Below are 72,089 nucleotides of genomic sequence, written 5' to 3'. Positions count from 1 at the left end.
TAACTGTGTCCAAGTTTCAACCATCTAGCTGTTTATTTGAGGTGAAGTTGAAGAATTTTGAGGCAGTTCTCCTCCTTCAGTATCCACTTTGTTCAATTTAACAAAACCACCAGCAAAACAGCCCCAGAGCATGATGCTACCACCACCATGCTTGGCGGCCTTCTTAGGTTTAAAAGCCTCAAACATACATCTCGTCATTGTGGCCAAATAGCTTAACCTTTGTCTCGTCTGACCATAAAACTTTTCTCCAGAAGGTATTTGGCTTGTTCATGTGGGCAGCTGTAAATTTCAGTCACGTTTAGGGATGGGTATCGAAAACCGGTTCTTGTTGAGAACCGGTTCCCACTGGTTCAATTCCTTGGAATTGTTTGCCAGTTTTGCAAACGATTCCCTTATCGATTCCAGTCGCCCCGAATGACGTCACCACATTGCGGAGCGTCATTTACCTGGCAGGAAATACGGCGTGTAAGCGGCTCAAATGCTCAAAAGTTTGGTTATACTTTACCAGAATGACAACAGGGCAACTTGCAATATTTGCAAAGTAGATATTTCATTTAAGGGAGGAGACACTACGAATATGCAAAAGCATTTGCTCACAAAACACACGATGACCTTAGATGAATGTCGTGTTTTTAATTCCGCTCCGGACTCGTGAATCTCAACCCAGCAGCAGCGGTAACGTTTGCACGTCCTCTCCCGTTAATGCGGCAGGTAAATAATCAACTAACAGTGCATATTATGCTAGCACGATCTGCCTTATTACAAAACCTGCCATTACTGTGCATTTAGGTGACCATGATGAGACAGACAGAGTCTGGCTCAGATGCTGGCAGTTCTCGCTGCAGTCTACCGGTAGCGTCTCCTTTCAGGCCAGGATAGACGAATGTCACCGAGCAGTGACTAAGTTTGTGGTAAAAGACTTGCACCCATTTGCCACAGCAGATGCCCCCGATTTCACTTTGGTAAGTGAATGTGTTTAATTGTAGGCAGGGACATTACTGGATATTCTTGTGCAATTGCTACAGAATAATTTATGTTACAATTTGTTATTGCTACAGAAGAATATTTATTTTATTATTTTACATTTACAATTTTTTTTTCCTGGGGACCCTGTGACACCCCCATTGAAGAGCCGTAGGCTGTGGATTTCTTAAGATTTCACTGTTGGGTTTGTAAGGCCATGTTACTCCTAAATTTCTATCTTGTTCAAAGAGAAGATATAAAACAAAGTTCTAAGCTAATTGAACTTAGTGTTCTCCTTTTTTAAAAAGAATCGATAAAGAATCGAATCGTTAAACAGAATCGAAAATGGAATCGTAATCGTGAAAATCTTATCAATACCCATCCCTAGTCACGTTTGAAGGTGATGATCTTGGAGCAAGGGCTTCTTTCTTGGTCAGCACCCTGTCAGTCCATGGCGATGAAAATTATGCTTTCCTGTGGACAGTAACACTGGTGTTCCAGCATTTTCCAGTCAATGGCAGGCTTGAGCCTTAGTGGTTCCTGAGCTGTTCCTCAACATCCTAATCAATTTCCACTTATCTGAGGGTCCTGGATCTTCTCCTAGACCTTGGCAAAGTGGTGACATATATAAATAACTTGTAGTTAATGCACAATTTTTTGAATTTTTTGAACTGATGATCTTTGAATCTGCTGTTGCTTAGAAATGGCTCCAAGAGACCTTCCCAACTTCATGAAGTCTACAGTTCTCCTTCGTAGATCTTCACTGAATTCCTTGGAATTTCCTGTTGTTCTGAATATAATCTTATGCAAGGTACAAACTACCAGTTATTGTCAATCACTAATGAGAAATTAAAAGACACCGTAGAACCTTCAGCACCACTTAATAAGATTTGAGTGTGTGTATGTATATATTTGAGCCTGTATGTATACTTTTGACCTAACTGTATGAGTGTAAGTGTTTTACATATGTAGTAGTTTTCTAATGTTGTTTAATAATTTGCTACAATTAAGTCATTTTTGAAATTTGACTTAAAATTTATATACATTTCAACAAATATTATGACAAGTTTTTCCAGTTTTAGGTCAGATAAACCTTTCATACCTTTCAGTCACGTATTGACACAATCACAAGCTGCACCACAGTTGGACCTTTTTTTTTCACTGCAAATATGCAGTGTGAAGTAGTCTCTACATGCAATATGGCTCCTGATTTAAGTCAGATGCCTTAAACTCCACATTTGTGATCTTGTGTACAGCCTCTTTGACCTAGCGCTGAGCAACTCAACATCAAAGAAGAGGCACAGAAATCAATTTCTGTATGCACAAGACCGGGAAATAGACTTAGTGCGCCTATACAAGAAAGGCTTGAATACTAAGGTTAAGGTTGTCCTGGGAAATATAGGAATTCACTAACTGAAACAGAGGTAATCGATGTAAGAGAGGTAAATTATAGCACTACATCACAAAATGACTCCGATAAATGAGATCCAGTAGTGTCTGGAAGTATTTTTCCTGTTAAAATCTGCTTAGTGGAGGACTGCAGGTTGAACTGTGAGGCGCCAGAACACCGGCTTCGTCCTCCACTACAATGCTCTTCATCTGCCTGGAGTGCCCTCGGCTCTCGTCCAACATTAATTGTGTTTGGAGTTGAGTCTGAACATCGTCTCCAAGCTAAAGAGGAGCGCGGCAGTCTGCAGTCACAGAGCCCTGACTTCTCTTTCCATCTCTCTCTCTGTTTCTTTTTGTCTCTCTTATGTAATTAAGCAAATGTGGTTACCATGAAATGACTCCCCGAGCTCCTAAAATAGGAAGGAGGTGTTAATCGAGGAAAATGTACATAAGCTGCCTGTGGAGAAAGGGCTGCTGAGAAGAGGATTAACACATGAAGACAGAACTGTCAAGGCCATAACACCTCATCTGCAGATGTTTTTTCTCCACAGGATGAAAAACAGAAACCATCTCGTTCTTTTTTTCTTTTTCTCTCACTCACATCCATGTGGTTGATGCCTTTGACATTGCATCAGGAGGTTTTAAAGGCCATTTGAGAATGTCGAAGCTTTCACTTAGGCTACACAGGGAGACAGAAAGTGCCTACATCAGTTACGTGGTCTCGAAAACATTACAGCCTGAGGGAGTGAGGCAACTGGTTTTTAAGTGCCATGCTCGAGGGGACTCGAGAGGAAGTGAAGCAACCAGATTTAATGAAAAATGCAATTAGCACCAACTTGTTTCACTTTAGATACTAGTGTTTCAGTTTACATATAGGTGACATCATCTCACTTAAACTTAATATAATTCTCATTCTTTGGTAAATTGATGTCTATGTGAGCTGGGAAATCACGTCCTTGTGTGTCCTCGAGTTGATCCCTTTTTGTGCTGGGATACTAAAAATGTGTTGAATTTGCATCTCACTACATTGCACTCATTTCCCAGCGGATCTTGTGGGATAGTAGAAAATGTACTGCAGATTATAGCTTTTTGAACAACCAACTAAATGTGTTGCTTGCACACATACACAGATTGGCCCCAACATCAAAACAACTTGCTTAATATTGAGTAGGTCTCTGTTGTGCTGGCTACAACAGCTTTGACCTCTGCTCACCATTTCCAGCAGATCCTCCTGATCAGACTTGGATCTGAGGAATTTGAAGGCTGGGTCTTGGGCTGATGATTTCATTTATTATGGGATAAAAGCTACACAAACCTACCTGCCCCTGTGTGAAAAAGTAATTGCCCCCTAAACCTAATAACTAGTTGTGCCACCCTCTGCAGCAAAAACTGTAATCAAGTGTTTGTGTGGCAATGAGTCTTTCACATTGCTGTGGAGGAATTTGGTTCCACTCTTCTATGTAGAATTGTTTGAATTCTGGCTGATGAACGGTCTGTTTGAGGTCATGCCAAAGCATCTGAATCTGACTTAGGTCCAGATTTTGACTCTGCCACACCTTCATTTTGGGTTTTTTTGAGTCATTCAGAGGTGGACTTGGTGAACCCAAGTGTTTCTGACCTTAAGAATGTGAAGTGATTGTCGGAGATTCCCCTTCGGGATTTTTTTTGGTAGAGCAGAACTCATGGATGCATCAATTACAGCAAGCCATCCAGGGACCAGCCCAAGACCACCACCAGGGCTGGACTGGGACAAAAAATCGGCTCGGGCATTTTGACTAGAGACCAGCCCACCAGGTATTAAAGCCATAAAGTCTTTGAATGAAAACAAACGCTGTGGTGTCTTGTTGGTATATGTATGATTTCTATACATTTTACATCAGATTAAAACTTTGGTTGTAAGATTCAGATAATTATTTAATATAAGCCAGATATTTTAAATGAGAATAAGAAAGAAAAGTATTTCTTTGTGCCCCCTTTCCCTGTTAATGCCCTACCTGGCCCCCTGGCAAAGCTTTGCTAGACCCGCCCCTGCACAGTTACCAGCTGTCAGTTACGTAAAAAAAGGATCCTGGTGTTATTTGTCTCTCAGAAACAGTTCATAACTTTAACTCATTCATGTGACCTAAAAGGTAAACCTGTTTCTCCATCACCTGTTCAGCTCTGATGATTCAGTAAGGACATCTCCTGGTTTCATCTTCATGTTTCCCTCTCACCAGATATACAAACTGATATCATGACCAGCAGCTTAACAGCTGTGGCTCCAGCAAACATCAGCTGATAGTAGAAAGTAATATTAAATAAATTCTAACAACAGCTGCTCAAGCTTAAACGTGCTCCGATGGTTTTTCCTCTTTCTGGTGCAAAGCAAATCCATAAAGAAAGAGACGGGTGTGACACAGGACCCACACACAGACACTTCTGAGTTGCTTTTACAATTGTGCTTTATTCATGTAAAGTTTTTCCCCTGCGGTGTCTGGCACCAGTCGGGACGCAGCCACTCCGTCACTCCCAGTTTGTGTCTCCTTCTCACTGCAATGACATAAGACTGGTCTCTCCCATGAAACAGTCCTGTGCACCTGTTCCTCCCCGCCTCCGCGCCGCCCTGTGAGCTCACTGCGTCAACCCTCCTCTGCAGCAGGCCAAAGACTACGCGCCCGCTGCAACAGGTCTTGTGACAGAAAAGACGATCAGCTGGTCATTGATCCGATCAATTTCATGATTGAAGTAGCAAGAGGAGAGGGAGGGGGAGAGAAGAGAGAAGAAGGCAGGTGCGCAGCGTAAAGACACAGAATAACTCCAGCTTTGTGTCATTTTTTTCATTCTAGCTGAAGTACGGGACAAACTGTATTCCTTTTCAGCTCAATATGGATACCGCAAAACCATTTTCTTCTGTTTGTCTGTGATAAGACCTGCTGCCCAAGCAAGGGGGAGGGGTATCCAACCTCCTAATTGGTCCATCCCAGAGTCGATCATGACATATTGGCCAATCCACCACCTTTCATTTGTTTATACCGTAACAAAAAAAACAAAACAAAACAAAAAAAGGCCAAAACATTGGCCCATGAAAACGAAAAATCACCATCGGCCCACCGGGCAAATGCCCAGTATGCCCGATGGCCAGTCCAGCTGTAACCATCACACTACCACCATCAGGACTGTTGGTATGATGCTCTTTTATGAAATAATGTCTTAGTTGTATGTCAGATGTAACAGGATGTGGTTCACTGGTGATCCAAAGCCTGGCAGGGTGTTGCTGGTGAAATTGAACTCAGCTCAATCAATTCATGTAACTGTAAATAAAAGATAAAAGCACTTGCCATGATGTTACTCATTGGTTTGTTAAGTCCTGCTTTGCAGTCTTTTGACCTCAGTATTTTATTACAGAGATTGGAGCATGCTGTGGGAATTAAAGGTACTGCATTGCAGTAGTTTGAGTCATATGTATCTAATAGACTCCATTTTGTTCATGTACATGGGGAGTTCTTCAGGCTTCCATGCTAGGACCAATTCTGTTTACATTATACATACTGCCTTTAGGCAGTATCATTAGAAGGCATAGCAGACATTACCACTGCTATGCCGATGACACCCAGCTCTATCTATCCATAACACCAGATAACACATACTAATTAGTTAAAATACAGGAATGTCTCAAAGATAATGTGGGGATGAACAAAAGTATTTTACCAGCACAATATAATCTGCAGTATGATCATTGCTTTAACAGTGTAACAGATAGTTTTAAGATGGCCTTAAGATGTTTATGCATACTGTTATCATATTAACCTTGTATTCCAGATGCAGTTATAACTATTTTATACATATTGCATATCTGTGCTTATTTTCAGTTGATGTTCGGTTCGTTAAGGGTCTTAAGCTTCACTGGCGTGACTGTCCAGGTGATACATGTTGAGGGAAACTAGAACATAGAAGGAATTGCAATACATGCTTACAAAACACTTATATCAGGTCATTTTTATTATATTTTATATGTTCATATTCTTGTATTGAGTTTTAAGTAGTATCAGTTGGTTAAAACATTTATTCAATTTATATTACATCTATAATTTTGGTAAATTGTTGACAGTGGCCTCTGTTTGACTGTGAGCGTTAGTAGGTGAGAGGTGACACAGAGTGCCACGTAAGGTTGTGACATATCATGTTTGCTTGTAATTGTGGGCTTGCAGAAGTGCTCGCTCACTGCAAAATCATTGTCTGCGGTTTTGAAGAAGCGCTAATCAGAAAGGTTGACAGGAAACATCTGCTATGAAGACAGAGACAATGTTCTTTTTAAACTGTGTTAAAAGTCATTGTGGTTTTGATCCGACCTATGTATGAAATGGATCTGACGTTGAGGGGGCGTCATTAAATTTAAGCCCTGATGGTATAAAATATCTGTTTATGCTTTGATTAAGTCAGAGATCAGCCCTGTCTGCGAACGGAGCTGGTCTTCCCACGCGTGTATTTCATTAAAATCAATTGTTTGACCAAGCTGTTGGACCATGGTTGTTTGTACTCTCCTTCCTCAATATTTGAACCTTAACAATAAGTTTCTTCTTTTAAATTCAGATATTGTGCTCAGCCTACAAATACTGGGCTTAGCACAATATTGGACACATGGTATCTCCAGTAACACTGTGAGGAATCTTGGAGTTGCTTTGAACAGGATATGTTCTTCAATATCCATATTGAACAAACATATAGGACTGCTTTCTTGCATTTGAAAGACAGAGCCTATTTCTCCTATGCTGGCTTCTCTTTACTGGCTCCCTGTTAAATCCAGTTCCTGAAGATCACAGATCATAAATAAAATTGGATTCAATTGAAATAAGGACTAGTAGATATGCCAAATTGTAAATGAGAGCATTAGCATGGAAAGAGATCCATTTGAAACACTGCATGTGCAACAAAAGCTAATTCTTCGATTTTATTCTTGAGGTCACCAACAGGTCCATTAGCATAAGTAGTTCTGGGGCATTTAATCAATTGTCTGTAGCAGATCTGTCTTTTAAGGACATCTACAAAATACTCAGAATGGAGTATGGAGAAATGGAAACTTGAACTTCTATAAGTTGTGAAGAACAGCTACTAATGGACTCTTTAGTGCAGTTTTATCAGTTCGTACACATCCTTGAAAATCCTCTTTTGGGTCCATTAGGGTAAAAGAAGCACACAAACTGGAACTATAGTGTAACCTCCACTGAAGTTAATAAAACAGGACGCAGAAAACCGCAGACACACTCCTCCACCCAGACTGCCTGGATTCAGTTTCATTGGCAGACAGATGCTATGAGAATCTTAAGGCTTCCTCCGGCACTAATTTTACAATCAACACATGACACAATAGAAAGTAACTGAATTTCATTCTGTCTGTCTGGAAGAAGAGAAGAATTTAGGCAGTGTAAACCTGTAATGCATAGTGTGTATGATATACGAGACGCTGCTGATTTAATCAGTGACCTCCACAGTGATTCACCTTTTAATTCACTCTGACAAATCCAGTGTTATTACATGTAGCTGATGTAAAAAGCACAGCCATATTACTTCTGGAGAGATGTTTTTCTTTCTTTTTTAGCCATATAGTTTGTCTCCATCCCCACCCTCCTGTACTTTCCACAGAAATAAAATCAAAAGTAAACTAAACAACAACAAACTATCCCTTGTTTGTCTGAGGTCTGTGTAGCCATACTAACTAAAAGCTTTTGACTTCTTGGACTCGAATGAAGCACTATTAATAAGTTGGCTTCTGCAGCAGAACAGCCTGTCCTCTTATAGTCCATTATTAGTCCCAGTGCTCAAACGAAATAACAAACAAACCCTTAGCGGCATCTCTCGTCAGTTTTACTGAAAAAAAAAACCAAACAAAAACAACAAAAACAAGCAGGAATTGGTCAAAGAGTTTTAAGGGATGCTAAATTGATGTCAAATGCTGTTTTTCTACCTTAAGAGACAAAGTGCCTTAAAAATTGCCTCATAGACAAACGCACTCATAGAGGCGCACTAGCATGATGTGTAACGTGCTATTTTAACTCTGGTAACTGAAGCTCGCCAACTTTGGACTAAAGCAAAGACTATACATCAAAGATGGAGACTGGTTCTACCTGTTTTGAATCTCATTTTGAAGCCTCACGCTGAGCATTCACCATTGGTTTTTACAAGGCATCTTGTTACTGTAATCACATTACATTTTCAGTAAGACTGTAATGCCACTCTTTACTATACTAAATCCAGTAATTACTTTACAGTTACTATTATGTCATTACTTACGTTCTTCAGTTACACGTCGGCAAATAGAAAGATAAAAACATCAACCAAACATACTTTTTTTTTTCTTCCTTCACTTTTGCGCTACAATCGGCTTATTTTAGCTAATTTGGTGGAATGGTAAACAGTTGGGATACTTTTTTTCGCTGCACAAAAAGCAGAGAATACGGTAAAGTGTGAACTGCATTCAGGACAGAAAAAAATCGCACAAACAAATTTGTGTGCCCAGAACCCAGATAAACCTGTGTGAATGCCGACTCCAGCCCAGCAGAGACACCCTGATCTTCAACAGGACATGGATCTATTTAGAAGTAGGATCAGTTTTCTTTTAATTTCTTTACAATTAGATTTGGCTGAGCCTGGTTCTGCCAGAGGTCTCATCGTGCTGAAAAAGCGTTCTTCCTTCTTTTTAATATGTTCGACACTTCCTAACTCTCTCACTCTTGAAGTAGTAACACATATTTATGGTTTAACCAGACTGCATTTTGTTAGCGCCATGATCTTGAAGTTAAATTTCCAGCTTCAGTTTGCCCGTAATATTGTTACAGGGCAGTTGTGTCTCATCATTTGTGTTCGCAATTAAAGATTGTTAACTTTTCAACTTCCAGGTGGTTTCCTTGTGGTTTACACTTCTGAAAGACTTTTCTGACACCCATTTAAAATAAAACGTGAAAACACCCCCTGGTGGCCGCTGGTTCAGTCTGTTTCCCGGTATTGATGGGAAAACCCATAACAATGTGACTTTTCCTCTGAAGAAAGATGTACATTTAAACTCCTACACTGCTGTTACTCTAAACGTCATCTGTATTCTCCACATGCACATGTGACATTGAATACAGCTGTAATTGCCATGTATGGTTTGCTTTAGAGTGCTCTTTGCTTTCCATTTTAAATCTCCCTCCTCATCTTTAATATCTAACCCACCACTTCCTCCTCCTTCTGTGAATGTTATGCATCATTGCTGGGAAACATATCTCATGTGTCCTTGCAGCTCTCAGCCCTCAGACTTTTCATTTCCATTTCCATGCGTCCAGCTGCCCTCTGGGGAAGGACCTTGTCATCTTTTAAAGCCGGCGTGGAGGACAGCACGCAAACCCACGTACTTAGCGGTGGACACGGATTCACACCACGAGGCTGTTTCACCTCTTTCGCCACTTTTATCACACTGCTTTCATGATTTCTGCTTTGACCTTTCTTTTTCAAGACCAGCCGCACCATTTGCATTTAGATATTCAGAATATACGACTGAACTGTACCATCAACAGTGAATAAATCTGGGCTCAGATGGATTTCTATTTCATCTCCAGCTTCCAGTGAATTCTGCAAGTTTTGCCTCTTTATTTCTGATCATTCTGAATTTTTTTTATTTCATTTTATGACTGGTGCTCTAAATGAAAAATTATATTCACTTGGTTAATATTAAACAAAATTAGAGAGGAAAAACTACAAACAAACCCTTGTCAAATACAAAGTTAAAGACATCATATCCTCTTAAACAATCCAGTGATTCATAAGCCAATTATGAATGTCAATTTCTTCCATTTTTCTGTACTATTCTTTGAAAAGGTGAATTCTTTTTCACTTGTTTTCTTCCAGATCTTATGGTTGCTTTTGACGGGTTTGCAGGGTTTTGTACCAACGAGCATTACACATCTCCTCAACTTGTAACAAACATGTTAAAAGCCATTTTTCCCCCTCATCGGTCTTGTGCAAAATCAATTTCGGTTGGGTTGAACTTACCTTAACTCACAGCATTCGCCGCAATCAGTGGAAAAAAAACAGCTCCAGGATGAAACGTGCATTGCTGGACATTTTATCCCGGACCTTCCAGGATAGGAGAGATTGTTTATCAGAGAGTTTTATGTTATCCTGTTATCAATTAGAGTTACCTTGGTTAGTGCAAGATTGTACTGCTACACATGCCCTTCATCCATTTCCATTGTAATGCTCAGGATGCACTGATGGTAAAACGACTCGGGATGCAGTTTAGAATACAACACTGGAAATATTAAAGTAATTAATGTGAACAGGTGACATGCCTTAAGAAAGACACAACAGAGACCTTGCTGCACTCTCAGGAAACACAAAAATGGACAGAAGAGCAAATCAGGGCCTGTGTGTGCTCACTCAGCAGGAAAACTGCTGAAATGAATTTAAAGTCCTGCACAATTAATAGAAATCAGAAAAGGCTCCTTTAGAGTCTCACTGTATTATTGCAGTGGTTTAGCCCCCTCTATTTCTCAGATTACATGTTAAGTGAATGGTTTAGTTGTAGTCTGAGGTCTCAGGAGTTTGTTGCATTTATGTTCCATCAGTTTGTAAAGAGGTCTGAAAGAAGGCGTCTTCATGTAGTACATTACAGAAAGACCTGAGGCTCTCTCACTTGATTTCATGTGCAGATTTTAACTCTTTAAAGTCTGAACCATGAAATAATTGCCAGAAAATCCAGATTTCTTGGAAATTAAGTGTTTAGTGAATCCTCTGACGAAATTAAACAAAAACACTATAATGAAAAAGATTATTGATGTTGTGGTGGACCACTGGAGGGCTACACTCACACCTAGTTCTCAGGAAGTGTTGTTGCTGTGTTTTGGAGGGAAAAGTATTCAGTTGTGTGGTGATGAGTAATAAACGAAGAGTGTTAATCGAGAGCTCTCGTGTCGTCTGTGTTTATCTCCACATTGGTGACCCCTGACTCGAACATGCTGCAGTCCGATGGTGGCACCGACTCCGCTCTGGATGCATCAGCAGCCGCCAGCCCTCTGCCTCCTGCTGCAGCTGCGTTTGCTGTGGTGCTCGAGCTGCCGGACTTTTGGCTTCACGATCCCCCGTCGTGGTTCGTGCACGTGGAGGCTCAGTTCGCTCTTCGTGGCACCTCGGCTGACGACACGAAATATCACCATGTGGTGGCCTCTCTCGACTCGCTAGCCACCCGTCGTGCGTTGACTCTCCTCCGGCACCCACCCACCCGAGGGAAGTACGCCGCCCTTAAGGAGCTGCTTCTTCGGCGCTATGCCCTCTCCGACGCAGAGTGAGCCAAGAAGCTCCTCTCCCTCTCAGGCCTGGGTGGCGGTACGGCTCTCGAACTGATGAGCACATGCTATCCTTTCTCGGACCGGACGACGGAGGATTCCTCTTCGCACACATCTTCCTCCGACAGCTGCCGGCGGCCGTGAGAGCCGGCCTCGCCAACTGTCCGCTTCTGGGCATGAAGGATTATCGCTCCCTGGCTGAGGACGCGGATCATATGCTCTTGGCTACCCGCACTTTCCACAATCACGACCTAGTTCCAGCCTCGCCGGCGGCGCCTTCCACTTCCCTGCTGACCTTCCCCGACGTATCCGATCCTTTGCTGACGGCAAAGATCGCGGCACAACGACACCGCGGACGGGACCTCTGTTTCTACCATTAGCATTTTGGCCCTGGAGCGCGCCGCTGCGTGCTGCCTTGCGCTTTTCCGACCCTGGGACACGGGCCCCGCCAGCGCGCTGCAGCGGCTGCTGGCGACAAAGAAAAACTGCTCTTCATAGAAGACTCGTGCTCCGGGAGATGTTTCCTGGTCGACTCCGGCTCCCAGAAGAGCCTCCTTCCCCCATCTGGCGCCGACAGTTTAGCAGCAGGCGGCGGACCGCAGCTTATTGCGGCTAATGGCTCTCCCATCGCAACATTCGGGGAACGGTTCGTGACTGTTTGTTTTCATGGTCAGGATTTCCAATGGACCTTTGTTGTTGCCGCTAGCTCTGTACCTATTTGGGGCGCCGATTTTCTTTGTGCCCACGGACTGCTGGTCGATGTCGCTAACAGACGCTTAATCAATGCCCTGTCTTTTTCTTCAATGCCCTGTTTCACTCGCACCATCGAGCCCCTGAATCGGGCTAATTTAGTGACTTCAGGGAATGTTTTTCAGCGTTTGCTCTTGGAGTTCCCTTCATTGACTGTTCCTAATTTCTCGAACATGGCAATGAAGCACGGGGTTGAACATTATATTCTGACGGTCGGTCCCCCGGTGTTCTCACGCACGCGCCGCCTCGACCCAGCGAAACTCTCCATTGCTCGGGAAGAGTTTGCCGCTATGGAGCGCCTCGGCATTGTGCAGCGCTCGAATAGTGCTTGGGCCTCTCCGCTACACATGTTGCCCAAGTCAGACGGTCGGTGGCGGCCGTGTGGGGATTTTCGCCGTTTGAATAATGTCACGGAGAACGACCGTTACCCCATTCCCCACATCCAGGATTTTTCTGCCCACCTCGCTGGCACCTCGATTTTTTCTAAAATTGACTTGGTGCGGGGTATCACCAGGTTCCCGTGCGTGCCGAAGACGTCCCCCAAAACTGCCGTTATTACCCCTTTCGGCCGTCCAGACTTTTCAGCGGTTGATGGACTCTGCCTTGCGCGGGCTGCCTTTCGTCTTTGTGTACCTTGCCGATATATTGGTGGCCAGCTGTTCTGAGAGTCGGCACGCGTCCCATCTGCGTCAGGTTTTCCAGCGCTTGGCAGCACACGGCCTGATCGTCAACCCCTCCACGTGCCAGTTCGGCTTGCCGGTTCTGGATTTCTTGGGCCACCGCATTTCCGCTGATGGTGTGGTTCCGTTGCTGGACAAGGTCCGGGCCGTTACGGCTTTTCCGCGTCCCACGTCCGTTAAAGCACTGCAGGAGTTCTTGGGGATGGTCAATTTCTACAACCGCTTTCTCCTCAGAGCTGCACACCTGCTAACAGCTAAGGAGCCGATTGATTGGCTCCCTGAACGCATCCAGGCATTTTCTGGGGCCAAGGCCGTGCTGGCAAACACCGCCCTGCTGGCCCACCCGTTTCCGTCGGCGGAGATTGCGTTGACCACCGATGCGTCGGACGTGGCGATGGGCGCAGTGGTAGAACAGCGGGTCTCCGGTGTCTGGCAACCGCTCGCTTTTTTCAGTCGCACGCTTAGGGACAGTGAGCGCAAATATAGCATTTTTGACAGGGAGTTGCTGGCCCTGCACCTCGCGACGCGGCATTTTCGTTTTTTTCTCGAGGGTCGGAGCTTCTGCTGATTTCTCCCGTTTATGTTGGCATTAGGGCTGCCACAAACGATTATTTTGATAGTCGACTAGTCACCGATTATTTTTGCGATTAGTCGACTAATCAGATCATCATCCACTGGACGTAAAACTACAGCTTATTGCACCAGCAGCATCTGCTCTTATATAACTATCATTAGCTTACAGCTTTAAGTGTTTAAGGTCTGTGCTAACTAAAAATAAAGACAAGATGATAGTTTATTAAATTTTAATGAAATTTGCAGATTGTTTCGGTGAAGTTTAATAAACTCCTTGCTATCTAAAATATAACAGGACACCGGAGTATATTCTGGAGCATCTCACACTTCTGATAATCAGTTGTCTGCTTGACGTTTATTCAGCTGTGTAAAAACTATAACTTTAATCTCAGACAAACTGATTTACTCAGGAACAAATAAAATACTAAAAAAAAAGCCAAACAATAACATTTTAAGTTATCTAAGTGACTCATATATATTTAACCTGAGTAGCGAAAGACGGTGGTGGGTTTGAAAACGATTTGCGGGGAGTCCGGTGTTCTCACGGCGCTAGTGAGCCTAGCCCCCGGCTCGCTAACGAGCTAGTGGGTAACAGATGTCTCTGAAAACGTCGGAGCGCTTTTGAAAATATGTGGTGTCCTGATAAACTTCACGTAAAGATGTATTGGCATAAAAAATTTCCCCCAAAAAGCAGGAAATGAAGTGGCTGTTTCATGCACACTCCACTCAAAAATGCTTGACTGCAGAAACTTAAAGAGAAGACACAGTCACGATGGGGTGTGTGTATAAGAGGGTCCTCCACCAGCCTAAGCTCATAGTACCACAGCTAGTGGATCGTTCGGAGTCACCTGATCCAGCCTTAAATATGAGCTTTATGAACAAAAGAGAAGTTTGAAGCCTGGTCTTCAAAGTAGAGAGGGTACCTGTCTGAAGTCTCTACCTCCCAAAAGAAGAAAGCACGCTCCAGAGTTTGTGTCTTTTCCTTCAGTTAAAAAAAAAAAGACCTTAAAACCTCCAAATATCCCATGCCTCAGTAAATAAGGGGAAATTAAAGTGGTGACAAAAACAGAGAAGATGATGAATAAAACATCTGACCTGAAGCTGAATGTTCGATCAGATTGTCAGATCCGTTTCTGTAGGTTGAGGGGGGAAGGGGGGGGGGGACTGGGGGTAGCTCAGATCAATGTTTGCCAGAGTGTCTGAGAGCACACGGATCCTTTTGTTGACTCAAAAAAAAAAGAAGAAGAAAAAGCTTCTCGTTTGCTCTTTTTTTCTCTGCCTTTCATCTTCCATCTGGGCTTTGAGTATTGATTGAGTGAGTAGGGAGTCATTGACATCAAACCTGGCCACTGTCTTTTATTCATTCCAGTTTGACTGCAACACAGGATATCCTTCAGAAAGGACAGACTATCTATTATATATACCAGCAAATGCGAAAAATAGGTTTTCTTGTCAGAGACACCAATGGGCATTCTCTAAGAATGAAATTTCAACTACATAGAGCGAGTTTTTGAGCTCCAATACTTGAATAGATCAGCTACTGAATCTTCTTAGCACTGCACTTGAGTAGAGGATTTAATCAGTATCAGACAGCAGGCCAGCCTCAACACGTGCTTTTTCCATCTTTTGAAATAAAACAAGGTGGTGATGTATAAATATCCACAGAAGGAGTGATCAAGTTTCCTGCTGCTGCTTATTTTTAGCATTTGATACTGAAATGAATTGACTACACTTGTCTTTAGAAAACAGCATAACTTTTGTAAATCACCCGTAAAACTAACCACACCACAAGGGCTATTGAGGGATTACGCTCACACTCTGTGAGCTGACATCCTCTCAAACTGGTTTCTTGAACACGACAATGAGTTCCCTGTACTCAGATGGCCTCCACAGTCAACTAAAAACAGCACCTTTCATCAGATGTCGAGACAGCGATAATGCAAAGTGGATAGCTTCAAAGTTTAACTGGTTTATGTATGTGCACAGGAGGAGATGCCAGCGGGGAGAGTTCCAGGAGAAGGAACAGGTTACTGGGAGAGGAGTCACTGAGAAAGAGGAGAGTCCACAAACAGAAGTTCCACAGACATTTTTGAAAGGCTGATTTGTAAGGTGAGTGAAGTAGATTACTTTGATACTCAAAGATGGGCCTGCATTAAGTCCCTCAGCGAGGGACTTAATGAGGAACAGAACAGCTCCACAGAAACAGGTAAATAGTACTGAGGAAGGAGCTCCTCTTTGGCTACTCGGGATGCACTGGGAACCAAAAACGTTAGAGTAGAGGAGCCCGAAGGAGCCTGATTACCACTCTAAAGGGGTAGATAATCAGGTCTACACTGGGTGCAGAAGCTGGTCCTTGAGTACTGGTGAATGATGAGACAGATGAGAAACCAAACGCAGACGTGCAACTGCCGAACCCAGTCTAGACTCAGGGAGAGTTGGAAGACCTAAAACAGACCAGTGCAGGACTGTGACACCTTTGGGGTCATCATGAACACGCAGCCTATAGCTCATCATGTCAACATGGACCAAAATCTCTCAGGAATGTCTCATGGAGCTTGTTGAATCTGTAGCATAAAGCAGTAAGACAATTATGAAGGAAAAGTACTACCAAGGTGCGCCTAACACAACTGGTTTCATGTTCAGCCATTCTGAAAAGAAAGTTCAAAGCACTCGCTGCACATCATCAGCTACGGCCACCTCGCTTAATATAAAATGAAAAGAGTGCATTCAAGGTCATCACGAACAAAAGCCGCTCCTCAGTCAGAACCCTGACTCAGACACCCTTCTCCAGATGTTTGCCGTGACGTTCCGTCAGCTCGATGAATTTCCTGTGCGTGCGCGTCTTCATTAGGCTCTGGGGTTAAACTTTAACCAATCAAATTGCTCCGCTAATTGTGAGCGTTATTGGAGGATTGATTATAATTAGAGCTGCTTGATGGGAAGTTAATATCCGTCAATTATGCAAGAGATAACGGAATAACAAAGATGAAACGGCGCTCATCGTCGTTCCCTGCTGATGATTTGTTTGGAGCGGAGGATGGCAGAGACTCCAGCCTGGCCTCAATCTGTCTTCAAGAAGAAATACATTTGAATATTAAATACTTTTTTAAAAGAGCTCCTTCTCTCCTGGGAGGGCTGCCTTAACAATGTGTGCTCTTTTAAACCGTCTATTATACAACGGCTAACATTTATACAGAGAGCGGCCAAGAAAGGTGAGTCTTTTTAGCAAGGTTTAATCTACTTAAGGCTTACGCGTGCGTGATTCTTTTGTCATTTAAGTTCTGTAAAAAATGGAGATAAACAACCTTGTACTGCCAGGTGGTAATGATAATAGTAAATCTTTTTTCCTTTTTTTAAAAAAACCTTTTCACCCTGATCTTGTATTTAAGCAGAAGGCATAGAAAAGAAAATTTTGCCGTAGAAGATTTGGGGTTAAAATGAGATGTTTAAGATTTAATACAGAGAGAGACATTGTTCACCAGAGGCCTTGCCTCGGGGAACTTCACACTCACTGGTATTCAGTGAGCGGCTCTCGTGACAAAATAAGTGATCGGGAGAGCAGAAAGTCAAAAAACTTTCAGCATTTACTTGCTTCAGAAAGGCTTCCAGACACCTTTTGAATTAAACAATCACATTAGATAAAAAAAAAAAACTTTAATTAAATGTCATGCTGATTGTAGAGTTGAGTGTCAAGTTGAGTGTCACATACCTCATTTTTGACTGGACAAAAGTGCACAAGAATCAAGAGAACAGCTTATTTTAAACAAAAAGAAATTTCTTACATTTAGACCTTCAAAATGCGCCACGCGTGGACATTTGATTACTGCTAAATTCTCACTTAAATTCACCTTCATGTACACAACTGCAAGAAACATTTGATCATTTAGAAATGTCCTTGGCTCTGTATGCTTTTTAAAATAATTAATTACTTATGTTGTAGCTGCTTTGGTCAATGATTGCCTGACACTCTTATATCTTATCAATTGGAAGATGCATTATCCTCCTGGGTCGGTGGCTGGTTCCTCATATGAAATCCTTAGCTGTGCTCTCCTGTGTCCATGAAGACTGTGGAGGAGGAGAGTGATAAAACCACATGTCCTGGAAGTGTGGCGTCGGTGGTGAACGGCGTTTCTGATGAGGAATCACCCTAATCACACAGCAAGATAACAAAGGAGTGGCTTCTGAATCCATCTCTGAATGTCCCAGTCAATGTCTGCACACCGACACACCCCATCCAACCTGATGGCGCCTGAGAGGTTTTACAAAGATTAATCGGAGAATCTGTCTAAAAACAGGTGTGCCAAGTTTGTAGCATCATACTCGAAAAGGCATGAGGCTGTAATTGCTGCCGTTTTCCTCCTTGTGTCCATACAAGCATTTAAACTTGTGTCTTAAAGTTCTTAGAACTGGGACACACAGAAAAAACTTTTCTTCCATGTTTTCATTCATTGCCTAAACATAGCACGCCTGTAGGCTCGTTTTCTACTGGTCTTGCAATTGCACGCTTTCACTGGTGTTGCGCGGAACATGCTAAAGAACAGAGCAGCGTCCAATGTGAAATTGGAAAGTCAGTATTGAACGCAAGGCAGAAACTTACACATGCATATGTAGCCGCTAAAATTGGTGGACCTAAATCGTCACCTCCAAGTCCGTTCACATACAAGAGGAAGGGGAGTGAGTGGGTCGGTGCTCAGGGCACAGAAACTAAGCTGGCTTTGAACACACACTATTTACTTCCATGGAAAAAACACAGCCAGAATCAGAAATACAGGTTAAAATTCTCCCTATACAATAAAAAGAGTGTTCTCAATACGCTAAAAACCCTGCCGGCAGAAATAACTATACACTATTAAAACAAAGCTAAACAAATGTCTCCCATATGCTAAAATCCCCCCCACACAGTCCAATAATCCCGCAGTCCAGCCACACTCGGGCAAATGTTCCTTATCTGAAAGAGACAGTAGAGGAATTCCTCTTCTGGGATTCTCGCCAGCCAGAAGACCAGGGAGGAGGCTCCTGTCTCCTCCTGACGGCGCGTCACCGCACAGTCCTGCCCCACTCCACACCTGAACACGGCCTCCCTCATAGCACCGCCAGATGCAGGCAGAGGGGCACCCCTGCGCTGCTGTGAATTGCAGCCATCACCACCCATTGTTGCTGTTCCTGCCATTGGGACTGGATCGCCGAACGACTCGTGGCACCCCACAGTCAGGCAGCAGTTCCTCCAACACATGTGCGGGCTTACATGCGTTTCTTTTTCTCCTGCTCACCTCTCGTGTGTCCTCTTGTCTCTTCTTCTTCTGTATAAGGTTTACTGGCGGTTGGCAAACAGCAAAATGGTGCATTACCGCCAGTGGCGGTCCTAGCCTGTTTGGCGCCCTGGGCGAACCATTTTTACCAATTCTTCTTGGAGCAACTGTAACCCACATATTTTCCTTAGGGATTAATAAAGTATTCTGATTCTGATTGTTTCAGGATGACCTGCCATTATCCACTGACACATCTGCTTACCTGTATCTTTTGCTCGTTTCTCCTCCTCTTCTTTTCTATTTTTTCTAAACTGAGGACCTGATGGCTTTGAACTTTTCTTGTCCATCTTGGTTTTAATTTTGCACTCCAGTATGAACACCCATCCCCCAACTCACGGATCACCACAACATAACCTAATAAACCTACACCTTAGTTCACAGATTCACTTTTATTTCTGGGATTTCACACAACCCAATATTCAAATCAAGAATACATATGAGCCTGGATTTACAGCATTATGAATGAAACCGAAATGACAAAAAAAAAAAAAAAAAAATTCAAATTCTCCCGAACAAATGGGTCTGCCTTAAAAACCAAAATACAGCCCGATAACTTTCACTTACAGAGGTCGTGCGAAACAAATCAATCAAGTCCAACTTCACTTCCATATCGTCCAGCTTTTTGATCAGTTGTCTCCTTTCAATATCATACCTCTGACAATTCAAGAAAACATGTTATTGTTTCCAGTTCCCTACTGCAGTCACACTCCCCTGTACAGTGCTTACCTATTAAAAACAAGGTGCTATTTAAACCAGTGTGTCCAAATCTCAGTCGAGATATAATCGTCTCCTCTCTCCTGTTTCGGCCTGCACTTCTCATTTATAAAACCATCGCCCTTTCCTCTCTTCCTCCCATTGCTTCTGCCACCTTTCCTTCATTTTGTATCGTATTCTACTCTTGAGCTCCGTCCTACTCACACTAATAACCATATCTACCATCGGTCTCCTTGTTTCGACTTTTGCTGTCCTATCTGCCATTTAATTTCCTTCAACTCCATGATGCGCTGGTACCCATAAGAATGTGACCATAAGCCCCATCATAACAATTCTGAACAATGTTTGCTGGATCTCTATCAGAATGTCAGGTCTGCATTCTGAGGTCCTCTTGTCTCTGCGCTCACTATCCCCTTTAACAGGTCAGTCTGGCGGCTGATAGGCCACCTCGGGGAACGCCCCCACCTCACAGGTGCCTACAATTGTCTGCTTAGTCCACAGTGGATCAGAAGAATATTGTGCAACAACACTAAAATACACAATATAAATATGAGGATGAAACCATGCAATATAAATATCAATAAACAAACATGCAATATAAATATCACAGTAAAATCATGCAAATAAAATCAACACTATGTACCAATACACAGATTGATAAAACAGAAAAACACAAATTTCCACTGCGTGACTCATACACATGCCTGACAAAGACAGGAAGTGAAACTGACAGGAGGGCAACAGGAAATACAAAATAAAACAGGGAATTAAATTCACGGGCTTCCATCTTTCTACCTTCTAATTTTCTTGAGGCACTTAGAGTTAAAATATCAGGACATGTTAACATCACATCAAAAATCTGAATGATCTCTGTGCTATTTGACAAAAAAAAAAATCTATTTCTCTTATAGTTGAAACCTCAGAAGGAAAACAAGTCATTCTTGTAAGTCTGCCGGCCTTTTTTTAAAGCATGCGGCAGCTCCCTGACTGTGCAGCAGGTGAAGGCAGGCTTGTAAACGTGAGAAAGCCACAGCGTGAAACCGCCTGTGGTCGACTTAATACGCTGCAAAATATGGCGATAAGCACGGAGCATTCACAGCGAGCCGGTGGGCCGGGCTGATTACACCCTCCAGACCACAGGACAACAACACCAGCGGATAATATCTGCACTTGAGCTGCAAGCACACAGTGGGGGCACGTAGAAACGCAGCATGCCTGCCTCACCAGAGAATTATTAGAGTATCAGCTTCTTAATTATTTTAATAAGAGGCTTCTTTAGCAGAATCGCATCCACTGAATCCCATTGATTCAGATGTGGCTTCGCTGGATAAAACACTGCCAGGGAGCATGTCGTCAGAGGTCATCGGCTGATTCGGTGTGACGGCTGAAATAAGGTGAGAGGAAAACTGCTCGGCCCGATGGCGGAAACACACCTCAGGATGTTTACACACATCCCCTGTTGGCTGTCCTGTGTGTGTGTGTGGAAATATAGCTGTGGGATTCCTCCCCTCTGGCCAACCTGAATACTGAGAGCAAAAAACTTCACCAGGGGAGAGGTGAGTGTGTGCGCTCATGCTTCTATCTTTGTGAGGCCCAACTTGAGTTTTTGGAGCTTTTTTGTTGTCTTTCAAGTTTATAGTTCAAATATCTTTTAGAATTTCTGGATATTTTTTGGGGGGGAGGGGGGCTGAATACATGTCTGTGCGTGTTAACTCGCATTTCTGTGATCTGTTTTCTCTTCAGACCTTTCTGTTTATTGCCGTTTTCCCATTGTGTGTGGGTTTAAACTGCAATAATGTGAAAACAGTATCTTGTATCAGTATCAGTATGTTTATGCTTTAAAATATGCCTTTTCTGCAGCTCAATTCCTGAAAAAGATAAATTAGTCATGTGGGCAACCAGCTTTTTTTCACAGATGCATATCTGTGCAAAGCACCAGAGAGGAAGGTTATTTCTCTCACAGCAGGAATGTAGACGAAATAACATCTTTTGCATTTTTTTATATGTTTAAGTCTGACAGTAGGTTAAACTGAATTCATAGACGGCTGTCTTATGCATGTAAGTGCACTACTGTAATTGATGCCTTCTGATGCCAGGGGGCTTTTTATCTTATCCCAAAATAAATTGTAGATATAAAAGAACAAGAAATGCAAATCAAAATAACAGGAGAAGTAAAGGAAATGTAAAGTGAAGAGACAAGAGGCACACAGTGGCAGCCAAAGGCATCCAAAACCATCATAGAAAACAGTTTCACACACTGCACTTATAATGCTTATAGTCCCCATAATACAGGTTATAGTACTGTACAACAAGAGACTCCTTTTAAATTTTAGACTTTATACACACAGACTGTTTATCTTTCAAAACTAAGACATGGAAAATGATTGAAATTAGACAAAAGATGAAACAAAAAACATGCAAAAAAGAAAGACAAGAAAAGTCTATAAATAGATGTGGAAGTAACAAATGTAATACAAGCTAATGTCAAAGCTACCTGGAAGGCTACACAGAAATGTACACTGGCGAAAGTGGGGAGAATGGTCACCAAGATATGAAAGAAATGAGACAGACATAAGAGATAAGAAACAATAAAATAAGATGCATACAGTAACAGGGAGATACAAAATAACTAAAACATCCAAAAATGAGCCAGGTAACAATCTAAATCTGATGGATATTGTCCTCAAAGAAATGAAACTGTGGTCATTTTTCTTCACTAAGGCTTCAAAATGGGATGCAAATAAACTATAAAGTCACACAATTGACCAGAGTGAGGCTTAAAATAACCCAAATTACCTCAAATAGACCCAGAAATGCAACACAAAGATGCAAAGTAATTGTAAACAATCAAAATGAGCACAAAGAGATACAAAAACGAGGTAGAAAAAACCCCAACAAAGAGATGTAAAACAACAAAAATGAGACAAAAAGTACAAAGGTATTCAAAACTGTCTAATTACTCTAACAAAATAACTGCAGCAAGGCAAAAAGACCAGAAGGAGACGTAAAATTATGAAGCAGAAATTACCTTAAATAGACCCAGAAACGCAGCACAGTGACAGAAATTAAATATAGAAGCACAAAAAGATAAAAACGCCTAGAATGTGACACAAACTGACATCAAAGAGACCAAGTAAAGGATAAAAAGATGCAAAATTAATGAAATTAACAAAACTTGTTTAAAAAAAACAAAACAGAAAAAAGTTGGTTGAAAAACTATTTTTTAAAGGAGATTACATTTTTTTTAAAGACCAACAGTTCAAACAAAAACAAAATAAATACATTTTGACACAAAACTTCAAAGGCAAGTGACAAAAACGGTACACAATAAAACCCCAAGCGAGTTTAATGACATACTTTGTAGCCTTTGTAGCTGCATATTTAAACTACAAATAGACCCAAATTGACCACAAAGACAGATACAATGGCTGCAAATTTGCACAATAACTCAAATTAATTGTAAAGAAATGCAAAAATGAATGAATCAGAAACATAATGAATGAAAAGAAGTCAAAACGACTTTAAACAGATCCTGAAAAGCTACAGAAAGATGCAGCATAACCACAATTTAATGCAAACAACTAGAAAAAAAGAAAAAGAAAAAAACCCTTGATGACCACGAAAATATGCAAAATAGCCAAAACAAAAACACAAAATTGCTCAAATGTGAAATCAAATTATATCAGCAACACCCAGAAAAGCTCTATAAAGATGCAAAATGATGATAGAGAGATGTAAAGAAACTAAAACTCAGACAAAACAATGACATTAAGAGACAAAATAGCCCAAAGAACTAGTGATGTGTCGGTCGCGAACGAAATGGCTCTTACGGTGTGTTCACACCGAACGCGATGGACGCGAATAGAGCGTCAGGTTTACATGTAAAGTCAATGGAAAGGCGCGATGACGCGCGATTGCGGGTCCCGCGAAAATTCGGAAGCAGATTTGCGTCGCGAAAACGCCAAAACGCGTGAAACGCGCGTCAGTGTAGCGCGTCAGGCGCGTTTGACGCGCGAAACGCGCGTCAGTGTAGCGCGTCAGGCGCGTTTGACGCGCGAATAAAACCACGCGCGTGAGTTTTTGTGTTGCACTTTGTGCATACGCGCGTTTCGCGTCTACCGCTCGAGTTGGAAAAATCTGAACTCCAGCGTCAAATCGCGCCGCGACAACCAATCAGGAGCCTGGTGACGTGGCTGTTACCTAGGTCAAAGGGGCAGATCCAGCCAAAGCCCTTCATTCTTCATTCAGTATGGAGGAAAAGCTGATCAGCGCCGTGGCTAACCACCCCGAGCTATATGATGCCAGCTCCTATTTCTACCGAGACAGGAATAAAAAGGACCTAGCTTGGAGACACATAAGTGAGGAGATCGGGCAACCTGGTAAGTTCATTCCTTCTTCTTTTTAATTTTCAGACTGACCCGATGAAGCCGTGCAAAAGCTAGCAAGCGCGCCTACTGTCCCGCGATTTTCCCACTGTTGTACAAATACCTTTCCGCTAACCAGATAATGCGTTTATTCAGAGGACATCTGCAGGAGAAAGTGGAAGAGCCTCAGGGACACATATAATAAGGAGAAGAGGTCAGAGAAGGAGAAGAGGAGTGGGTCTGCAGCAGGATCGGGGAGGAGATGGAAGTTCTTCGCGGTCATGGGGTTTCTGGACCCCTTCCTCACCCCGCGGGAGACCAGCGGTAATATGGTGCGGACCGTGGAGAACTTCTCCCCCGAGGACCAGGGACAGCCCGAAGAGGCAGCAGGGGAGTGTCAGTCAGAAGGTATGTTTACAATTAATTAATGTAGGCAGTTAATTTATGCGTGTTGTCATACAGGAATATATTTTGTTTATTAATAAACAGTATAAAGTAGTCCCGCTGTTCATCCGTCACTGCCTCGCCTTTTCGCTGATTTTTTTTATTGCACCGTACAGCTTTCAACGATGCGCATTGCATTCTGCAGCCCAAATGACAAATCTCCTCCGTGTCGTGTCTCCTGCGCTTGCCAAACTTATCATGTTTGGTTTTGATAACCATCACTTCAAATAGAAAAAAACAGCACAAAAACACTCATAACTATGACCCTCATTCGGAAATAGACACCTGCACCGGGAGCGAAAAAGGCGCACGAAAGTGGCGCCGCAGACGGAGAAAAAGCGCTGCATAATACTTTTACGTTTTAAAATCGACAAAGGTTTGCACTTTGAGAATCAACTTGTGAGAACTGTGACTACTGTTCATGTGCTGCAATAAATGGGAGACCACTGTATATAATAATAAGTATATAATAATATAATATTCTCTATGACTATTGTCTTCAACCTGTTAACATTTAATATTGTCTTGATAGAGTCAAGTTATCATGCAGCAGAGTCCTCCCCTGTTGCTTCTCCTGACTCCCCAGTCCCTGGTCCCTCCACTCCTGCTGCTGCACCCACAGGTATGAACATCAAGCACTGATAGCTTTTTACTTGCTTGGATTCCCTTGTGATCACCTTTACTAAATATCTACAACCAATCTGTTCATATCCTGTTTTTTTTTCAATTTTGAAAATGACAATCTAGTAGCAGCCTTCTCATTTCTTTGTGGTGTTTTGTTCTGTTTTTTACAGGCCCACAGAGGAGGAGAGCTCGAAGGCGGTCGAGGGAAGGGTCCCAGGATGGTCCATCGGCGGTGGAGCTGGCTATCCTGGAGTCCCTAAAGAGGCCACGCCCGTCTGCAACAGAGTATTTCCTCCTCGGCCTTGTTCCTGCTCTGGAGAGCATGCCGCCTCAGACACGAGAATTCGTGAAATTCCAAATTCATAAATTAGTTTTTGACAACAGCACAGCTGTGCTAAATTTGGAAACATTGGACCCTAATGATCAGTAGTTTTCTGATGAGGCAGCAGCTCTCCAGGGCAGAAACAATGTTCTTATTCTTCTCCTCCTTCTCCCCTGAGGCTCTTCCACTCCAAGCTGGGTCCTTTTTATTCCTGTCTCTTTGTAAATAGTTAAATTTTATATATTTATGTTGAATCTTTTTATTACTGAATTTATATATTTTATCAAATAAACATTTATAATGACAAATGTCTCTGTTCTACTACACAGCAAATATTGGCACCCGACTTGACACAAGTAGAATTTATTTCATATTATACTAATGACAAAATATACTGATACAGTGGGATGCAAAAGTTTGGGCAACCTTGTTAATAGCCATCATTGTCCTGTACAAATCGTTATTTGTCACAATTTAAATTGTCAGTTAAATACATCATATAGGAGACACACACAGTGATATTTGAGAAGTGAAATGCAGTTCACTGGATTTACAGAAAGTGTGCAATAACTTTACACTAAATAAAGCAGGTGCATATATTGGCAACACATAAAAAGAGAAATAACATAAATATGTAGTGTATATCAATGTGTGTGTCTCCTATATGATATATGTAATTGACATTTTTTACTGTAACCGATTCATACAGGAAAATAATGACTATTAATAAGGTTGCTCAAACTTTTGCATCACACTGGTTATAGGAACATAGTGAAGACAAGTTACTTAAGAGAATAAAGAGAGGTTAGGTTATTTTGGAGTAGAGATCCATTTATTAAGAAAATTTTAAAAAGGAGAAAGTTCCCTTGTAGTTGTGGAACATGGATCCTGAGTTGGGGGGTGCCTTCGTCTGGACGTGCTTCCCATCCAGAGCTCCACAACAGAGGGGGAAGTTCCAGCGCTCCTGGAATCCCTCTGCGATGGACCGCCAGTCTTCAGTTGAAGGCACAGCCGTGAAATCGTCCACTAGACAGTCCCAGATGGCCGTCGCTACCTGGGGGATGATCTGGCTCACCATACCTATGACACCACAGCCATGCTATCATTCAACCACTGATAACAGCATAAATCGAATTAAATTAAATCGGGACTTGATGAGACCATCTGAGTATCACTAGAAATATTATAAACAGTACCAGTTTGCTATCGGTAAACACCGAGAGCATTCACTGTTAGCATAGCACATCCATGTTAGCAGTGTATAAACGATACACTGCTAACATGGATGTGCTATGCCATCAGTAAACGCCGACAGCATTCACTGTTAGCATAGCACATCCATGTTAGCAGTGTATAAACGATAGTTTATACACGCCGACAGCATTCACTGTTATAGCACATCCATGTTAGCAGTGTATACACGATACACTGCTAACATGGATGTGCTATGCCATCAGTAAACGCCGACAGCATTCACTGTTAGCATAGCACATCCATGTTAGCAGTGTATAAACGATAGTTTATACACGCCGACAGCATTCACTGTTATAGCACATCCATGTTAGCAGTGTATACACGATACACTGCTAACATGGATGTGCTATGCCATCAGTAAACACCGACAGCATTCACTGTTAGCATAGCACATCCATGTTAGCAGTGTATAAATGGATGGTTTAGCATATATTAGCACAGGTATCAATAAAGGACTACCGTATTGACCACTTTTACTAACCTCAGGCAGACGGACAGGCGCTCTGCAGGTGGGATTGAGCGCCTGTAATTGGTGTCTAGGCGGGCGATTCTGGGACCGACACGGGAAAGCAGGTCCTCAAACTGGCCGGGTGACAGACGATGATATCGCTGGAATCTGCCGTCATCCAGGCGCAGCTCCTGGAGCAAATGGTGAAACTCACCAAACTGCTCACGCGCCTGGAGGACCTGATGGACCCAGGTACGGCGAGGACGTCTTTTACGCTGCTGCTCTGCTCTCCACAGTACATAGAGAAGGGAGACTCTCTCTTCAAGCGCTAGCTCGATAGCTGCCATCTTGCAAAACCAGGTCTGGCACAACTCCCTCCCACATTCCTCCCACATTTCCGGTTCACGCGCGTGACGCGCGTCAAAATATCATATTTTGACGCGCGATGGATTTTTCTTGGACACGCGTTGAGACGCGAATGTACACGCGTCAAATTAGGGGCGTTTGGGGCGTTTTATTCGCGTCCATCGCGTTCGGTGTGAACACACCGTTAGAGCCGGATCTTTGACGTGAATGACGTGAGCCGGCTCCTTATCGCGAGCCATGTTTTTTTTTCTTTCTCTCATCCTCTCTCGCACTTTTTTCCGCTTCTCTCCGCATGCGAGCCTTGTGCTTTGCACTGGAAAGAGGGGGGAGGGGTGGTAGTTACACTCGCAGTAGCCAGTGTTGCCAACTTAGCGACTTTCTCGCGATATTTAGCGAGTTTTCAGACCCCTTAGCAAAAAGACGTGAAAGCGCTACTCTCAACAAGCAGCGGGTGCTGTAACGCAGTCAGTTCTTCTTTTACTCTTATGCTGTTTTGTGGATCACAAGGTTTAAAACTACTTATAAACACACACACACAAAGTAACGCCACCAGAGTACCTATTTCGGGTCACTTTTGCCGGTCCAAGCCCGGGTAAAGGAGCAGGGTTGGAATTGTGACATTAAAAAAAACAATAATTGCTAAAAGAAATTTAATTTGTAGTTCTAAATAAACTCTAAATGCATTTAGGACGTTTTTTACTCACTTTATGTCTGTTCCACGATGTTATTTCTCTCTCCAACAACGTAGGTTACAATTAGATTAGCATGACCAATTATGCAAATTAGGCGATGATGTCATTTAGCGACTTCTAGCGACTTTTAGGACAGCCAATAGCGATTTTCCTTACTGAGGAGTTGGCAACACTGGCAGTAGCACAGGAACAGAGCGGGAGGGAGAGAGAGAGAAACAGAGCCAGGGACAACAACGTCACATTAGAAAGGTATTTCTGTTCAACTATTTTCAGTTGCGGATGATAAAGGATTCAGAAAGTTTATTCATGCAGGCCCATATGACAGAGAATATGCATGTTCTTTTTGTTTTCATATTTTAGTTTATATTCAATTGTGTTGTGTTTTGTGTTGTTTCACTTTAAATTCATTTAAAAGGAAAAAGCTGAAAATTTAAATAGTTAAAAGTTGAACTGTGACTAGGTGGTTTTTGTATTATATGATTTATTTATTACATTTTATGTGGAGTGAATAAATAAAAGTATATTTACGGTGGCCCCTACAGACAAAGCACGTACAAACTCCAAAACACGTAAAAACTCCAAAACAAGTAAAAGCTCCAAAACACGTAAAAACTCCAAAACACATAAAAACTCAGAAGCACATAAAAACTCCAAAACACGTACAAACACAACAGAAGTGCTCCAGGATGCTGGGCGCAGTGTTGAGCTTTTGTTACCTAGTGGCTACACAAGCCAGCAAGTACCAATGACCGGATTTGGTGTGTGGTAGTAACAGGTAAATGAACAGTTTTTTTTAAATTATTTGAATATACATGAGTGCTTGTGTATAAATACACAAACAATACACATATACTTTCAATTGTGTAATTTAAGTGGTCTAGGTAGCTCTGTTTTGAAGTTCAGTTAACGCAAGAAATGTGTTTTGGAGTTTGTACGTGTTTTGTCTCAAGGGGCCATCGTATATATTTATATATAAACATATATAAATAAAACCACTTTTTTTTACATTAGTAATTCCTTTTGTGCATAATTTTATATTATTGTTAATAATAAATTAATTAAAGCAACAAAACAACCTGAAGAGCCGGTTCAGAGCCGAAAGAGCCGGTTCTCTAAAAAGAGCCGGAAATCCCATCACTACAAAGAACACTCAAATACACTCAAAAATGCCCCCCAAGTCTACAAAGAGATACAAAATGACCATAAAGACAAATATAATGGATTCAAACATGCAAAATAATCAGAAAAAGTAACAAAGTAACACAAATGAAATGCAGATGTCCATAAAACAATCAAACTCACACGTTAAATGACCAGAATGTGACCCAAAATGACCAGACAAGGGTAGAAACAGATGTAAAATGTCCAAAAGTAATATAAGAGCAGAAATGTGCCAAAAAAGATGCCTCATTGAGTTTGGATGTCTTGGATGTCCGTGTACCCAGTGACCAGCTGTTTTATAATCCGTCCACGGCTACAAGTGGACTGTAAGTTTGTCAAAGTTCCTGCCACCAGCTGTCATATTGACGAGCTGTCATCCGTCCTGTGGCCGTGCCTGCAGCCGCTGCCCCAAAGCCTTTAAATTTAATCTGACACTCTTTCTGAGCATCCAGCATTTCTTCCGCCTGCAGGTTGTTGTTGGCGGGGCCGCGTGACGCACTCACAGGAGTGCCCTGAAAAAACCCTAGTGGAAGTTTTCGTGGCTTCGACACCTTAAAGGATTCATAGTGCTCCTTTTTAGCTACACTTTCTCTAAAAAATTGATATATAGATGTCCAGATTTGGCATCTGCACTTCTATTCCTCTGATTCCAGCAGGCTTCAACCTTGAGCTGCAGCCAAAAGCCAGACAGGCGCCACACACCAGCATAAACACACACACACACACACACCAACACACACGCAACACACAACACCGCTGGTCTGAGGCCAGCTTCCAGCACTCCTTGTTTGTGCCAGCGCTGTCATCGCCGCTCCAAACACGCTGCTTGATAGCGCCGGAGAGAGACAGAGGGAGCTGCTGCCAATGCGGTATCTGATCTAACTATCGCTTCATGCTATTAAACCACAGTGATCGTCTTATGTAGAAAGCTGGCATGACTCTAGGAAGGGGGAGGCTGGGGGGAGATGCAGGGCGTGTAAGTCATTGGGTTATTTGATTAGGCTCCGCCCCATCACAGATGCTTCATTGATTTAGGCCTGCAGCATCCCCAGAAGGATCAACAGTGATATTTTTTTTATTATTACAGTTAATAATGTGTGACACTTTTATACAAGGCTGTGTTTCGGCTCCGTTTTACAATCTTTGACGGCAAAAAGATGACCTCTGATGACCTTTAATATCAGCTTTTGTGTAATTAATGCAGCATGCTGAAATTCAAGCATGTAGCGTAACATGATATGTTGAGACTTTATACAGAGGAACCATTCAAAAGATAAATAAAACATTCAGATAATGGGGAGAAAATAGAAAATAGAAATTAGTCCAACTGACATTTCTCCCGTGGCTACAATGTTCTGTTGCTGTTCAGGGATATTCTCTTAATGATTCTCCTGCTTTAATATGATAACTGATAGTACAGGTTTATGATTTAAAAAAAATATACATAATTACTGTTTAGTTTGGTTCTGGTTAATAACATTTTCACAACTTGATTCCTTCTATTTTCATCATTTATGTCTGTAGACTGTTAATTAGCAGCTGAAATACGCTCAGACACCTCGTTAGGGACACCTGCTCAACTGCTTGTTAACACAAACATGTAATCAGCCAATCACACAGCAGTAGCTCAGTGCGATTAGGTCAAGACGACCTGCTGAAGTCCAAACTGAGCATAAGAAAGAAGAAGAAAAGTAATATAAGTGACTTTGAATGTGGTGCGATTGTTGGTCTGAGTATTTCTGATCCACTGGGATTTTCCAGAGTTTCCAGAGAATGATCCAAGAAAAAGAAACCACTTGTTACAACCAAGGTACGCAGAAGAGCATCTCAACAGCAGCAGAAGACCACACCGGCTGGGACTCATGCTGACGAAGAACAAGAAACTGAGGCTATAATTCACAGACTCACCAAGACTGGAGAATATTTTGCACCTTAATCTCATAGCTTGCATATATTGAACTTTTTCATTTTTAACTTAATAATGTGTATGTATTAGTATTTATTACAGGTCTAGCTTGTTTGTGGATCTATCTATAGAAGATTGGGGATTGGGGGACATTTTCTTGGCACACTTTAGACCAACATCATTTAAACCCCACAGCCTACCTGAGTATTGTCGTTGGCCATGACCATCCCTTTATGACCACAGAGTACAGTGGTGTCTGGCCAAACGTGCTCAGGACAAAGCACAAAATTTATTTTAAGGTCCTTTATTCCGAACAAATTGAGTTTTAAAAACTCTGAAAACCTTAGGGTGAAAAAAATCTCTATTTCAGTACATCAACAACTGTAGTGTCTTCCTGTTTAAATCAGAATACAAAATTCCCATTAAGTGGAAGAAGCGCACACACACCAGTTATACTTATTAGACAAAAGAAATACACACACAGTACTAACTTATATGTGTTGCTTATAGCCCACTCACAAATGCACAGCTGAAATGGTCCAAACAAATATCCAGGAAAACCAATGGACTCTTCTTTAGTCTGGTTCCGAAGAAACAAAGAACTTCCTGTTTCCTGTCCAGGTTTTTGTAGGGGTTTTTTGGGCCCCTTCAGCCACTCTCTACTACAACTAGAGAAGATGCTTAAACATGTCATTGTCCACTATTGGAAAGGAGAAACATCTCAAAATTTCTCAGGACTGTTTCCAGCAAAGTGTTGAAACAGACCTAAACCCCCTGTGAATGCCAAAGGAGACCCAACCTGGTACAAGCAAGGTGTAGCTAATAAAGTGTCCAGTGAGTCTAGCTAACTAAAATTATAATTATTAATATTACTTTTAAATTAGTCACTAAACAGAATGAAAAGCTGGTAAAGTGGTTAAATAGTCAAAAGTTTTAGCTTAAAAGAATTCGCACGAACAGAGCCGAACATAAGAGGTGTTGACGAAGGGGTCAGAGTCCCCGTGACAGGGTGTGGGGGTACATGAGATGTAAAAACATTGGAAACCACTGTCCTCATTCATTTGGAAAAAAATAGGGACACCAAAAGTTGATGCCGGCGACAGCTTGTTCCCTCTCCTTCCTGTTTCTTCTTTCCCCCATATGACATGTGTAAGATAAGATAAGATAAGATAAGATAACCTTTATTAGTCCCACACGTGGGAAATTTGTTTTGTCACAGCAGGAAGTGGACAGTGCAAAAGTTATGAGGCAAAAATTAGAATACAATAAGAATAAATACAGTACACAACTGTACAGAATAGAATAAAATAAAATACTATATACAGTAGAATAAAATAAAATAAATATACAATAAGATAAAAATAGCTTGCGCTCGTGACACTTTGTGTGTTTAAAAAGAGAAAGTCAAACAAACAGTATCTGCACTGATGCTGAAGGAGATTTAACTGTTAATATTATCATTAGAGTTATTCTCAGGTAATCTGAGACCAACTTGCCTTTTCTCCTGGTTCTTTTTTCCATTTTTAGCTGCTCTCGACTTTCATACTGTTCCTATTTCTTCAGTTGTCTTGCTGCAAAGCTCTTAAAGTTAAATCCTATCACCGTTTGCACATTCCTGTGTACTGGACAGCAGAGATACAGATGTTTTGTTGCTGATGTTGAGCTGCATGTTCAGTTTAAGTGCAGACACACAAACTGTAATCTGGTTTGAACACAGTGTACTCTCATAAAGGGCAGGCGATGCTAATCATATCTGTGTGTGAGCAGTGAGTGATGCCCTATTCACCTTCTCCCAACTCTGTGTATCTGTGGTGGGTTCATGTTGGGGTGAAACACACACACACACACACACACACACACACACACACACACACACACACACACACACACACACACACACAGACTCAGAGAAGTTGAAGCAGAGTGAGGTTGACAGCTTTGAAGCCTCGCTTGTGTACCAACAGCGTCCTGGAGCACCAGTGACCTTGAGACCTTTCTGTAGCATTTTTAGACGCTGTCATCACTGTGGCCAGGGGAAAGACCACATTTCCCATCAGACCTAGAGATTCATTTCTCATCAGTACTGACTTAAAAAGATAGGTCTGAAATATGAACTCAGTGTATACATGCCTTAATGCTGCAGTGTCTTTCAGAGCCAGCAGGGGGCGACGTGTCAAAAACAAGTCTGATTATATAGAAGTCTAAGAGAAAATCACCTTACTTCGTACTTGATCTATGCCCTTAGCACATTTTCATGATATGTTTATGGTCCTAATTGCTAATTTCCCATTTTATTTATTACAACATGATGTTAATTTTGTAAATTAAGATCCCCATGAGAGTTCAAAGGGAGGCTACAGCAGGATATCGCTCCAGTCAACACAGGTTTGGGTCAGATGCCATTTACAGTTGTGGTCAGATTTCTTTGAACTGTTCTTTTTCCAGGGTGAAATATTGTACAGCATACATGTTTAATGACTTTTTAAAAAAACAATATTAATCCATACAGGGTCAAAACCATACATACAGGTTTAAATAAATACATACACACACTCAAATCCCTTTAGGGGTGGCCTCGTCTCACCCTATTCCCAACATCCTCTGTCACACCAACCCTCTGCATGTCCTCCTTCACTACATCCATGAATCATGTCTAAGGTCTTCTTCTTGTCCTTCAGCCTCACACATTTGTCCAACGTCCTCCAGGGTTGGCTCTGCCTTTGTCTTCAGCCAACAGTTTTCACAGGCATTCACAGTCATTATTAACTGACCGGCATAGAAATCTCAATCTTGATCATCTGAACATCTGATTTAGTGAAGATTTTATATTGGATGCCCCTCTTGAAATGACCCTTCCCATTTATCTGTGCTTGGGCCCAAAACTAGGAGTCCACTGGTTTGTGGCCCCACTGTGGCTGGGTTATCGAAAAATCTCATCTAATGAACTCAAACTTCTACAAAACACTCAAAATTGAGTCAAAAACTTGAAATTTTGAGTTATTAAGTTGAAAACCCTATCCTGAAATCTTGACTTATAGCAACAACGCTTCCATAATCAGCTGACGGTTTGTCAGTTTTTGAAATCTTTGCTGATATAGAGTGATACTAACTTGCAATTAAAAAGTTTCTACCAAGCATGCATGATCTTTGGTTTCTCAATTTTCTCGAAACACGGATGGTTTCAAACAACACTTGGTGAAAAGCAGTTAGTGATTGATGCCACAGTTTAAAGTCCTTTAGCTTTGGGCTTTGGTTTTGGTTTTAAAACATGTTTTTTGGTTACAACAAGATGATACAATGGCTGCTGTCCCCATCCAAGCAAGTAAAGGAGGAACCAAAGCCAAACATGACTTATAGCAGCACCCAGAACCAGAAGGTCCCTCATGAATCTGGTTCTGCTGGAGGTTTCTTCCCATTAAAAAGGAGTTTTTCCTTCCCACTGTCACCAATTGCTTGCAGGTGGTGGTGATGGTGGTGTCCATCATAAATAACTCTTTTGATTCTAAAATCTAATACGTGCATATACACTAACTATAAAAAAGTAACCTCATTATATTCATATGAACATCTTCATACAATGCTCTATAACTGCATATGTTGCAGTTACATGCTGCAACCAGAGACCAGGCAGAAATAAAGGTAGTGTCACATACAGACTTTAGTTCACTACATCATCCACCATCCATCACAGTCCGCCCAAAACATTTTCAATGTTTCTTTTTGTAAGTCGCAACAACAACAACAACAACAACAAAAACATTCCTTTACTTCTACTACTTAGTCGCAAACAACCTGCCTCACCTACTAAATAGCACCACCTTGTGGCAGAAGCTGTGCAGTCCACGTCCAAATGCCCTACAGCCTAGAGGCCACTTTTAATTACAAGGAAACTGAGACACCTTAAATCATTAACCGATCATTGACTATTTGCATGTGATCAAATTAATTAGACACTCAATGAATGGTGGGGCCTTTTATATCTAACAATATTTAAAATAACAATTTTAAAACATTCAACACGTATAGAGTTGTTGTCCTCTTACATGCAGCTATGCAACTATATTGCTTATTATAATTATCATTTTATATAATTATCCACATTTAATGTACAGTACAATCATATATATATTTGACACCCAGCCAAATCCATATACTGCTTTATGTTTTAATAAAGCATTATCCTGCAACTTCACTCCATATTTAGCATTAACCTCTGTACATTTATTATACTGGATGAGTAAATGTAGCCGGGAAACAAAGCTCCTCTGTGCAGGAGTTATGCATTATGGCATTATGACGTACCTGCTATGCTTTCTTTAATTACAAAATTATTTGTTCCATAGTAAGCACCTGATAATCTGATCCGACCCTTTAAAGTGGCTCCAATGTTAAGGTTATTGATCGCTTGCTTTAAGAAAATAGAGTGCCCCTGAATAACGTAGATGAAAGCCTGCAAAAGGAGCAACACAAAAAAAAAATCTGAAATAGAAGAAGAAAAAAACCTTGGACGCATGAGCACAATCAGACAGAGCGAGTCAACAAACCTGCTTCCTCTCAGCGGCTGCTGGAAAGCTCGAGGCGCAGAGTGGTTTATTAAAACTGAGCCGAGACCTCCAAGGACATTTACGGAGCAGCTTCGCCGTTTTTTTCTTTTTGCTGAATTGATCAACTGACCTCAAAGTTTCTTTTCCTCTGATTCAGATTCTCCTCAAACCACCTGTCAGTGCCTTAAAAGTAAGAAAAGAGCAAATGAGATTCATTGTTAGTAAATCACACGCTGCTTTAGCATTTCTTCCCTGAGCCGCGCAGGTGGATGGGGACATTTTTTTAAATTAAAACTCCAAACTCTGGAGGTATCAGGTTTGGGGGAATTCTTCAGCAGATGTTTTAATGAAACCCCGATTTAACCTTTCGACCTGGCGTCACCCTCTCCCTCCTGAGCTGGTTCGCACATGTTAAACTCTGTGACAGACTGCCGCTGCGAAAGCTCGTGCCAAAGAGCAGCGGATTGGCTCGCGGTGATGTAATATACCTGATGAATGCATCCGACTCCTCCTCCTCTTCCTTCTCCTCGTCCAGGCAGAGGGCCAAGCAGCATGAGCTCATTCGTCCTTGGGAGAAAAAAAAAAGTTGGAGGGGGACATCTTTCATTCCTAAGTAGCCTTTTGACAAATGAAATGGGACTCAGACCTTTTCTTTTTCTTTTTTTTAAATAACACTTGAGAGAATAAAAGCACCGCACTGTTAAAGCACATTTACGTCTTCATTTTCTTTGGTTTTTTTGGTTTAGTAAGGCTGATTTCTAAAGCAGCAGAAGGAAATATCTGTGTCTCATTGGCAAAATGATGCATAAAAAGATGCCTCCTATATGCACCTGTTCCTCTGTAAATCATCTCAATCAGCACCTCAGATTAGTGCAAAATGCAATATTAAGGCACGTAATCTGCCTGATTTCATTAAAGTCACATTTAAATCAATCTGCCCTGTGAATAAGAGCAACCATCACCTCGTATCAGCCTTTTCAAATGCTGCTGGATGCTCAGTATGAACCCAGCTAATCATTTATCTTATTTAACACTTTAACAGTCTTTTTGTCTGTGTGTGTGTGTGTGTGTGTGTGTGTGTGTGTGTGTGTGTGTGTGTGAGAGAGAAAGAGAGAATTTATAATGAGACTCTACCCAAAACATTTCAGCCAAGAAATTTCCAACACAAATCTAAAGCTATAATTTCTCCTAACACACCACCGCTGATGAATTCTTCCAGTTATCCCATGTGGATCCTGAGCTGTGTGTGAGACCCCTTACTTTGTCAAGCACTGCCCTCTGGTGGCTCAACACTTCAAATGCACCAAATCACAGCAGCACCGCTGACTCTTGTGCATCCAATGTAATAAACAGCATCAACGGAGCACACTGACAGTGCAGGGAAATGCTGGCACCTGGTGGCTAAATTAGATATTACTGGGAGACGAAGCTGAAGGTGCTTCGTATGCAGTGCTGGGAGATCTAGACACGGGTAGATTTCTCACCAGAGTAGATATGGTGTTGTTTAAGTTATTCTACAATAAGGAAGCTGAAGTTTGTGGATTTTAATAATGTGTTATTAAAAACAGTATCTAGCAGGTGGAAGAAGAAGCGTTCAAGATGAAAGAGGAAGACCACAGAGAAGCCTGATGGATGTAGTGAAGGAGGACAAGCAGAGGGTGGCAGAAGATCTGCTAGGACGACCTCTAAAGGGAGACACTGAAAGAAGAAGAAGAGCTTATAAAGTATGAATTACATATGACAGCATGAGGTTATTGATTGTGATAATCAGTATTAATTCATCTTTTCATTATTCAGGTAGACGTCTCATTTCAAGGGCGACTTCTCCAACAGGACAGCACACATCACAAAAAAACCAAAAAAAACCAGGCTGACATATCCAGATCATGTGGAATATAAGAACAAATAATCCGCCCTATAATTAGAGTTACCGGTAATATAGTTTTTACTTTTATTTCATTTTTGCTTTGAATTCAGTTTAGTTTCAGGTAATTTCCAGAGTGACTTCAATCAATATTGTATGGAGGGCGTGTGTCAAAGGACAGAATTAGGACATGTATTATCATAAAAGCAAAGTTTTTGAAAGTCTTTTAGATATTCAGTCTCAATAAACACGTCCATCAGTGTCTAATTAGGAAAGCTGTAAAACAATTTCTACCAAGCAAACACATACTAAAACCAAGGAAATTATTTCTATATTTTATTACAGTTTGGTTTTCCAGGTTCACAAAATTGCTTCATTGAGTAAATTTTTTTTTTAAATCTAGTTTTGGCATTTATTTTAATTAACTAAAATATTTTATTCACATTGTGTTTTAGTTTTTAGTTTAGTTTTAGTTAATTATAAAAACCTTGACTCCAACTTCAAAAGCAAGAGTCTGAGGATTTGTGAAAGTAAGATTCTGGGGGTGTCCAAATTCATGGGCTTCATCCACCTGAGGCCGCATTTGTAGACCGATTACATCACAGCGACACAACGAAGGCTGTCCAAATTCATAGACTCTTCCGAATGCGGCTGACAAATGCTCCCTCCTTTTTCCCCAAATTTGAAGGATGGGTCGGGTGTATCCTTCATGGCCCACCATATCCCAGAATTCATAGCGTGGCCCAGCTAATTCCAGTTTCCAACAATGGCGGGCGCTACTAAGTTTTAATATTACTCTTATTATTCTTTCTGGGACACAAAATAAACTTTTAACATATTTTCAGGCGCGAATGTAGCTGTGTAAACTTCAAATATCTGCTCGATTTATCAAGACATCACATATTTGCATATTTGCAAATTGCTCCGACATTTTCGGCGACGTCTATTACCCACCAGCTCCATAGCTAGCTGGGAGCTTGAGGGTCACTAGAGCCGGCGAGAACGGTGATGTATAAGTCACTTGGATGACCTAAAAATTTTATTCTTTGGCTTTTTTCAGTGTTTTATTTGTTCCTGAGTAAATCGGTTTGGCTGAGATCAAAGTTAGTTTTTACACAGCTGAATAAACGTCAAACAGAAAACTGATTAAACAGAAGTGTGAGATGGTCGAGAATTTACACCAGTGTCCTGTTATATTTTAGATAGAAAGGAGCAGACGGCTGAGATGATTAAAGTCCACTGAGACAGCGGTAATGCAAATCTGAAGGCTAGTCCGTCCAATTTCACAGCCGCTCACTTCTGGTCTACCCGACCTTCTGAGGACCTGGCCCACGTAGACCGTGAAGGACGGGTCCTCAGGAGGATGCAGCCCATGAATTTGGACACCCCTTCTGAGAGAGTGCAGCTGGGACTAAGCCGAACCAATAGGCTGTGCCAGAATGGTATGCTATACTATGAATTTTGATATCAGTCCACTACCAAGTGGCTACAGGTCGAGTATTGCTGATACCAATACTGATACCAACTTTACACAATAATTAGTTCATACAGTAAAACACACCTTTCAGCTTTTCGTGCAGTTTGAAACTGGAATGTAAATGTAACCGTCTCTAAAACACTCTGAGTCGCTTCTGTTTTAAATGTTTTGCATAAATAAAACACACTTCACAGTAAACACAAAAATTATTTTGAGATATTTTCCACAGTTCATGCTTGCGGGGTTTTTTTTCACCTCCAATAAACGAATTTATTCAACACAATTCAGTGGGCTGATTAAATTATTTGGATGTCTATAATCTCCGCCAGGGCTGCCCTTTGTCTCCGGTTCTGTTCATAATTTTTATGGACAGGATTTCTAGGCGCAGCCAAGTGGCGGAGGGCTTTCGCTTTGGTGGCCTCAGAATCTAATCTCTGATTTTTGCGGATGATGTGGTTCTGTTGGCTTCATCGGGTGAGGGCCTCCAGCTCCCACTGGAACGGTTCGCAGCCGAGTGTGAAGCAGCGGGAATGAGGATCAGCACCTCCAAATCTGAGGCCATGGTTCTCAGCCAGAAAAGGGTGGAGTGCCCACTCCGGGTCGGGGATGAGTTCCTGCCCCAAGTGGAGGAGTTCAAGTATCTCGGGGTCTTGTTCGCGAGTGATGGGAGAAGGGAGCCGGAGATCGACAGACGGATTGGGGCTGCAGCTGCAGTAATGGGCCTCTTTGCTTAGGCTGCTGCCCCCGCGACCCGGCCTCGGATAAAGCGGATGAAGATGGATGGATGGATGGATGGATGTCTATAATCTAATATAATCTGTAGGTAATCACTCTGATAAAGCTGTGATCAGTAACACTTTAGCGTCAACTAATACTGAAGATCCGACATCAGTCATGACTGAAACATTACTTTCGCACTATATTATCACTGTATATACTTTTGCTCTTGGAAAGCACTCTCTTAGTGACCTTTGACCTCTGTACTGGAGATCTGGGTCTGACTGAGGGGCTATCTTCCTCCACGGGTGGTGTTTCATGCCTTTATAAAAGTTGGTGGTGCCATAGTGGAAAATTCCCTACCAACATGCACCAGTGTTTGCAATGTTTTGTGCATCCATGATGCTCCTCTGTCTTATGGTGGCCTATGTGTCACTGCTAAACACCGCAGGGAGGCGGGGGCGGAGCAACATACCGAACTTACAGGAGTACCAATAATTATCGGTATTGATATCGATATTTGGATTAATTGCAGGGGCGGGCAGAATGATCCAATTATCGATAGTATCGATACCAACACTGGTATCAGTATCAGATCGATACGAATGCATTGGATCAATACTTTTTTCTATCTTCAATTTCCAGAATGAATCCCCCTGAACTGTGTTACATACATTTTTATTATTGTTTTTTTAAATGAAAAAAATATACCCAAACATGCACTATGAAAAATATCTCAAGTTTTTTCATGTGACATCAGTTCTTTTTAGCCTGTAGCACATTTAAAAAGCAGAAGCTGACCCAAAGTCCTTTAAAGACAGATGCATTTACATTCCAGCTCTCTTTAAAAACAAACAAACCTCACACTATCAATATATAAGAAAAGTTGAAAGTATTTTTTTTTAACTGTTAACTAATTATTGTTAATAGTAAAAACACAACACTGTCATTTTGTGTTCATTAAAATGTGCCCAGAATGCACAATGATTCAGCTCATGAATCATGACACACTTCTCTGACCTACATAAGTTCGCTGTAGAGGTTAAAAGTATCAATATTTACTTACTACTGCATCAGATCAATATCAAAATTTGCAGTATTGCAGAGCACTAATCAATCCACTCACCTCTAATGTGCATACAGATGCAAAGATGGCTACTTACCAGCAACAAAAAGGGAACATTGGTTTGCAGTATTTCTGCAGTGTTTAAAACTGCATAAAGCAAAATGACAGACAGCATTGAGCTTGTTCAGGCTCTGGTCAGCAGCATTTACTGTGTGTCCTCGTCTGGAGACAGAAAAAGAATTTGAGTTTCTGCAGTGTTTAAAACTGATTGATTATCAATAATAATATTTCTGATCAGTAAATAATAATAATAATGGATACTTTATTGATCCCCATGGGGAAATTACTTGTTTTTCTCTGCATTTGACCCATTCACTCAGTGAAGCAGTGGGCAGCCCACTAAGCAGGCGCCCGGGGAGCAGTGTGTAGGGATGGTACCTTGCTCAGGGGTACCTCAGGGTAGCCGTTAAGTGGATTCGAACCGCCGACCTTCCGATCATGGGGCGACCACTTTACCTACTGAGCTATCCCTGCCCAAAAAGCAGCTTGTTACTGTTGGGCCTCCTGGATGTGGCCCGATGAATCTGAGTGGTCATTACATGATTCATTAAAAGGTTGTGCAATTCTGTTTTTCAGTTTTTGGACTTTTTCTCCAGTTTAATTATTCTGGTTTTTGGTGAAATCACATTAAACAACACAGTTTGCATGTGTTTACAGCAACGTCGCGTCTAATACACACTGCTACACAGAAGCCAAAAGGCTTGGAAAGCAATGCTTTAATGTGTATTTTTAAAAGCTGTTGGATTATTAGGTGTGTAAAAGAAAGAAAAGCTATTAAATAAATGTAATGGAGAAGAAAGCAGTGCAATTAAAGAAGTACATAATGTTCTGGGTATCCTTATACTTACAGGGTTAATTTCTCTTTATTTAGCAGATTTTAAAATTTTTTAAATGGTTTGCCGTATTATCATAGATACTTCCAACTGACCATTTTCAGAGGAAGTTGTTTTTGTTTGTGAAAGCCCTTCTAGCTCAGGGGATGAATTAGTGTGGCTACACATAACAAATAATAATAACTTAGCAAAGAAAATTGTATGTTAAATTGTATTTTTAGGCACTTTGTTACTAGCAGCCTGTCACAAAAATGCAAAATTTGCTCCCATAAAATTAAGCCTTATTATTCAGGGCTCATGCACAGTAACACTGATCTCATAAGAAACGAGTTTTCAGGTACGTACAATATTAAATAAGCTATAAAGTCAATTACATATCCAAGACATAAATAGAGAAATAAAATCTAATTATGCCTACACTCATCAGCCACTTCATTATGTACACCTTTCAAGTACTCGGTTGGACCTCCTTTTGCCTTCAGAACTGGTAAAAATTTAGCAAAATGCTGAATAACGTTTGATGTAATTCAACCCAGTGATCCAAATCTCAGTTTCTCTCTGGTCCACATGTGGTTTCATGAATCTCCAAAGACAAGACAAGTGAGTTTGGCAGCTAAATGGCTGTTCTGCTGCTGGTCACAATGTACCAAAGGTGCTCTATTGTACCAGCTGTAAACAGAGCAGCCCCAGTGGCCTAATGGATAAGGCACTGGCCTCCTAAGCCAGGGATTGTGGGTTCGAGTCCCATCTGGGGTGACTTGCAGCGGAAGCATGCTTGTCGATGGATCGAAACCATCCTCTGCTAAGCCTTTTAGTAGTTGTCACTAGAATGGAAATAGTTCATACTGGTCATTGCTAGTACCTCTGAAACCTTTTAGCCTTCAGAGTTGCTTTAATCTTTTGTGGCACAGATTCAACAAAGTGCTGGAAACATTTCAACAACATCACATAGTTTCTGCATATTTGTTGGCAACACATCCATGATGTGAATCTCCTGTTCCACCACATCCCAAAGTTGCTTTACTGGATTGAGATCTGGTGACTGTGGAGGCCGTTGGAGTACAGTGAACTCATTGTCATGTTCAAGAAACCAGTTTGAGATGATGTGAGCTTGGTGACATGGTGTGTTATCCTACTGAAAGCAGCTATCAGAAGATGGTGCACTGTGGTCATAAAGGGATGGCGAGCAACAATACTCGGGTAGGCTGTGATGTTTAAATGACGCTCAGTCCAAATGAAGCAGTCCAAAGTTTGCCAAGAAAATGTCCCTCACAGCATTTCACCACCAGCATCCTGAACTATTGATGCAAACCAGGATGGATCCATGCTTTCAAAGTAAAAGTTTTTCTCTTTGCATAGAAATTTGATTCGATGTTCGAGTTTCAAGCTTCAAGCTTCAGTCGAAGCGTCTCGTGTGGAAATCCTGAGGAAGGTAGTGATAGATGGGGCTTGAAGGAAATAAAAAGATCCCTCTCTCTTCTTTTATAGCAGTATTGTGGTGAACTCTAATGTGTTGTAGCCTCACATTACAATACATTTAACCACACACGGACCTTTAACAGGTAAACCTCAGAGCTACTGATGTGTTCTTACCCCCTTGAACCCTTGTGCCCTCTTTTTTCCCTGTTGCTTTAATTTAGTAATCATTTTAACTGTGTTACATGATTTGTTTTTTGCAAGAAATTTCCTTTTTAGTAAGATTTGTGAAATCCAACTTGAGCCACAATCAAAATGATCAAACCTTCAATTAGTTTTAGGATTTTAACCATTTAAAATCCTAAAAATGTTTAATTATCCGAATTACTAATTTTTTTTTAAACGAAAACAACAACAACAAAAAATAAACAGTAAAAAGAAAGAAACAAGTCTTGGACATGTCAGCAACAAAAACGATTTCATTGTAATAACATTTTTTGATACTCCCTCTCGACACCTTTGTGGCCAAAATTCCTCATTCACTTCCATTGCAGTATAAATACATGCACTGTCTAATGTTAGCATTTAATTTTACGGTAGTGATATTTGACAGTTTGAAATCTCCTCTTGCTTTTTAAAGTAAAGCAGTTTGATCCTAGAACTTTGTCCTCATTCATGATTTCATTATGTTTATAATCTATTGCTATTTCTTTTCTCTCACTAAGAGTTGTCAGACAGCCTCCTGATTTTCCCGGGTTCAGCTGTCACTTCCCTCCCTGAGCCTGGTTCTGTTAGAAGTTTCTTCCTGCTTAAAGGGAGTTTTTCCTTCCATCTGTCACCAAGTGCTTGCTCAAAGGGGTCCTTGCGATTGTTGGGGTCTGCATTGTTGTAGGTTCTTTACCTTACAATACACAGTAAAGTGCCTTGAGGCAACTATTGTTGTGATTTGGCGCTATGTAAGCAAAACTGAATTGAATTTAAAAAGGGAGGATTAACTGGTTACTATATATATGGTTTATGCAAGTAAACTATATAAACTGAAAAAGAAGACTGTGTTCCTCTTTGACAATATTGCTTTAAAGAAAGCCAATTTAAGAACCAGTCAGGACAGACTAAAAGAAGAGCTGTGGTTTTGAGACTGGCTCTATATCAAACTGCAGTTGTTAGGGGGTAAACACAGCCTTCCTAGCTTAAATGTTTTAAGTATTCACATCTGATTTCTGTCGTCCTCTTTGCTATTCTGTGATGCAGTATTTAAAGGGTGGGAAACCTGGACTAAGTGAGATGTCAGATTTGAGCGCCACATTATACGTGTAATAACAGTTTAAGGATATAATCCATCACTGCTGTCCTGCGTCACGTCAGCCCGTCGAGTAAGGAGGAGTTGGGGGGGGAAAGAAGTTGATCCGTCTGCCTGGGTCATCGTTTGTCAACGTATTAGATGACAAATAATTGGTCATTCATCAATAACAATAGATGAAAGCTGAAATGATTTATTGCCTTTATGACAAAAAAATGGGCTGGCTGTGAAGATGGTGATGATGAGGACGTTGATGGAGCTCTCAGGTCAGCCAAGCAGAAAGATGAGAAGGAGGGTTTAAAAAATGAGCAGATGTTGGAGGAAAACTAAGAGGTAAACCTGGAGGAGGAATAAATATTCTACAGCAGCATCACCAGCACCCTTTGAGAAGTTAAAAAGCTAAATTCTCCCTCTTATCTGGTTGAGGCTGCTCTGCCATTGACCAGCTATCAGGTCATGATGGATCGCTCCAGCCTGACGAGCACAGTGCAATCCTCTTATCGATCCCCTCAGATCCCTGCTTGATTACCACCTCAGTGTGATACTGACAGAAGCCCTCTCTGCTCTCTGCTGCTATCAGGACTGCTGTGGACGACGTTTGGGATTAAAGCTGAAAATACTGATGTTTACACTCTCTCCAGTTTGCGATTGTGGCTCCCAGAATGATCAATTCTTGGTCATGCACGTAAACAAAGAGGATTTTAGTTTTCTATCTCATGGTTGCCATGTTTAAGAAAGAGAGAGGACCATAAATGCAGAGCTGTAGGCGGACATTAATTTAAAGTCTTTTACCGAAGGAAAACCAAAATCCATGAAAGAGCACAGGAATACTGTGGAACACAGCAAGCTAAGGAATAGTTAACAAAGGCTAAGAGGAATAAAGAGGATAACATGATAGAAGGCTAAATGGAAATGAGGGCTATAAAAACTAATCAAGAAAATGGGACTGAGGAATTTAAAACTAAACACTAAGGCTACCAAAATAAAACAGGGAACGCCTAAACAGGGGAACATCCCGGTGTTACCCATTGTCAAGTCTCCGTCCGTGAAGTCAGGGAAAAGTGAAATAAGGAATTCAACAAACTCATTTGTAACTGTAACAAAACACACAGCCAATAAAGAAATGACAGAAGTCAAAATGCTGTCGTACACGTACTGTCATTGCTCCAGGCTTTTGTAATCCTGTCCCCCCTCCTCCTCCTGTGTGCTCCTGCCTCTATCATCTTGTTCAGCATTGGTCCTAATGTGTTATTCATCCTGTTTTATTTTGAAGCTTTGAACCTTGTACTTTTGTGGATTCCTGTTTTCACACTTTAAAAGGTCATAAAACACCTGTAAGATTGAGCGTGTGCGGTGTGCGAGGCACAACCTCGATGGAGCCAACTAACAAGAGACAGCTGAGACGGCGCTGCTGATTCAGTGATTCAGTTACTTCTTGGTGCTTGATGATGAAGTGAAGCTCCTGATTATTTGTGGTGTAGGTTGCTTTTATAGTCACTGATTGCTGTAGACAACAGCGTCTGTCACCAGCCAAGAATAAGTGGATTACAGTGGTTGGCAGGCCCGTCCCCACTGAAACCTCTGAAAATTAGAAGATAAACCTTTTATTTTGTCTGTTTTTCAGTGTATAGGTTTCTTTTTTTAAATTCATCTCCAGAAGAAGCTCCAAAGGCTCTGGCTCAGACTGAAGACTTTCAGGTGCTTTTGTTTGAAATATCTTGAAGTCCAAATGCTTCTGCGTTGTCTCATCTTCGTTTCTAAATGTCTAGGAGAGACATTTTTGTGTTCATTTGTCAGAGTATCTAATAATGTTTAGAGGACGGGAGAAAGCGCCTCTGTGCCTGTCACCGTCATGGCAGCTGCTTCATCTGCGCTGAGCACTGAGCCAGCCAATGAGTCGCAGCTATCAAAAATCATAATCTCTGTATTTACGTGGCCGGTAGCCGAGCTGGCAGGTCTTCAGTCACAGAACAAACTGGATCCACGACCTGCCAAAGCGGCGTCCGAATCAATAGATCCAGTTACAGTAAGAGGCCGTTTATCTCATCATCTCGGAAGGAATTACTGCTCGCTCAGTGGCTCTCTCGTTGCATTCTGGGAAAGCTGACAGACGCTGGGAGCTCTGTGGCGGAGGGTTGTTGAACGTGTAGGTAGGGGTCCAATTTTGAGGATAAATGATAGTGGATTTTTGTACAGCCACTGGAATAGGAGTTTGCCTTTCTTCATTTATTTTTAACAGTTTTATTTTTTATTTTCTGCTCAGTTTTATATTCATTACTCTGCTTTTCACTGGATTGTCTCTTTATTTGTTGTCTTTTGTCCAATCCTGCGTTTTCTTTTTTAAATCTCCTCTTAGTTTGTGATTTCAGCCTTTTTTCGTGCCGCTTAACATCATTAAAACTTTCCACATTCCTTGTTTCTTCTGCACTTTATCCCCAAAATTGTATTTCAGTGTAATGTTTTTTAATTGATAGTTAAAAAATGCCTCATTTATGATTCCTTAGGTTGAAGTTCAAACTGAGTAATCAGAATGGAGGAGAAGGGGGATTAAACTGACTTTGAACCCCAGATGGGACTCGAACCCACAATCCCTGGCTTAGGAGGCCAGTGCCTTATCCATTAGGCCACTGGGGCTGCTCTGTTTGTTGCTGGTGGTCCTAGCAGATTCACATCATGAATTTGCAGCTGACAAATCTGTAGAAATTTTGTGATGTTTTCATGTAAACATGGAACAAAATCTCACCTTTTTGAAACTGTGTCATGAAGAATTAAGACGGTTCTGAAGTTTAAAGAAGGCCAGAATGAGCAAGCCATACCCAATGAAGTGCCCAGTCAGTATATTAACAGCTATCCAAGTATATTTGGAGACTAATTTCAGCATTTTTACTCCCCCCCCCCCCAATGTCCTGTTGCCATTAGCGATCGATTTGAGTGGATAAGCCCAGATATTTTATTGTGAAAGTTCAGACTCTAGTAACTTAAATTTCATTCCTTGTTCTGTTTGCTTTTTTGAAGGAAAAGGAGACAACACTGGAGCACACCTAATACGATTCAGTAGGAGCACAGAATGTAAAAGAAGCTTCACTAACTTAAGATATATAAGAGATGACATAAAATGCCTGGAAACAATTTGAAACTGGACTTTTCCTTCATATTAAAGAACACATACAAATACAAACAAAGGAAAAGAGACACATGACACTATACTTCCATACATACTCAGCAACTTAACTGTGAAAGCCTTCCACCTTTCCTCTCTCCTCTCCTCCTTCTTTCTTGCTCCCTCACTCCTTCCCTCCTCTGCCCTCGCCTTTCCTGCCCTGCGGTGTCATCTGGACTTCCTTGCAGATCACGGTCTCCTCTCTTCTGCTTCTCTGACTTCTGTAATTCTGTTCACTCTCCCCTTCCTGAGTAATTGAAGTAATTTCCCACCTTGGCTATGATGAATGTGTCCCACGCTCCCACCGTGCCCTTCTACTTTAGTCGGCCTAATTAAAGAAAACATTCCATGATTGCCTATTTTTCCTCGAGCGTGACAACCTATTATTCTCCCCAGCACCTGATTAGAGAGTTATTATGCTTAGATTTAGATTGATTTAACCAGGCAGCCTAATAAAAGACTACTTGGGTTTTGATTTAAAGTGGGGGAATTGCAGGTTTTGGAGCCAGTCACAGTGTGTAATTGTTATTACTGGTTCATGATATGGTGGGTAGGGGAGTTCTCGAAATTGAATTAGAAAATTAGAAGGTCAGTCTGCATACAACAGGTGACATTTTGGGACATTCTTGCCACGATAGAGCTGTCAGGAGGAGGAACGTTCGTGCACAGATTTGTCCGGAGTGATAAATCACATCCATCACAGCCTGCAGAAACTGACATATTTCTATCAAAGCAAGATTAATCTCTCCATCAGCTGCACAAACGCGGCTCATAATCATCGCTGAGAATTGGATGCAAAATGGGTAAATTGACTGGTGTTTGTGTTGTGTTGCTCTGCCATGGGTTGATACTGTCTGAATAAGAGCCCTGTGGGAGGATACAGACACATAACCCAGCTGCTCGAGTTGCTGCTTTGTTGGGAGGATGATGTGAGTTAAAGATGGACCAAAGGCTTTTGTAGGTCAGTATGAAAACCTTTTGTTAGTTCAGGTAGTGTCAAAACCTGCAGTTCCTCTAGTATTCACCTTGAGGCTGGCTCCAAAAGTGAGTCCATCCTCACAGACTCTCGTGTAAATGCTCAGGAATAAAGATGTTTACAAGTTTACAAGGTACAAATACAATTATGGTCTCAAGACCTATAGAAGAAGCTCCTATTATATCAACCCATCATCCACAAATGATAATATCCCAGACATGTTGTGTGGGATTTAGGTCAGGTCAGCCTCTGGGCCAGCCAATGATATCTGGCAGTGCTCATCCTGTTCCTCCCTGCACAAAGGAGAACATACTGGACCTGCTCATGGATTAAGGGTCTTCTACGGCCCCGTCCAGCTCTCCAGGAGTTGGACCAGGAGTAACCACCTGTCTCCTTGAATCTCCTCCATGCTCTTGAGACCTTCTGGTAATGACAGGCAGTCCAGTTCAGGAGGAATTAGACAACCTGTGTAAGTTCTTGCAGGGTCCAGGTATTGCCTCATGCTAGCAGTAGTGACATTGAGCTTAGATAAATGCAAAACTTGGAGGGAAAAATATCAGTGGCAGTGGCTGTAAAACCAGTCATATTTTGGAGTTGTCACACTATTGCCCCTCTAGTGCAAGGCAACTGAAATGAACAACCCCCCTCTGCTACTTAACTGACCAGATTAATATCCCAGATTTTTTTTATCTGGGATATGCATATGGCATAATTTGAGAAGATCCAAAAAACTTTCAATCCTGTGCACCCAATTCTTGTTTCTTAAAGTCATTGTACAACAAATAATTAAAAGCCCAAAACTACCATGGCATTCATGACTGTGATGAATGGACGGAAACTTCTGAACACAACTGCATTTACAAAAAGTTGATTCTGGTAAGCTGGACGTAGCGTTTTCAGTGGGAGACACATTTCGTTACTCATCCAAGGGACTAATTCACCCTCTTCTTTAGATTAAACCTTTTGGCAATTTCCTTACCTGGATGACTGATCGTGCATTAAGACATCTGTATTTAGTGCCTTTCTTAATGACACTTCAAAGGCTAGATAATACAAGTCTTCATCTGGGGCCTTTCAAGGACTCATGAACAACACTGAAATCTGTGTTAGTAGATGCTTCCAGAAGGATACATTTTAAAACCGTCCCTGAGAATATTTGTTTGGTACCTGCTGCATCTCCCACGTACTTTCGACCCTCCCCGCAAAGCTGACTGATGGCTGGCACTCTCCGTGGCCTCGCTCAGATCTAGTTAGCATAACTGCACTTACTGACGCGGCTGAGCAGCTTTTTGATAAATGACACGATTAGAGGTAAAATGAACAATTTGACTCGGGCCACGCCCCGAAAGCACAGAGGCTTTACACCCGCTGTCAGAGGGCCGAATCGAGTTCATCTTTCATGTCTGAAACCCAGCAGTGTCGCACACAGGCTGGTGTAAGCTGTCTTTGACATGTACTCACTGTTGGGCTTATTGGCAGTCACTTCTTCACTGTCACTGTGAGTAACGGCCACGTAGCGCAGCGCTGGAGATTGATATATGAAAAGATGAACTGACTGATGGCTTGACTCGGAGATACTGTAGGTGAATGAATGGATATTTTAAACAGATTAAACAGCATTGTGTTTGAGGTTGATAAATAGCACGAGGACAGCGCAAACAAATTAACTGATTAGTTTTTGAGACGCTTTTCTAATTGAGAACCGAAAACAAACCTCGGCTATATTAAAAGTCATTTTTGAGATTGTTTATGACATTTGAGTTCATCTGAACCGAATGAAACATGTTGGCTGCCCAGATTAGTTAAAGTTTCTACCTCAGTCTAAACAGATTAAGGGCAGGTCTGTTAGCTCGAGAAGCTGTGCAGCATTTAGCAGTACAGAATGGGATATTACACTGATGAATGATGAAACTCAAAAGAACCAAAAACAAGCGTTGCATGCAGCAGCTAAAGGGTACAGTTTAAAATATTGCCGTTGACAAAGCTCCAGGTATGTGATAGATCCTCACAAGGCATCCTCACAATGTTGTGATGAGTCTCAGTTATCACATATAGACAGACGCCTGGTCAGGACCCTTTGGATACCCCTAAGTACTATTTTTCCATGTGCATGGTTAATGTTGTGAATATTATATAAACTACCTGCAAAGATTAAGAGAAAACACAAGTAAAAAAATGAGAAGAAAGCTCCCAAAAGAAACAAACTGCTGTGAGAAGTGATGACGCTGCTGCACAATCCTGCAGGATTGTTAGCTCGCAGCATTTAGTGCGGCAGCCGCTGATGACTCCGATGCTAAAGAAGGCACTGTGTGAGGCCACTGACTTGTGATCAGACGGCAGTGTTTGACGGTCTGGGTTGCAAACACGTTGGTTTCATCAGTTTAAGACGTTTCTGACAAGAGCAAACATCAGATATTAGCGCTGTAATATAATATCGTTTCAATTAACATATCGATTTTGGACGTTTTCACACCAAAAACCTTTCTTTAAAAAAAAAAATCTTTACTTAAATTAGTCATTTCTACAATATTAACAATATAGTAAATAAAACTGGGGAATAAATGACTATGTGAATGTCATTAAATGCATCATAAAAAATCATTGCATGAAAAATGGTTTGAACTTTTTTTTCAATTTCTTAGGATTTTTTTTTAATTTACACATAATAAAAAATTATCTACCTTTTATTCCCCTGTTTACGCCTTTCATTTAAGTCACATTTTCATTTCTACATTTATTCAGCCATAATTATGTATTTTCTGTGTTTTTCTTTAAACACACACTAAATAAATCCAACATTTTAATTCATAAATTAATAACCTTATCAATATAATTAAATGGGAAAAAATTGTTGGTCAAATGAATACAAAATAAAACAAACATAATGAAGAAAGTGAAAACTTGTGTATATTAAATATCATATTATCATTATTTTTTTTTTATTCATGTATTTTCTATTGCTGTAGCCAAACAATTTCATTGTAAACTGATAAACATATTTCCGCTCCTTTTTTAAAATTTATTTCTGCACTTTTCTGGTGCACGTTTGCAGGATGTGACCGTCTGCAGGTCTGTGATTGCATCGGCATGCCTGGTTGCCTGTTACAGTATGTATGTAGAAGGATCCTGGGCTTGTCCCCTTTGCAGTTTATTTGTTACATTGGTTATTAAAGCTGTCTGCCATCTGGCAACAGAATGAATGGGAGCAGTCGGCGGCCAGTAAATTGTGCACAGATAGATCCTCTATTTGTCCAGCCAAGCAGCAAATATAGACCTGAAGTGGCAGAGGAGGAATGGAGTGAGATATGGAGGGAAGGAGGGAGCATGCTGAGGAGGGAGGAGGCAGAAATAAGCAGCAAAGCTGAGGCTGAGATTTTATTGATACTCATGCCTCTGTTGATTCTGCCAGCAAGTCCAAATCTGGAATGTTTCTCATCGATTACTGATCAGTCTGATTTTCTGCAGCCTGATCATAGCATGAAAACAGAGAAAGACAGACATGAATGTGACTTTGTTTATGGCATAAAACAACAACAACAACAAAACCTTGTCCTTACCAGATCTTAAAATTAGATAAATATAGCTTGAGAAGGACAACAACATATTGTTTAACCCCCCTCAGAAGCAAATAATTGAGACTGTTGCTTTCTCTGTGACACTATTAGTCTGTCACTTTGTTGTGGAGGGATTTTGGATCACTCTTCCCTTGCTTCAGGTCATTGAGGTGTGCAGGCATTCATCTATGCACAGCTCTTTTAAGGTCCTACAACAGCATTTCAAACAGGACCACGACATATTACACTGATTCTTTTCTTTATCATTTTGTTTTATATTTATTGTGCTTGTCCTGGCCCAAGCTTCAGACAGATGTCCTCACATTTGACTCTAGAATACTTTTATGGTCAACTCAGTGACTGCAAGGTACCCAGGTCCTGTGGCTGTAAAGCAAGCACCTGCACCACCATGCTGACAGCTGGTATGATGTGCATTATGACCAAACATCTCCACTTTGGTTTCGTCTTTTCAAAGGACATTGTCTTCTGAATTCTTGTTGTTTGTTCAGATGCAAGTTTGCAAACCTACGCCGTGCAACCATGTTCTTTTTAGAGAGAAGAGACTATTTCCTGGAAAAGCGTCCAAGCCACATTTGTTCAGTCTTTTTCTAGTTGCACTGTCATGAACATGCTAAATGAGGCCTGTAGAGTCTCAGATGTAGCTCTCTGGGTTTTTTGCAGTTTATCTAAACGTTAAGAGGATTGTGGCACTGTGCTAACACACACCTGAATGCTGCAAAAGCTTAAGCTTTTATAGAGGTGCTCACACCAGCTTATGATCAGTTACTCAAGTGCATTTGATTAGCAGCACCTGCTGAGGTTGAGGAGTGGGACATCGGCCACAAATTTCCAATAAAGACAAATCCTCGATATATAATGTGTCTGGTTTTGCATTAAAAACACAGAATGTTGTCCAATGCAGTCAAATATGAAAGGGGTACAATCAATTCAAATAATAAATCTTAAAGCACAAGAAAAATTGACATTTATAGCTTGGATTTAAAGGCGGAAGACGGTGAAGGGAAGGAAAGACGAGTATAAAAAGGCAGAGGAAGAAAAAGAGGAGGAGGGAAGAGAACAAATTAAATGCTACAGAGAGAGGCAGCAAAGGAATACGAATAATCAACATTGGAGTGAAAAAGCAGGGAGAGAAAGAGAAATCATATGTATGATGTTTATTAAGTCTTGGATAAATGAGACGTTCCAGCAGCCGGCTGGACGATAAAGCCAAACATTAAAAATAAAGAGATGATTTCTTTAAAGGATTTATAGCACTCTAAAGTCACTGATGATCACTCACTGAAGACTTCATTATTCCAATTAATGGGCCCCTCCGCTACTTGACCCGACCGTCAAAATTAGTGGCAAGAAACCTTTAAGTCAGATGGATGAACTGCCACAGCCTCGCCGGCTAATTGGCAGCCGCAATCAAGAGCGAATATGTATCAGGAGAAGAAGAAGAGGTTTAATATATTAGCAGAATAAGAGAAGAAGAAGAAAAATGAGGCTGTGAGGAACATGGCAGCACCAACTGTCTGGATGTCAGTGGTGGAAAAATGGTGATGGGGAGGAGAGATGGAGCAAAAGATGATTAAGAAATCAAAGCGAGCAGAGCTAATGTTTTTGAGGAGTTGATCAGACTTTTGAGCATCATAAACATTCATCTCGGAGTCAGAGTGTTTAATTTTGTGAAAACTGACCAGTTTGGGTCTGATGGATATGATGCACTTTGTGTAATTAATTTTTGTTTTTTTTAAGACTGGGTGACACTTTAATTTTGATTTCCATACAAGTACGTATGACTTTAGTCTCACTGCTATTATCCCGCTGAGCGCTTCTCATGTTTAAGTTGTGTTTGTCTTCTCCTTATTAATTAAAGTAATCTTTGGGGCAAACAAAACCGCATTAGCAATTAGAATAAAGTTCTCCCGCTGTTCTGAAACTCAAGCCTGCATTCGTGATCATCAATCCTCGTGAAGTTGTCATTTTCTAATTTGCTGCGAGAATAGGACAGAATAAAATTGGCGGTGGCGATGGCAGTTCTTTTGAAAGACCGAGGCCCTTTATGCAGTGAGATGAAATTCAGTCGCACATCTAATTAACTTGTTGACAAAAAAAAAAACAACAACATAAAAACAACAAAGGCAGTAAGATTTCAGACACCACTAAATCATAGCAATCCGCTCCAGATGTGGTCTGAAAGAAAAGCGGGGTTTGTTTGGATCAGCAGGGTATCCTTTTAATCGTCTGGAAACATGGAAATGGGTCTTATGATGGCACAAGGCTCCTCGGTGAAATGTAAAATGACCCCCACAGGTCGTCTGTGCAAAGTTTGCTTTGCAACCTTGTCGTATACAAAATGGCATCGGGGTCTGAGAAGTAAAGGCAGTCCAGATGTACCATAGATCTCAATTCATTCCAGCAAGCGGTGACACATCAGATTGGAGTAAGACTATGAGAAACGAGTTCATGGTCTCGGTTGCTAGTTTCAAGTAAGACAAATTATGGCCCCATAAACCCCCAAAAATAAGGACCTAAAATCAAGGCAGGATTGAGTGCCAGACCACCTTTTGATAGACCAGACGCTACTGTGTGACATCAATGTCTCACTCATTTCATTGCATTTAGTTAAAAACAAACAAGACAGCCAAAAACCTTCCTGTTTATGGTGTTTATAGCCTCACTTATTAGTTTCAGGTTTTATTTAATACACACATGATGTTTATCCAATAAATTCTGGAACCATTTCAGTGTTTGCAACAGCTTTCAATTGTATTTGTGGTTCAGGTGAAAAGAGATTCAGTCATTCTTTATTAGAAGAACAAATTAAACTTCACTGCTCTTATTCTCGTCTGCAGCCTGCAGGAAAACACATTGTTTTCTTGAATGAGTGAAAAATACTTGAAATATACCTGGGTGGCTTTCACAAGGCAGCGTGTGGGAAGGACTACACTGGATAATAAAGCAGATCGTGGTTTTTGCTATAACCCAATAATTCAAAAATAATTTAAAAATGCTCCTTGTCCATTTATTACGTCAATTCCACTTTTCCACACTGTAAAACTCAATGTTCACTTCATTGTTGTTGTCCAGTCGTCTTTCTACCCACCTTCTCCAGCCCAATCAGCCTCCACTATGTATAATTTAAATCACACAACGCACCACCTTCCTACCTTCCCACCTCGGCCTCACGCGAGTCACTCCCACCCTCCAAGCCTCCATCTTGTCTTCACCACCACCAACATCTAGACTCCTGGGGATTCTCCTTAATTCCTATCACTGCTGGGATTTCATTCTGGGCCCTCAAAGTCTAACAGCCGTGTAGCATAACAGATTTCTGTAGATCAATAAAACACCTTCAATTCCTTCTAATGATCTCTCCTTATTGAACTGCTTTTGGTAACTTAACCCAACCAAAGGATGAATTGCACCACTTGGACACTGGTTTATCTCACTGTGTAGAGCTGGTAAGCCATGTCTTATACAGCTAATGGAGAAGGCGTGCGTGACTTCCCCTGGTCTTCCTCCCAGTTTTCCTGCTGTACTAACACGAAAAAAGCCTAAAAAGCCCAAATATAAAAAACGAAAAGCCTCTAACTTCAGTCTTTTGATGAATGCCTTCTCCATAGATACATAGCTATCTTACCAAATATAGCTTTTTCTATGTGTTTTGGCCTTTCATCCATACATACACTGTATTTTAGGTAACTGGAAACAGAACTTCTGACAAACTCCAATTTTTGTGTTTAGATGACAAGGAAACAAAGATTTTGTCTTGAAACACCAAGGCTGTGCGGCCTTATCTCCTCTTTGCTGATTCTAGACTCTGCGCCATCAACAAGCTTCTCTGCAGATAGTCCTGGACCAGAGTGGACAGCAAAAAAGGTTGGGTGTGTTTATGTTGCTAATGTGTAACTGTGTGTAATTTCACAAGGTAGGAAGAATATCACAAATTCTCCATCTTTCAGTTGGAGGATCTGTGGCATATAAAACGGCTCCTGCATGCATTAGTATTAATACAGAGCCTTTGGTACGTGGTTCATTTCAGCAGCAGACTCTACATTCAGGAATACAACATAAAGCACAGCACGCTGTGACAGTTAGAAGCGTGCTCTGCCTGAAGTGATGTGTAGGTGTCGGTACAGGTGGCTTCCTCAGAGCAGAAATGAACAGGACCCAGGTGAGACACGAGAGAAAGAAAACACAACCCAATGGCCTCTTCGTGTCCTGCGATCGATTTTTCTCTTTCGGGGGTAAAGAGAGGAAGCACGAAAAGAGATGGGAAAAAAATGGCCCAGCACTCTCGTTCTCATGCATCAGGCAAGTCGGGCATAAAATAGTTCGTTTGGATGGGTGATCATGAACTGGCAGCAACGGGAGGAAGTTTACCAGAGCTAAATGAATGCTCAGCCTCCACTTTCTCTCTGCCTCCCACCCCGCGTTACAGCCATAATTTATTGTAATAATATACCTTAAAATGGTGGCGGGAAAAGAAGCAGGAGAGAAATGGGCCGTCCTCGCGGCGTGTTTACATTGCATATATGATTGTGGGAGAGAGCAGTGTGAGCCCTGTAGGGGGGTAACTGATTGGAAAAGGTGATTCATCTGAGGTTTTTCAGTTTCACTGAGCTTTAGTAGTCATTAGAAGCATTGCTCAGATGCTCACAGGGCTGCTTGCTGTCCTTTTTCTCTGCTCAGCATGGGCTGTCTAGTATTTATTAGTCGCTCTGTTTGCATACTGTGTATACTGTGGTCAGTATACCAGATCACATGCATGCATATTTATAATTCCTTCCTTAAAGCTTTATATTTTGAGTTTCATGCAGCTTGTGTCCATGTTTGCAATTAAATTCTGATCTGTTTCATCTCTCCTTTACTACTGGTAAGGTCACTAAAGGGTCAAATCTCAGGAGTACAATCGACAGCTGCAACTGAGTTACCGAAACATATTTTTAGAATTTACCATGCTAGTCCTGTGATTTGGCTCAGTTTTCTTCAATTCCTCTTTTTGTGCCTCAAATTTAAACCACACAACTGTACGTACTTGCCTTTAAATTGTGTCAGTAATGTTGTCCCTCATTTCTGTGAACCCGAGGATGTGAAAGTGACCAGAGGCGTAAGCTGGCTTGAGTAGTCACTTTCCTCTGAATGAATTTGCATCAGTTCACATCAATATACTCGAGCAATGTGCACATGATGCCACGTGAAAAACATCAATACTGAATTGCAGGCATTTGGTTTGCCTAAAATGTGGAAGATCTCAGTTTCATGACCAGGAGGAGACACAGTTCTCAGTGGGGGTTACATCGGGAACAGCGTCTAGGGTAAAAATCTGTGCCAGATCTGTTGCGGCAAACCCACGGAAACAAGGTAGCAGCTGACAGGAGATCACAGAAGATTCTTCTTCTAGAGAAACATGCCAAGATCTTCAAAGACCAGCAGACAGTGACTCATATTTTCATCTTTTTAAAGCTCGTCAGGACTCTAGCAGAAGCTGATAGCTGGTAAAATACAGTATGTAGGTTATTTTGTATTTGAGCAGCCTACCTACTGCAGTCCTACCTCTACCGTCCCAGAACAACTGTTCAATATCTCTAAACCTCTCTGGTGAGATTTGACACCATTGCGTTACCATTTCAAACCGGAGTTTTTTCATCTTTTGCCAGTTTTGTAAATATTTTTTATTCTTTCAGCTCAGAGCAAACAGTAAGAGTGCAGTTCTTTCAGCAAACCTATATTAGCCACACTGGCCTTTGTTTTATATTTATTATTAATTTTACATTGAACTGCATCACAGATCACTACTGTAGAGTTTTGTTTGCCTGTTCCAGCAGTTTGTTCATGAATAGTTCTTGCATCAAAGTAAAAAAAAATTATGTGTTTTCTTACCCTGGCATGCAGCATGTTTACAGGAAGCTTAAAGGTTTAAGCTGATGAGGTCAGCCATGTTTCTGGTCTAGAGAAATAACAACAGAGACAGTTTTACTGTCACTTTAATCAAAGCTTTATACAGCATGATTAATGTGCACTTTATAGTTTATTATTTAGTCTTGGCTGATCTTGAAACAGGCACCCCTGGCAGGATTGGTGCCTTGCTCCAAGTATTGACCGGAGACAATCCACTGAAAAAAAAAGAAAAGTCCTTTCAGACAAAAGAAGGTGACTTATTTGAAAGCATTTGAGGACCTCAAACACTCCCTTCCTCCATTCGCTCTCCCATCTTGGCCCTATAACTCGTGACAGAAGACATAGAGCTAGTTAAGATCATTTACATCCCGGCCATCAAGAGTTTGAGATGGCTCATTAGCCTCTAGCGTGTAGATAAAGCTCTAAATTGACAAGTGCAAAGTATGGGCTGCTCCTTCAATTTGGGGAGAACAGGAGGAGGGGGAGCTGTGAAGCTCAGGTGATTGATGGTCCTGCGTCCTCTTGGCTCCGCTCTACACTCTCAGAAGTCCTGGGACTCGGCGTTGGTTGTTCCTCGGCCAGGGGGCTGCTCACATGCACTACACCGCCATTGGACTCAACTACTTATAGACAGAAGGCCAAATGTGCTCTAACTGTAAGGGGGCCATTACCATGGTGATTAATGAGGTTGTCAAAAAACTTGACTCCAACTCTTGTGCCTCTCCCCTCCTTTATTTTTAATTTTATTGCGACCACACCGGGTTTAAAAAAATAATAAAATAAATAAAAAAACGTCTTTAAAAATGTTTCATCAAACTAATTTATTCTAATTATGCACACTGCCTACTTTTGCGCTGTGTTCCCCAGCACTCAGATGCCCCCCATCCCGCTCCCCTTAAACCTTTTGGTGCAGATTAACGCAACAAAAAGTCTATTAATTAATATTTTGTGGCTTTTAATTCCTGGCAAGGATGCCGTCTTGATGCAGCTGCCTGTCGAGGCCCGTCACTCCTGAACCCGTGCCAAGGAAGTGCAGATGTAATTCTGTTATCTCTTGCTTAGTTGTTTACACAAATTAATTCGAACAATTAGCCCTCTACCGGCCTTTCATGAATCATGCAAGAGGAGCTGCCAAAAAATTAATACAGAGAGATTTCCATTTCCAAATGAGGGAGCTCCAATTTTGGGCGAATAAAATGTTATACCTGCTAAAGGCTCGGGAAAAAAATTAACTGTCCTCAGTGGAAGCGAAACATCTGGCGGCTTAAATCATTGGATTTAAATTGAATGTTGAAGTCGAGGCTGATGAAAAAATGCTTGCGATGACATTTTGAGAGGTTTCATCAGGTAGCAAAAGTGAATAAATACTGACAAAATAATGAGAGTCGGGCAGCGGTGAATCCCAGAGTTTCCATTACACTAAATAAAATAGGCAGGTGGCAACCATAAAAAGACTTTCACTGGAGAGTTTTACTGCTGCACAATTACCTTAATCAAAGACTCTCCCACCTTAACAAAAAGGGGAAAACACTCTATTAGTTTATGGGCATTAAAGTTATGTGAGCAAAGCCCATTATCACCTTTAATAATATGGAGATAACGGGGAAAGCAAGAGGAACCAACTCATTCAGGTAACTGATATCAAAATAAATGCAAAGCATATTTTTACTTACAATTTGAACTTTTTTGTACTCGTTCTGAAGCAAATATTTACAAGTGCTAGCTTTATTGAATAATTTCAGATGTATTTTTTTTGAGTATGGGACACTTTTTAGTCCACCCTCAAAAATAAATGAGTTCCTCCCTAACCAGGTGCCACAAGAAATGAGTGGTTTGTTTTAAGGCCATGAAAACTCCCATCTAGGCAGTGAGCTTGCATACAGACAGTATATTCTTCAATGAAAGTGTCTGAGCTTCCCTCACTTTCAGCATAAAGTTTCCTTCTCTGATCATGCACGAAGGGTTTTTACAGATTTACCCTCCTGAAGTCACAGTTTTTGCACTCTGCTCAGGTTTGGAGCGTCCCTGAACTGCAACTTGTGTGAGAGAGTAAAAAACTAAAACAAAGTCAAGTGAGCAGAAGGAAACTTGTGAGACTCCATCAGTTGGGTTGTGTTCGCACAAGGTATTTGTGAGTTCTTTGTACCAAGATGGACGTAGCATGGAAAGAAATACAAAGGGAGTTACAGCCTTCTGTGGGTATCATCATCATGAAGTTTACGTCATTCATGTCCAGCACACGCCGTTAGATCCAAATTCCAAAGTGTAGACAGTAAAGAACTTTAAGAGTGCCGAAATCTCAGCTTGCAACCAAAATAATAGTAAAAGATTAACATGCAGGAAAAGGAGCTCAATATAGCTGCATGACAAATAAATCTATAATACTAATTTTAAGAGTAAACATAACTAAAAATGTTGATTTTCCATTTTCAATGCTTTTCCAAAGCTAGTAGATCTACTGAAAGACATAAGTAATGGAAATATATATGCAATACGAAAACCCAAGAAAAGAGCACAAAATAGAAAGCAAAAAGAAATAAAAATATATCTGCCATGGATGAAAAATCTGCTCAGTCACAGGAGAAGAACGAACTCACGGTGACTTAGATCCAGCTTTTGTTTTGGAGCTTTCCTCTCTCAAAGCCAGCAGGGGGCGGTTTCCATCCACTTGTGATCTGCAGTCTGTTCCACAGTCATATCCTCTGCCGGCTGCAGTAGAAACAGGCCGGTCCTGGAGACGATGGCCCGGTGTCTGTGTCATTAATGGTTGCCTTTCAAGCTGTCAGCCTTAACGAGCTGATTGCAAACGGAAATTGACGTTTGAAATGTAAGTGAATAAGCAGATCCTGGGTTTCGGTGGAGGGCGGGCAAGACGACACCCTGGCATCCTCCATCTTTAAACTGCAGGCTAACTGCATTTTTTAAAAAAGAGGCCATTAGGCAACAATAAGTGGAATCCATATGATCTGCTCAATAATGACATGTAATTTTGTGACAGTTATGTGTTGTTACGCAAATGTATGGGGCAAGGCTTCTCCCCTGTAAGTGCCCGCTAACTCAATTGTGCTTGTGTATTTCTTCAGCTCCATGTTTAATGTCCATTAAGAGTTGAGAGGAACATAATGGTGTCCTGTAGCACTGCACGAGCCACTGTTCCCCCCCTCCGTCTCTTAAAAGGACAGTTTCCTGAAAAAAAACCCCTCATAGCCGTTAATTGTGTCATCAATTACACAACATGTGCTTAACTTTCATGGGTTTATTAAATTATTAATTAAGTGCTCACAAGCTAATTGTTTAGGGTAGGACGGACAACTGCGTGACCCGCATTGCTTACTGGAGGAGATGAGTTTAATTATCTAGCTTGTATTTCAAGTAAATGTTTGTTTGTGTATTTTTGAAGGCACAAATCCATGTGGTTATCTTTGATTGGTGCTGCAAAGAGGAAATAAATTTCAGTGATATAAATCTGATTGCCATTAAAGGGTTTTTGGGTGAATGTTTGTTCAACGTTGGCTTAGAAAACAAATTCAAGTCAGTGAAACCTCAGCAAGAGAAAGTGCTAAGGGACCACAAGCTGTTTATTTCCCAGGTCCATTTTAATACTTTACACTAAATGACGAGGACTCGAAGGAGCTTGGGGACTAGCTATTTATGGTTATCCCACCAGAAGCAATACCAGTGTCATCAAATGGAAGGAAGTTTTGGTGAGCCTGAGTTTGGGTGGCTACCAGCAATAAGTAGGCATATAAAGTAGGCGTTTGCTTTGTATTTTGTAAGGATCAGATGACTGTTATGAGAAAGCATGACAATCCGTAGGGTGATAAAAACCTTTCATACGCGGCTGCAGAATATTTGTCTGGTGAAGGTTTCAAGTGCATCACAAATACAGTCGTTTTATTCCTTTTTCAGTATTTGTGGCCCCTTTGGGAATTCAGCCTGTGTTAGTTCTTGCCTCTGCTCAGAAAGATCCACGGGGAATACAGCTACTGGGCTTAGAATAATAGAGTGAACATGATATCAACCCTTTTTATTGAATATCAGATATCAAGCTGGTTTTATCTACCGCTCATCTGATGTAAGGTGATCTCCAAATACAGATGCAAAAACAGATGACACATAAGTTATTAATTTAACTGTGAAATAAAAAGGGCAGATAATTTCTTCTTAAGCTCAGTCGTGTATTGTTTTACTTTAAAAAACAATTTCATGGAAGGAGACATCACATTAGTACCAGCTTCTGACTGTTATGCCAGGATATATGAAGGTGGTTTGTGGTGTTAAGATCCACCAGTTCGCGGGTGACCTGCTGGGGTTGGGTTCACTCAGCATGTGGCTATTTTACCACAAGTCTCAAATCTTGATGCAACCAATTCAGTTTTGTTCATATATCACCAGTGCTGTAAGGTAACGAGGGAAAACTCCAACTGTCACATGATCCAATCAGTTGAACGATCAGAAATCTGAATAGCAAACTGTTTTTTAGCTGATGTCCACATGAATGCCAGGACTCAAGGTTTCCCTTATTCAGCCAGCTCACCTTCTTAGTATTGTCCATCTTTCTCCTCATCTCTTTTTGAGGTAAATAATGCATAAATCTGAGCATGTCCACAATGACTCCACGTTAATTCTTTCCTTTGTTTTACACTTCTGACTGTCTGCATTTCAGGATCTCTTACATTAGCTCAGATTTTGAGTTTGAGCTCCACACAACACTAACTGAGGCTCTGCCCTGTTTCAGGTTCAACCAATGGCCTTCCTCGGATCTCTTATGGCAATAACTGCACACCTGGAAAACACTACAAGACCCACTGTTTTCTGAGATGCTTTGACCCAGCTGGCTAGCCACCACAGTTCACCCTTTGTCAAAGTCACTCAGGTCAGGCCATAATATCAAGTTCAACAAGCCATTGTTCATGTGGTGCCTAACATTTCCCACCCTGTGATTGGTGGCAATCGGTGTTCTTTACGTCATCTTCAGTGCTTCCAACGTTGTGGACGATTTTGTAAAGATTAGTTAAGATTATTCCTGGTTTCAGTGAAAGCTTGTAGCGGTGGTTAAAATTCAGATTCAGAAATAATACCAAACCTTTGTTCATCCATATTATCCCAGATCAGTCACATGAGGAAAGAAAGCAGTTTTTGTACTCTGACTTCAAGACTTTTATGAAATAAAGTAGTCACGATCCACCCTAACAAGCAGAGGTAATATAAAATATATTTAAGACATAACTAAGTTGTACTGAGAAAAATAAATTTAACAATAAAGCTGCTTTTGTCCTTTTTCAGGTCTCAGATTGAGCTGATAACAAAGCCATTGTATCCATGAAAGTCAATCCAGACAAACGGTCTTTGCAGGTAAGGTACATTGCAGGCATGCATGCGTCTCTGTAGTAACACCGAGCTGCACACGGCCTCACCATCGAACATCAGTCCAGGTGGAATAGCTGTTACCGTATCATCATCTCATCATTAACATACACAACACGACCACGGCTCTTCTCATTGACTGTAATCACCTTAATGCAAAAAGCTGATGAAGTTGCCAAGGCGCAGAGTGCTCCGTCTCAGACCTTTTCTCTTTGTGTGTGTGTGTGTGTGTTTTTGTAATGGCGCTGTCATAACTGCTCTGCTCCGTCTGGGCCTAAGTGAATCTGAGGCGCCATCTTTTAAACGAGGCTAACAAATGAACACGTTTTCCCCCCATCAAACGGCTCCTGACAGTGATGCATGGGCTTCCAGATGAGCTCTGAAAAACTGATGGATCTGCGACGGTACAAGCGCTTAGATAAACTAATGCATGTAATTACGTTTTCCATTCCCACTCCATTGCAAGGCATCTTATTACAATATCATTAGTTGAAATGTTCAGCAAAAAAATGATATGGTTTGCAAATTTCTTTTTTTTCCTGACTTCCTATCACTCTCTTTTATCTTTTTTTTTTTTTTTGCCATGTGGGGTAATTACGGGAAGTTGATTTCTTTGACTGGAATAAAAGCGAATTCAATTTGTTTGCTTCTTGGAAAGACATCATCGGGCATCTCACTGTAAGTGTTAGTAATTGTTGGAAGTCTTATTCACCGCTGCTGCGGATAAGACGACCATCAAGATGGTTAGAGATGCCCTGTGTGTGGGGTGAGCGAGCGACATGTGTGGATATGAGTTTGGTACGTGTCAGGCTCATTCTTCCCGTTTTTTTAATTGGAGGCAGAATTTATCATGTCCCTTCTCATGCATTAAAATAACCCTCTACAGAACCAGTCTATTGGTGTTTCAGGACACGTTTTGGAATTTGTTTCTATGTGATTGCCATCTTACAACCCCTGATTGATATCCTGTTGCTCCTTTCCTTTGGATGCCACCAAACAGCTCCCACCCATTAAGGCATGAACCCCGGGATCTCTCAAGTCCACATTTTCACCCAAAGTGGTGCTCCTGCAGGCCCTCGTAAAAGGGAAGAGCTGATGGTGGCTTCTAAGAAGAGCCAAGTATTACGTAGCACTTTCAGGAGAAAGTGCGGTAATTGCTGTTCGTGCCTTTGTGGCTTGCCCCCCCCCACCTACCTTCCAATCAGTTGCGGCAGTGTCCTTCCTGCTAAAAGGGAAATTTTTTTCTTCCCACTTTCACCAAGTTCTCGATCTTTGTGACTTTCAACAAAGCTGAATTGATTCTTAAGTTCTTCTAATATTCTTCAAGTGTCCTTGGACAAGGCAACCTCATGTTGCCCCTGATGGATCCATGAGTGTGTGCATGAAAAATAAAGTGAATCAACTGCTGTGAATGGGGGAGAATTTATCTTGTACTGGGAAAGGTTTTGCGTGACCATTAAGACCAAGAACACGGTGCATAAATAGCAGTTTATTTACCATTTACCTCACTCACCTAAGGCTGCGTGAGGCTCTCAGCGTATTGATTGATTCTTAATACATGATGTTTGTCTAGTAGAAGAGAGTTCGGGTTTTTATTACAAAATTGCATTTTTAAAAATGTACTGATCAATTAATTGTTTTGGCAGGCCGAGCACTACAGACTGGAGGTGCTCAGAAGCCGCTCTTAGCTCTGATTCATAGAGAGCTGAAATGGGGATTTAGCTGGACTTGGCCCATTTTTTATTTGCAGTGGATCATTTTTGGGAACGTGACCTGCTCTTTTAATTTGGACAATTTGAGTTTAACCGAGCATTATATTTTTTGTGTGTGTTTGTTTGTCTTATGTTTATCAGTGTAACAGTTTACCTTACCATCCTTGGATAAGAAATCTGGTCAAGTGAAGTCTAGATTAGCTGTTTTGCCCACATCGTGCAGTTTAAGAGTGTTTACATCCATCACTTTTAATCTAACCATTGCTGGGTTCAGGTTTGACTATTCTGTAGCCTGTTCTGGGTTTGTGCTCTTTGATTTTCAATAAGAATTCATACATATTCACACATAGGCTGTTTGAGCCCCATAAACCTGAAAATCACAGATAATTGACATCCTTACCGTTGAAGAAATTCCCAGTCGATGCACATTTATCTCATACACTCAGGTGTGCATAATGTCTTTTTTTCAGTCCATGCTACAGCTCTGGTGAGAGTGTGTATCTTGCTTTCATAAGCGTGTAATACACATATTCAGCCTCTCTCTTGCTGTCAAAGTTGACCATGCAGCAGCAGCGTGAGCGAATGCAGTGAGTGTTTACTTGCTTCCCTGTACATATAACCGTGTGAATACTTGTTAGTCTGTGCCTGCATGTTAAAACATGCATATCGCTGCTCTCCGAGTGCGCAACGTCCCCGCTGCATGCTGTGGTTGTGCTCGCGCGTGTCTGCGCGGCTCTCTCTCGCCTGTTCTGTCTGCGAGTGATGTTTCTTGAGGAGCGAAGGAGGTTCGCGTTGAGCAGCAGTGGAGCTCATTAGCCGAGTACCAGGGGAGCGCAGCCACTGCAGCCTTCCCACCCGCCCCCACTCCGTCCTCCCAGAGCTCCTCTCCGAGGCGGCCGCCGCGCCGCCTGGCCGGGCCCTCAGCCGTAAGCCCTTCATCTGCACGCGTAGCACTGAAGGCTTGTGCATGGCGCAGCGGCAATATGCTGTCATATGCTGGGTGACGGGTGCACTTCACACCAGCGGCAGGCTGGTTTGCAAGAGATTATTCTGGCTGCGTTTCTTCTTTTTTGTTTGTGTGTCCAACATTCACAGGGAGGTTTTAGCCTAAAATCTTTATTAAAACTGAGTATGAATTTAATTTAATTTCCATCACTGTGTGTGCACGTGTCCTTTGTTTAGGAGTTCTATTTGACTCTCCAGTCATTTTAAAACTCTCCAAAATAGTTGATTCATTATGAACAAAAAAAAAGAAGAAGCTGGAATTGGAAAATATGAAGCATTTATGTGATAAATGAAGTGGCATGTGTCTACAACTTCAACAATATGGAAGAAAGGATTGTCCAAAAGGTGGTTTTAATTCACAGAGGTCGTTATTTATTTATTATTCGTTATTATTCCTTTTTGTATTAGTGTGCATCACTTTGGTGTTGAGGTTCCCTCCGGACTCCTTCGCATTTTATCATCATCAGGTTTTTTTTTTTTTTTAACTCTGTGCTGAAATTAATTTCAATCTTTTGAAAATACAAATGTGGTGGTGGTGTTTGGGGGGATTGGGTTGGAAGATGTGATGATGATGATGATGAAATTAGGTCACCACGGCGATGGCTATGGCAAAAAAAAAAAACAGGACATGAATAAATAAAAAGAATTCAACACCACATGAGTGCAATATCATATTTTCGGGGGGCGGAAGGCTGCACGTGATGTCACGACGAGCTCATTGGCCGACAAAGATAATCATGACCTCGACGCAGAGTAAGATATGTTTTCATTGCTCGGCTCTTTGCCCGTTTTGCGTTAGCTGAGAGTTGTTTTGAAGATGTTTTGATGCGAGCTGAGAAAAAGCAGTGGTTGTGACACTTCTTTTTTTTTTTCCTTTTTTTAATTATCCAACATAAGATGCAAAGCAAACAAAGCCCAAAACACTCCACTGCTTATTTTCTACACCCCCCCCCCAATCTGATGCAATTTTTACAGCTCTGCAGCAGCTCTGGAGCGCCTAATCTGCGGCGTGTTAAAGCCACTGGTATGAAGATGGTATTGATCAGAACATATGCTGACACGCAAATGAATCCAGAAACAGCAGGGAGACGACGATCCAGTCAGTCAAAGCAGGGGAAAAACCATGCTGTTTCCCAGAGAATGAGTGTATTAAAGCTGAAATAAACGGTGTGTAAAAGCAAAATCAGAGGCTGGATGTCTTTTTTTTTTCTTTCTTCTTCTTGGATTTCTTTAGTCTTCAGAGCAGATGCAACATCTTTGCGCCCCTCAAGGGATGCCTTCAGGGCGAGGCTTGAGGGGACTCCTCTTATATAAAATGAAATGTTACAAATAAAAAAAACCCCAAACAATGGCGTGCATTATGAACTGAACTGGAGGCTCCTTGCACCGCTCTGTCTTTGACAAATGAGACTTTCATTGGACAATTATCGTTTTCGGGATCGCAAACGTGCGAACAGAATTTGTCACTGTCACTTTGTGTGTTTAAGGGCATATTAATCAAGTGATTAATTGCCAGATATTACCCGGTGAACGCGGCCTGTGTTCCCCCCAATTCAAGTGCTACTTTGCCTTTGAGCGTGATTGGTTAATGATTTTGGGTTTTGTTTGCAATGGATTTGTGTAATGTTTACTGGCACGTCTGAGGGGGGAAGCTCAGCATACATTCAGGATATTTTAATTATTAAAGATTAAAGACCAGAAGATAGCTTTATTCCTGGGAGCGGCGTTGTGCTTTAACAGCGTTTTTCTCTTTTCATTTAGGCTGAGCTGCTTTATTAGACGATGCGAGCGTAGGATTGGGTGTCGTAGCTTTACCTTCTGTTCTGATTTCAATATTTTTGTTTTATTGCAAACAAGCTTAGATAAGTAGGCTTTAGATAAAAAGCAGCACGGGTCAGGATACCTAGCTTGATCAAATGTGGATGCAAAAACATTTATCAGTTTGGGGTGTAAATTTTACTTTCTGTAAGTACATTTTCACTGTTCTGAGTTGACTGTTAGATGAAGAAAAAAATCTCGATTTCATGTCAGTTACTACAGTAGCATGGAAATAGGTTGAAAAGTCTAAAGAAGAGGCCAGAGGAAAATCTGAAGCACAGTCTTCTTGAATGGGATGATCGACACCAGTAATGTCAAACTCATTTTAGAGCCGTATTGATCTTAGGTGACTAGTGAAGCTCTTGAGATGCATGAGATACCGTAATATAAGAAAAAGAAGTACAATTTCAATATTACATCTCAGCTTTTCTTTGTGATAAAGAAGTGTTGATGTAGTAAATGACATAAATCTGTAAGCGTAACTTTTTGGGTTTAAATTATAAGTAAATGTGTAATATGACTGTAAAAGTGTAAAATCAAATTACAGTTCAGACACATCAGTGACACTCCTGTAATTATAAACCAGAAAACCATTGCAAATTTGCAATTTTTTAGATTTTAAAAAACATTCTACTGTGGACCCATTTTTAATTTTTTTTTCTAAATAGTAGATAAAGAAACCCTCCCTGAAACTTTCATGTCATTTAATTGTTTATCTCGTACTTAAATATTTTGGTGTAGTATGAATGACCATAGTCAGTATGAAAAGTAGTAAAACTTGTTTGACGGGCTGGGATGGAGTGTTTTCTGGGCCTGTTCTTGATTTGGAGTTTGCTGGGTGCACGTGATTCTTTTAGAGGAAAAGAAGCAGACACAAACCAAAGCTACGCTAAAAACTAAAACCTGATGTTAAAAAAACTTTTAATTTCTATAACAACAGAAAAAAAAAGATATGTGAAGCTAAGCCTTTAATCAATTTGGTCATATAAGCCCACAAACACAGCACTGACATTGAGCCGTGTACGTGACTTCGTCAGCTGCTTTCTTCAGATATGCCCTGTATTGTGTATTAAAATAAATAATTGGTAAAAACAAATGAAAACCAAAACTATAGCTCAACATTTTTAGACAGTATAATCCAAACTGAAACAAGCAAACGCACTCTGGAAACAGACTGAAACTAAACCAAGAACTAAGTCATAATGGATCGCCACACATCTCCATCTTGGTTAGTAAAGTTCAGAAACGACAGCTTAAGAGGAAAAATAAAATTCCACGTCATTGAGTTTCTTGTTGACTTCTGCAGAGGCGTCATGAACGGAAGCTCTGCAGCAGCAGCAGGTGATTAAAACCTCCAGATCAACCGGTGACGCCGGCGAGGTGGAGGTGTCTGCACCGAGCCCAGAGGACACTAAAAGAGAAAACCTACCACAGCCGCTGTGTGCTCACCCTGCTGCCATCTGGCAAGCTGATACCAGACTAATTGTATTAGCACAGCAAGCAAATACTATCACATATGTAAGAAGACAGGAAGCCAATGAGACACGATTTTGGAGTGCTTTGGCAAATCTTCAAGCAGCTATATTATATTTCATTACACTGACTTCTTTATGATGTCTAAAACACTGTGTGTACACATACATTGTGCTGTTTATTTTTAAATTTGCATGAGGGAACATCAGATCTGAGATAATAAAAATAACTATTAAACACATAATTTCAGGAAACCCTTCCTATCACAAGGAGGCAGCCTCCTCCACTCATTGACATGTGATTATATGTGCTATTTATTAATAAAAACAGTATTTTTGTGTCATGGATTTAAAACAACAAAAAAGCATCATGCTTGAACACTAGAGGGAGCTAAGCTAATGTGTGATGTGAGCCGGCTGTCCTGAGCTCACACGTTTTGGTTCAAAAAAGCACTTCTAATTGGGCCTCTTTGCTCTCCTCCAGCTCGGCCAAAAACACGCAAGTCTCCTCGCCGACCTCCAGTCTTAGATGCACAATTTAGTTTTGACAAATGTGATGTTTCAGTTAAATTGTTAATGCGGCAACAGGACTCTGCGAGCCAGACATCAAAGGGCATACATTAATACATACCGCTCGTGTTATTTCTTGTTCTGTTTAGTCTCCTGGGGAGAGGAATACTCCGCGTGAGAGATCCTCCTGCTTCTTTTTTCCTTGTCGTTAATAAACCCTGATGTTTCTTTTCCTAAAGGTAAAGCACCTCTGCACGCAAATGAGGAGCAGAGATGAAAAAAAAGAAAAATGAGAAGAAAAACGAGGAGGGCCGAGCCGGATGATCTGCCGACGTTAAGAGGCGTGCTTTGAAGAAAATTCCATCAAAGGAAAAACAATAAGTGAAGCGGTGTGAGTGTGTGTGGAGGGATGGTGTTAAATACCTCTTGTTGTTCAGAAATGCTTAAAATCTCAATTGGCTCCGTTAACTGGCATCTGGAGAACAATGAGATGAATCTCTTTGGGGTTTATAAAAGGCTTTTAGCGTTTACGTCTCCTTCCATATGCTGTTGCGTGATTGCTTTGCGTCTTCCTATTAGCCCCGCGCACCTTGTTTCCTGGGAAAATGTGTCGGCAGCGTGGTTTCTGATGTTTGAACAGCACGAGGCTCGCCTGCTTTCCCGGTTCCAGAGAGAGAGAGTCTAATAAATATGCAGGACTTTGCCTAAATAATACAGTCCACAGTCACAAATAGGCACATAATAGGTGATAATGGTGCTTATGAAGCTTTTCTGGAGCCCTAAGGGGCACGCAGCAGAGCCTTTTTTTTTAGCTACTCTTTGCATTGATGAATGACAGATTGGACATGGCAGTGACTTCTTCAGCGGCGAGGAGAGAAAAGCTTCCTGCCTTTTGTTTAGCAGATGTGTGGAGGAGCCGAAGACGTGCTCATTTCTGACATTTCTCCCCAACCTGCTGTGACACAAATAGACTCACTGTCACATGATGTATAGTCAGGGACTGGGTGGGGGGTGGTGGTGGTGAGAACGGCCGCCGATGTAGAGGAGCTTCTTACACTGCGGTGTGAGGCGTGTTTGTGCTTGTGTCATGTGGTAACTAAACTCTCTTCAAGGCAGGTTACTGAAAAACGGCATTCGTAGAAAATAAAGTCTTCTCCTACTCAGTAGGTTAAGTTCACAGTTCTCTCCAAAATAAAATATCATCTATGTTTCCTCTGCCCCATGGTGCTGTTTATCCATGTGCATTTATTTGGCGTGAGCTGCCCAGTTTTAGAGCCGCCTGCCTTCTCTTGAATATAGCAGAACTAAATGGCACCCCCGTTGTGGAGCTCACATTTAAATTTTAGAAAAACTCAGCGGTAATGTCTCATGACCTGATTTACTTACTCAAAAATCTTGTTGTGCACAGTTTCATGTAGGAACTATTTTCTTTCTGCCGTCTACATCCGCCAACCCGAAAGGGGGTTGCGGGTTGCTGAGATTACAGCTCAGCTGACTAATGTTTACATTCTGTCAAAGTGTGGCCCCGGTGGGGCGGGGGCAGTGGCGGCCCTTGGTGATATTTTATGCAGCCCTCGGGCATGACAAGAAAATAATGGACTATTTGTTTCACACTGATGATACAGCACCACAGAACAGGCCCGAAACCAGAGCTTAGAAATTATTGAGATCCAAAATGTTTGTATTTTTAAAAAAGTTTTTTTTTTAACAATAACGTGCTGATGTGGACATCAAATGTGTGAAAGCCCAGTGCCATCTATCTGGTTAAAACTGCTTGCAGTAGAAAACCAAAAAATGAACCCCAGACGGATCGATGCCGACTTCGTTTCCACGTAAAATACACGCCAGTCCAGAATGAATTCAATGGAGACGAAGGAATTAAATACATTTGTTGCACAGAAAACGTGATGCATAGAACTCCTAAAATCATCCCCGCTTTGTCCGTGATATCAGCATCAGAAATTCAAGACAATTAATAGCAGTTAACTGAAATTCATAAGGTTATGAGTTCAAGTCATCTTTGACATTTTTTTTAAAATTTTCTTATTTCATTTTTTTCTGCTTAATAAATAGTAG

General features: G+C 41.3%; 1 protein-coding gene and 2 long non-coding RNA genes across 5 annotated transcripts; 2 read left to right on the top strand and 1 right to left on the bottom strand.

Annotated features, from left to right (window-relative positions):
• The first annotated feature begins 23,517 nt into the window (after nucleotides 1-23,517).
• LOC309700711 (uncharacterized protein) lies at nucleotides 23,518-26,143 on the top strand. Its single transcript, XM_082524462.1, has 4 exons — nucleotides 23,518-24,053; nucleotides 24,195-24,446; nucleotides 25,015-25,104; nucleotides 25,277-26,143. Exons 1-4 carry the CDS (start codon nucleotides 23,924-23,926, stop codon nucleotides 25,534-25,536), a joined length of 732 nt encoding a protein of 243 aa, XP_082380588.1. The 5' UTR covers nucleotides 23,518-23,923; the 3' UTR covers nucleotides 25,537-26,143.
• A 95-nt stretch (nucleotides 26,144-26,238) lies between these two features.
• On the bottom strand, nucleotides 26,239-27,495 carry LOC309700712. The gene is made up of 2 exons (XR_014274726.1): nucleotides 27,164-27,495; nucleotides 26,239-26,508 (listed from the first exon to the last, which is right to left on the bottom strand). It is a non-coding gene; the product is annotated as an uncharacterized lncRNA (long non-coding RNA).
• A 276-nt stretch (nucleotides 27,496-27,771) lies between these two features.
• Nucleotides 27,772-66,349, top strand: LOC309700713. Of its 3 annotated transcripts, XR_014274727.1 has the most exons (5): nucleotides 27,772-28,437; nucleotides 37,368-37,523; nucleotides 62,868-63,005; nucleotides 63,240-63,331; nucleotides 63,416-66,349. It is a non-coding gene; the product is annotated as an uncharacterized lncRNA (long non-coding RNA). The 3 variants fall into 3 exon arrangements; XR_014274728.1 differs by having other exon boundaries at nucleotides 62,868-63,331; XR_014274729.1 differs by lacking the exons at nucleotides 62,868-63,005; nucleotides 63,240-63,331; nucleotides 63,416-66,349 and adding an exon at nucleotides 37,597-38,164.
• The last annotated feature ends 5,740 nt before the right edge of the window (nucleotides 66,350-72,089 follow it).

This window comes from Aulonocara stuartgranti (genome assembly GCF_965226115.1).
Source record: "Aulonocara stuartgranti genome assembly, chromosome: 23".
NCBI lineage: Eukaryota > Metazoa > Chordata > Actinopteri > Cichliformes > Cichlidae > Aulonocara > Aulonocara stuartgranti.
The sequence above is the reverse complement of the archived record's forward strand: the minus strand, read 5'-3'. Positions and strand labels throughout refer to the sequence as shown.

What these genes read in the sequence shown, in the direction of transcription:
- LOC309700711 (XM_082524462.1), top strand. Translation starts at nt 23,924, where the DNA reads ATGGAGGAAAAGCTGATCAGCGCCGTGGCTAACCACCCCGAGCTATAT. An exon ending in TGAGGAGATCGGGCAACCTG is followed by an intron (nt 24,054 to 24,194) that starts GTAAGTTCATTC and finishes GCGTTTATTCAG; the next exon opens with AGGACATCTGCAGGAGAAAG. An exon ending in AGGGGAGTGTCAGTCAGAAG is followed by an intron (nt 24,447 to 25,014) that starts GTATGTTTACAA and finishes TTGTCTTGATAG; the next exon opens with AGTCAAGTTATCATGCAGCA.